The sequence below is a fragment of the Phyllostomus hastatus genome, unplaced genomic scaffold (genome assembly GCF_019186645.2).
Source record: "Phyllostomus hastatus isolate PE091 unplaced genomic scaffold, TTU_PhHast_1.1 phas_contig_36, whole genome shotgun sequence".
NCBI lineage: Eukaryota > Metazoa > Chordata > Mammalia > Chiroptera > Phyllostomidae > Phyllostomus > Phyllostomus hastatus.
Window position 1 is genome coordinate 6,359,081 of NW_025333862.1, and position 66,029 is coordinate 6,425,109.

At 49.7% G+C, this 66,029-nt stretch overlaps 1 protein-coding gene across 1 annotated transcript; it reads left to right on the forward strand.

Moving 5' to 3' along the window:
• The first annotated feature begins 374 nt into the window (after positions 1-374).
• Positions 375-44,628, forward strand: MAPKAPK2 (MAPK activated protein kinase 2). The gene is made up of 10 exons (XM_045841565.1): positions 375-978; positions 39,313-39,452; positions 39,646-39,710; positions 40,016-40,095; positions 40,601-40,727; positions 41,294-41,369; positions 41,784-41,908; positions 42,196-42,281; positions 42,398-42,478; positions 43,011-44,628. Exons 1-10 carry the CDS (start codon positions 718-720, stop codon positions 43,152-43,154), a joined length of 1,185 nt encoding a protein of 394 aa, XP_045697521.1. The 5' UTR covers positions 375-717; the 3' UTR covers positions 43,155-44,628.
• Positions 44,629-66,029: the final 21,401 nt, after the last annotated feature.

Below are 66,029 nucleotides of genomic sequence, written 5' to 3' on the forward strand. Positions count from 1 at the left end.
TCACACCTGTCTAGCTACACCCTGAGGTCTTATTCAGCCCGTATTTGCTAGTCATTCATCCTCCTTCAAAATACACCTTCATCTTCCAGTGGGTCGCTACTAAGAACTGGACAATTAGAGAAAAGCGGATTTTCTATCTGAACTATGTAGCTACTTTCATACGCCTCCCCCTTTCCTTTGCGTGGGCCTAATTAAGAAACGGGATTTCTCGGCCTTTCCTCCAGGTCCCCTGCCCCGCCCTCCACGCTCCATTGGCCTCTTGTCCTTCCCTTTAAGGCCAGCCCCTCCCCCACGCCCCCGCCTCCCGCCGGCCCCGCCCCTCCTCCACAAGCCCTGCCCCCTCCGACCCTCCCCTTTAAGGACCGGCCCCGGACGCAGACAAGGCTGTGACGCGGCCGCCGGCCCCGGGGCTGGGTAGTTTGTCGCGCGGCCGCTTCCCCCCCGGCTGGGCCCCCGCCATCCAGCGTTCCACCGAGCGCCAGGCCCCCGGGGGGAGGGTGGAAGGGAGAGAGCAGGGCCGGTGGGCGCCAGCGGCGCACGGCGGGACCCACGGAGCCCCGCGACCCGCCGAGCCTGGAGCCGGGCCCGGCCGGGGAAGCCGGCTCCAGCCCGGAGCAAACTTCGTCGCCGGGCGGGGGGTGGCGGGGACCCCGTCCGGAGCCGGAGGAGGGGGCGGCCGGGGGCCCTCCCACCTCTGCTCCCGCGTCTCCGGGCACCATGCTGTCCAACTCCCAGGGCCAGACCCCGCCGGTGCTATTCCCCACCCCGCCGCCGCCGCCGCAGCCCCCTGCCCCGTCCCAGCCGCCGCCGCAGCCCCCGCAGCAGTTCCCCCAGTTCCATGTCAAGTCAAGCCTACAGATCAAGAAGAACGCCATCATCGACGACTACAAGGTCACCACCCAGGTCCTGGGGCTGGGCATCAACGGGAAAGTTTTGCAGATCTTCAACAAGAGGACCCAGGAAAAATTCGCCCTAAAAGTACGTTTGGGGGCTGGGGAAGGGATGGACGGGCAGAGGGGAGCACCCAGGGACGATCCCCGGGCGCTCTAGAGCGGCCGGCGCGCACTGTCGTTCGACGACCGCGCCGACCCTTTGCTGGGACCCAGCTCCCGGCCGCGGTGGGGCGGTGGGTCTGAGCTGGGAGGGTGCCAAGTGTGCGGCGGGGGCGGGGGCAGAGGGAAGGTCAGGTAGGAACCGACCACGCCGCGGAGACTGCGTTTCCGGTCACCTCAGGTGTGAGTGGCAGGGACCCGAGAGGACTCCTGGGGACTCTGCCATTTTGGGGTTTGAGCGGGATCCAGCCGAGTCTGAACGGTTGGCTCCGGGACCACTTCTGCTAATTTCACCGCGTCTCGAGGAAGTGATTTTCCGGGGTTGTGGTTCCCCATCCTCTCCTCCCTCCTTCCTTTCTTTCTGTGGGCACAAAAGGCCCATTACTCATTGAGCTGGTTGGTCGGTTGGTTTGGAGAAGTCGGATCTCAGAGGTTTATTTAGCCTCGCTCCTTATTTGGGAGCCGGAATGTGTGATTTCACTTCCCTGGGCCTCGCGAGTGCGGCTGGGCCGCCTAGGCGCGCGCCGGCGCCGGAGGTAGGTGCAAGCCTGGGGATTCCGCGGGGCCACCGCCCCCTCCGGGGGAAGGAGGGATTGTTTTGATCTGAGAGCAGGCGCCCTCCCACCTTCCGTGCTTGTGAGGCTCCAGATGGGAGGGCAGCAGGCTCCGGCGAGGCGTCTGCTGTTTCCATAGCGTCATTGATCTTTGTAAACTGGGTCTGGAAACCACGCTTGGCCCAGCGCTTATTCCGCAGATCGGAGGTGGCCACTTGAGCCTGGACATGGGCCGCTGGTGGACAGTGGGAAGGAGCGTTATCTTTGATTTGAGGAGGTCCTCCTCCCCTTTGTTGTAGGGGGAGAATGGGGATTTCAGTGAGCATACCTGCTTCAGAAGTTAAACAGCGTAGACTTGGAGGTATGATGAGATGGATGGATCCCCAGTGCAGTGGGAGCCGGTGTTCAGAATCACAGAAACGTTTTCCCTTTAGAGGGTTTTCATATCAAACCGTATCTCTAAAGGTGACACATCACCCCTGTTCCCCCTGGGGTGTCTTAATGATTGGAGGATAAAATTACTTCCTGTGTTGTATTTCTCTCTTCCTCCTCAGCCCCCACTGCTAGCTGCATTTCAGCTATTAATACAACACTCACGTATGTGTAAATGGGTGGGACTGTTGGAATATATAATTAGATGTAATAAAACCCTGGTATGTACTTCAGGGTTGTAGAGGGCAAGAATGTCCAATTTCCAGACTTTAGGCCTCCATAAATTACTTTTTCTTGCAGCTTTCATCCTCTCTTTTGGGGGAGAACTTTCAACTCACCTCAACACTGTCAGATGTCTTTGGTTTCTACCTAAAGGTGTTGCTGTGGGCTTTTGATTGTTGTTTAGTGTTGGACTGTTGCAGAGGGAATATATCAGTATCTTGAACACTTTTAATACTTTTTGCACCTTAGATCACTCTTTCCGTACTCATAACTGAGGGCTTAGAGGTGGAGTGGTTGTTTGATCATGGCCCTGACCTTGGGGAGTAGAATTGAGTGAATACTGTTTGACCACAGTTAACCTTAGTGTTGAGGAAGTGACAGACGTTTCTTTCCAGGAGACTCCTCTGTCCCCTCTGAGACACCATCTGCCTTCATCCATCTGCAGTTTGGGGACACTGGCTGCTCATTTTCTTGAAAAGTTGAAATATTGTATAAAGACTTAAGAACAAAAGCTCTCAACTTCTGCTCCTTATTCTATTTAACAGGTACACAAAACCACCCTCTAAAATGCTTTTGGGTGGCAATTAAGATGTCTGTTGTAATTGATAGAAGAGAGATTTGGATAATTTCCCCCTTTGAATAGTTCTGAAAGGGAAATCCAGCAGTATTTTAAATAACACTCATAGTTTATCCATCTCAGGTTAGCAGCAGGCAAAGATTGAAGTCAGAGTCTGCTTTGGCAGGCAGTCTGCTCCTAGATCTTCCAAGTTGACTCAACTGTTAAATTGTAGATTTCCCACACATCTTTGTGTGAAAAGGAAATAATAGGGGAAGAAAGAAGGGATGAGGCATTCAGAGACTGGCGGCAGTGTGAATAGCTTTTCCAGGTCCAAAATATTGGCTAACACGTAATTACAGCCATGGGGGGAGTCTGCTTCAAAGAATCGTGTTCCAGACATACACCAAAGAGATGCTAGATCTTGAATCTTGATTAACTTGACCTTAGGTGCTGAGTAGTGAAGTGATTTTCAAAACCTGGAGTGTTCGGATTATAAAGCAAGGGAGGAAGATGAGGGTGGAGTAGGAGGGGTCGACCTATCATGAAGTTGCCTGGAGAAAAAGGGAAAACTCTCTCCCCTGCACAGTGTGTCATGCTGTTCCTGGGGCCTTGGGGCAGAGACCAGGACCCTGATGGGGGTTCTGATACCTGCTGTTTCACAGCTCGGACCATTGATGGGAGGTGGAGGCTGCCCAGATGCCCCACTCCCTGTTAATGGTCTGGGATCTCTTAGCCTATAAAGTAAAATCAGTGCTTAAAAAAATAATCTCACCTTGCTCTGTCTGCTGCTTCTCTACCTCCACTGAGATCTCTACCATGTAAATGCTTTTGGTAGGTGCTCTGACCTCACCTCACCATTTCTCCTGGCTGCTTCTGTTGGGTTCTGAGTCACTTTCATACTTCAGTCAGAAGGGACTTCAGAGTTCATCTCATCTAATGCCCTTATTTTGCAGATGAGAAAAGTAAGGCCCAGAGCAAAGACTTGCTTGAAGCAACATAGCCATGCACTTGGCAGAGGCAGGATTAGAACCCAGGACACCTGACTTTGGGTCTCAGGCCTCTTCACATTTCATAGCTGCAGTGTCATCAGCAGGGTGCTGCTTGGGACTGGCTGTTGCTCCAGAACCCCTCAAGCCCCATGAGGAGCGACACTGGCGCTGCAGGCCCTTCTGGACTTGGGCGAGAGGTGCTGGATGGGTGTTTATCAGCATTTCAGCAGTAATCCCTGAAGTTGGAGGGGCAGTTTATGAACCAACTCAGCAGCTCAATGAGTTTTGAATCTATGGTAACAAGCTTTTTTTCCTTTTTTTGTTTTTAACCATTCCCCCTTCCCCATTAGGAAGTGTTTGATAGAAATCTTATCTATTATTTTTTGTACAAAAATATGGGAATTCTATTAACTATTTCTTTGACAGGGATGCCTAGTCTCAACCGACTTGAGTAGTAATTGGTTGTATTCCCTGTGGGTTCCTCAGCTGCTTCCTGCTTCACTGTGACATGGTGACTCTTCGGTATTAGCTGAACAAATCTAATTAAAGCTGGCATCGTTGTCCCTCTCTGCTGTGCGACTCTCATTAGGTGAAACATGTTACTGCTTTCAAAACAATACAGAACGTGATCTTCACTTACCTCTGTTTATTTTTCCAGTGCACGGATTAGAGAAAACAAGGTCCTGCGCATTCTTTTGCTTTCCTTTCTCCAGCGGTCCTCTCTCCCCAGATCACGCCGTGTCCCTGCAGTGTGCCTTCCTTTGGCGTTCTGAAGAGGATCTGATTGGAACCTCTCACGGCTGACCTGGACACCGTCAGAGGGGATGTCAGAGCTCCCCACATTCCCATAGTACGAGCAGCATCTTATCCAGCACACCCCATGTGTACTTACTGGGGAGTGAGATTGGTAGTGTGGCTGGGTGACAGCCCATGTTCCAGATTGGGGTTTGCTGGACGGAGCCACACGGTGAGGAAAGTTCCACTGACAGAACCAGCCTTTTTATATCCACTGTGGTTACAGGTGGTTGATAGTTTGCTGAGGATCCTGCCATATGTTGTTGTGTGGAGGATGCACACATAAAGTGGCCTTAAAATTTGGGAGGGGTGTCAAGAAACTGATTTGTAGGTGAAATTATCAAATGTAGTCTAGGGCTGCACCGTGCAGTGTGGTAACCAATAGCCATGCATGGTTATTTAAATGAAAATTAATTGAATTAAACTAAATTAAAATTTAAAAAATCAGTTGCTAGCAGCATTTCAAGTATTCAGTAGCTGCATGTGGCTAATGGCTACTGATATGAACCACGTGGAACAGTTTCATCCTTATAGAAAGTTCTGTGGGACTTTGCTGGACTAGGGGGTTAAATCGTGTGCTTGGGAATAGAGGAGCTTTGAGACCAGAAAATCTGTGAGGATCGAAGGAGCTGAGAACAGCTCCTTGCTGGGCCTCTGAGGAGCGAGCTGATCTGCAGGAGGCGATGGTGCTGTTGGCCCCGGGCAGCAGAGAGGAGGGCAGAGCAGGAGATCAGTGGGTAGGGAGCAAGTGGGGCTGGTGGCTCAGAATCGAGCCTAAGCCATCTTTGTACTAAAGGCAGCTTTTCAAGTGTTTGAGGGTCGTGAAGTAAGTGAACAGGATGTTGTAAAGAAAGGTTATAAACTGCTGAGGTCGGGGCTTATGGTTTTTGAGGGAAGGCTGCAGAGACCCTGTCCCTCTCCTGGGGCTCTGGCCCCTGTATCCTGCAGCAGCGCTGTTGCGTCCACTGAGGCAGGATCAAAGCCGGGTTGGCCTGTGGTCCCTTTCCACTTGTGAATTCTGGGACTTTGATAGAGCTTGAAAATAATCTCCAAGATCTGGGATCAGTGGCTTACAGGAGGTGGGGGTGGAGAAAAGCAGCCCCAGGCCTTGGGACCAGATAGGGGTGGGTGTCTGGGAAATGAGGGGGCTCTTCTTCAGGAGGGTGAAGGTGCTGGTATCCCTGACAGTGTTTTGACTGTTTGGGACCTGAGAAGTTGGGTCATCATCAGTTGGTGGTTTTACTTAGGAACTAGGTGCAGGGGATTCAGGTTGAGGCCTGGTGGAGCCACGCTTCAGGGCTGCTGGAGGCTAACTGGCCAAATCTTGGGGTTGGGGAGGGGGCTAAGGCTTCTGTCACCCACTTGCTTAGGAGCCTGTGCCAGGAAGAATGTCATCCGCAACGGGAGGGACAGGGCATGGGTATCTGCTTCTGAGCCATTTAACAGTTCCCAGTGGCCCTCCTGTTCTCTGATCCAGGATTCTCCCCTGTGGTTTGATGTCTGTGGCACTGGATTCGTGCTTTTCTGCTTCCTCTCCTCTATTTCAGGCCCTTCCACGGGTCACGTGGGCTCTCTTTTCCCCTCCCCCCTATGCTGCGTCTTTCTGGGTGTCCCAGAGAGAGGGGGACAGGCAGGCAGAATTGTTCTTTGTGTTTGAAGGGGCTGCGGCTGCTCTTAGCAGTAATTTAAGGCCTGGTGGTAAAGGGACCATGCCTCACAGCACCTCAGAGCTGACCATTCTCCCCGTCATCTTTCTTGACTCCTTTTATCTCGCCGAGGAAAGGGCTGGGCCGGTGCAGAAGGGTTGAGTGGCATGTCCAGGGTCTTACCAGGTACCAGCATAAGAGCCACGCCTTGGGACCTGCTTCCTCTCGGTCTGGGATCCTTTGGCTGTTTGGTTGCTAGAGGTGGTAGCACTGGGGCTGCAGACCTGACACTGCAAACTGAGCTGTAGGAACTGGTCACTGGGATTTTTCTTTTAAGTGGGGATGCTGGTAAAGAGAAGGGACCACACCACTGTGACGGGCATGTAACCCAAATCAGATTTTTCTAGTTTTTAGGGGAGTGCTGAAATTTTGTATTTTAAGATATGTATGGCTAGAAATATCTAGAGGTAAGCCCATTGCAATGGGTTATGTGCTAGATTAGAAAGGAAAAAAAAAGGTTTGATATTTGTGCCCTGCTAGCTAGCGTGTGACCTTGAGCAGGTCAGTTAAACCTCCCAGGCCTTAGTGCACACATCAGAGTGTCCAGCGGTCAGTGGCTCCTTGAGCTCCGGCAGTGTGGGACAGTGGAAGGCTGCCCTGGAAGCAAGAGGCCGAGGACGGGATAGCATGTCCGCTTGCTCTGTGTCTGACTGTCAGCAGTATCTGGGCCAGCATGGATGCCCTTTTTTTTTTTTTTTTTTTTGATGGGCTTAATGCTGGGCTCCAGGGCAGCGTGTGTCCAGTTAGCTGTCATTACTGCCCAGCCGGTAAAGGGACCCATACCTTGCAGCATGAACACTCGGGAAGTGTTTCCGTTAGCAGAGAGGGTGGGCTGTGTCACTCCATGGGCTGTGTGTGGATCTACGTCCCTTGAAATCTGAAGGGTCTTATCTTACTTAGTGCAGCGGTGGCTCAAGGTAGAGATGGGGAATTCTTTATCTTCCCGTCTGAAATGCTTTTCCCATTTGAAGTCATGGGTCAAACATGGCCCCTGTGATTGGCGGTGCAGGCTGTGCCCTGCACAGGGCGCCTGCTGAGCGAGGAAGCGAGGGATTGAGGGCTGCCAGGTTGTCAGGTTGTCAGGCTTTGCCTCGGCGTGTGGCTGCGTCCATCCACGTGGGTGTCTTCTTCTGTTTCACTCACAGATGCAGCATGGGCCAGGGCCTGTTCTGAGGTGAGAGTTGGAGACTGATTCCCAGAGCTGACGGGGGATTAGGGCTTCCATCCGGGCGCCGCTTCTTTCCTGTAGGACTGGGTAGGAGGGATCTCAGGTGTCTGAAGAAGCAAGAGGAGGAGGGATGCCTGGTGATGTGGGTCCTCTTTTCTCTTACTCCTGCCCATTCAAGGCAAAAGCCTCGGAGCTCTGGACTGTCGAGCCCTGTGTGCCAGGCCATCAGACCTGATTGGCAGTGTAGAGTTCTCGGGGTCTTGATTCTCTTGTCCAGTGGACACCTTTGTGTGCCATCCAGCAGGTCAGTCCCTGTCTGTGATGAATGTCCCCTCCAAGACCAGCCAGGCTGTGTGTTTATTCTGGTAGGAACCTGAGCTGTCCCAAAGAGTCATAAGAAAAGGCATCTTACTCTTAAGGGACGTTTCCAGCCATCTCCATGGCCAGTGTTCCTCTGGGAGTTGCCTGGGAGGTGAGGAGTGGTGACCAAAGGCGTAAGCTTCGTGGCCACCTCGGCAGCCTTTTCGTCTCAGAGAACACGAGGAGGGCAAAGGGCACCGTTCTGTCCAGGCCTTCTCTCTGTTTGGCTTTTCTCTATGAAGATTCTTTTCTTTTAATTAAAATTTGGTTTTAATTTATTGATTGATTTTTTAGGAAGAGGGAAGGAGGGAGGGAAGGCGGATGGGAGAGAGACAGACATCAGTTTGTTGTTCCATTTATTTATGCATTCATTGGTTGATTCTTGCATGTGCCCTGACTGGGGGTCGAGTCTGCATCCCTGGGGTATTGGGTCGATGCTCTGACCAACTGAGCTACCCGGCCAGGGCTGAAGATTCTTCTTTTGAACCAGAAGCAAAGGTGAAATCTTTGCAGCCCCGGGTAGGGGAGGGGACTGAGAGGAGACCTACTGACAGTACACCCGCCAGCTCTTCCACCCTCGTGTTCCGTCTGACCTCCAGCAGCACCTCCACAGGCAGATGACTGCGTCAGTCACTTTGTTACCGTTGTGATTATCCATATTGTTCCAAGGCTGCCAGCCCACCCTGGGCATTTGCAACCTGGTCTCCTGCCCAGGGTCCTGAACTGTTACTCAGCCCCTGTCCCAACAGCTAAAAATAAACCTGCCACTGCTGAAGTCTCACCTCACTGCCTGGCCCTGGTATCTGTCCCTGGCCTTCCCGCCACACCGCTGAACTTCTCTCTTTTCCCTCCCCATTTGCCCTTTGCTTCCAGCCTGAGCTTGGTAGGTGTTTTGGGACCAGTTTGTTTTCTGGGTGCTGGGAGTGAGCTGTGGCAGGTGCTTGTCCAGGTAGCAAGCTGCATGTGCACAAAGGCTCTGGGGAGCTGCTTTGCGGATTCCCCACTGGGAGATGGGGAGACAGGGAGGAGGGTGAACAGTTCATCTGAGTTTTCTAGACTTTCTTGGCTGTGCTTGCTCCAGCTGCCTCCAGTCTCCATCTGCAAGTGGGCCTCCCTGCCAGAAAGTATGGGGACGAGGGGGAGAGCCCTGCCTGCTGCTGTCCCAGGCCCTCACCCCAGCTGCCCTGTGACTGAGCGTGCTACCTGCCCTAGGACTCCTGCCTCTGTTGCCAAGCAATACTCTCCACCTCTGCAGCACGGGGCTTCGGGTTACCACATTCACCAGTGTGACCTCATCTCGTTGGCTTCCAAGAATAACTGGGCCCTGGCTGGGCCTCCTTCCTGAGTCAGGCCATGGCCCCTCTGGCCCTCCCAGCTCAGCCACCTGCAGGGTGTCACAGACAGCATGGGTCTGATCTACCTCCTGGCTGTGGGGACAGGGTGATTGGTGATCTGTGTCCATTGAGGTCCATTAAGGTGACCTCTTCCCTTGCCAGCCATGGATCCTGGGGACCTAGAGAAGAAGGTGAGGAAAGGGGCTCAGGTAGCTGGGACACCTGCTCAATGGGTGATTCTGGGCAGAGTATTTTTTTAGTTTGACTGTGGCATTCTCTTTCTTTTTGCTTTTTCCAATCCTTGGACAGGTGTTGGTACTAACCACAACCCAGGAGGGAAGGGTTCTGTGTCGGTGTTCTGGGACGAGGGTTTGTTTGGGAGGAGCAGTGTGTGAGGGGAGTGATAGAAGCCAAGGGGGGACTTGAGAGGTCCTTTGTCTCTGCTGGAGTTACATACCCAGACCATGTCTCCCCGTCTGCCTTCTCCCGTCTGTCCTCCTTTCCTCTGCAGGGAGAGATTTATTTGCCAAGGCCCATTGGCCTCTGTAGGGAGGAGTTGGGTGTAAATTGCTAAGAGTTTATTTTTAACTCTAACAGAAGGAGCTCCTGTCCTTGGGTAGCCATGCTCTTCTTCTTCTGCCCCTACCCCGGGCCTCCTTCCCTGGCATCTGTAATTCTTCGAGGAGAGCTGGTAGGATTCTGAAGGGCAGGCTTCACAGGAGCCAGGAAGGGAAGCTTCTCTAAGTGAAGAATCTGTAGATGGGTTGTCATACCTGACTTCTGCAGAGCTCAAGGGGTCATGGTGGCTGGGGAGGGAGAGGGGTAGCCCTGTGCATTTGAGGCCATGTGCAGAACTTAGAGTATTCTAGGAATGCGGGTGGGCCGATGAAGAGACTGTGTCTTAGAGCTTGGGGCTCTCTGCTCGCTGGTGTTAGGGAGGGCAGCAGTGGATCGTCCTACCTCTCTCCTTACAGGCTCCCAGATCTAAAGGCAGAAGGCCACAGGCACTAAATGAGTTTGCATTGTAACCTGCTTTGTAAATGCTCTTGCTTATAGAAATAAATAATGCTCTTGCTGAGTTTTAGTATTCCCTTTGGCTGCCAGGCTCACAAGCATCATGTTCTCTCCACAGGTCGGATGGGGTTCTCAGGGACTTCATGCCCTTGTGTTCCCTACCTTTGCACTCTTAGGGAGGAGGAGCAAGAGGAGCATGGGTGCCCCTTTGCATGTGTCTCCTGATTTCATGTAATTGTTTTGGTTACCTTACCTTGCCTTAGGTGTTTTCAAAAGAGCATAAAATTGGGTTTGAGCCATAACTAGAGCAAGAAGGAACACAGAATAGGAGTGGGGGCTTGGGAAGCAGAAATGTGTTGCTGACTCTGAGACTCTCAGCCACGGAGGGAAGGTTTTGGCCGTCAATTGCTCAATTACATGGGGGGTTAGTTTGCTGAAATTCTGCTTCTGATTATGTGACTTCCCAGCTTAAACCCTTCAGTGCGTTCCCTCTGCCTGCGGAATACAAGAGAATTCCCAACCATTCCCTGATTTGACCTCTTTTTTTTTTTTTTTAATCCTCACACAAGGACATAGTTACTGATTTTAGGGAGATGAAGTGGGGAGTTGTGGGGGGAGAGAGAAAGAGAGACAGATATCGAGAAGCATCAGTTGGTTGCCTATTGTTCACACCCTATCCAGGGGCTGAACCCGAAACTTAGGCATGTGCCCTGACTGGAATTGAACCCACGACCTCTGTTTATGGCACAGTGCTCCAACCAACTGAGCCACACTGGCCAGGGCTGACCTCAGTTAAAAAAAAAATGCATGCTATGTTTCATTTTAAGTGGTTTAACTATACCGTTTCCTTAACAGGACTCCGCTTTCCCAGCCCCTCACCTTTGCCATGGCATGCATCTCACCTGCCCATCTGTAGCTTCTTTGACTCTGCACCCCAGCTCTGTCTGTACCTACCTGTTCTACCTGTGCAAATGCTGCTGCTTTCACAAAGCCTTTCACACCAGAAGCTGGTTCCCCATACCCTCCCTGTCAAACTTGCCGAGACACTGCCACGTTTATTTTATTCCACATTTTAAATGTCTTTCTCCATGTGCAAGGTGCTCCCCTAGATATTGGAGTCTGAGTTCCCGGGGACCGCCATGTTTATTACTTTTGTATCCTCTATGAAATTTGTGGAGTACTTTGGCACTGTGCACTATACCTAGCTGCCTAAAAAAGGTGTGATATTGCAACAGACTAATTGTGGATGCTCCCCACATAAATATTATAGAGTACTAGCAGTGATCCTCAGGGTCGAGGGGGAGGTTCTGGGAGATGGACAATAGTGAGCTGGACTCTCTGTGACTGACCCAGGTGTATATGAAGGTCCCTCTAAGTGTCTGTCCTTGTTATTCCTCCTGTCTGCAAAAAAGCCATTCTCAGAAGAATCTTTTGGGCATTTCTCTCCTCCACCATCCACTTGGATCTGCTGACTCAAGCTGGTACCTTCTGTTTCTGCTAACGGAGTTCTCTTTCTTGTAAGGGCCTTGACCACAGTTTCCCATTGATGCCTCTTCTCCTTCTCCTCCCTGTTCCAGAGCCCCTCCTTTTTCTGTTCTGCTATGGAGATGACCCTTCTGCCTCTCGGAAAACTGAGGGAGGGACAGATGTGGCACTTGCTAGCTTTCCTACAGCTCTTGGCAACGTCTAGTTAGCTCCAGAAACGTCAGAGACACACGGATGCTCTCCAAGGTGATCTATCTGCTGGCCTTTCTCCTGTGTGTTGCAAGAGGACCAGTGTTGCACACCAACTTGCTGGGAATGAGGTCAGAGGTTTGAAGCTCAGGGGGCCACTTAACTCCTTACCACAGATATCCATGGGAAACAGAACTGAGACCTGGCTGTGGGGTCCTCAGCAAGTCCTGGAACCTGTCTGGGCCTCCTTCAGTTCCTCATTTGTAAGTCAGAGGGCTTAGACTTGATCTAGAAGGACTGCAAATGGAAGGGCTTTTTTTTTTTTTTTTAAATTTTGTTGCAACCCCACTACTTGGAAAACAACCAGATGCTGGGAAAGAGGTGGTCAGCCCAGGTTCTAGGGAGCCTGGGGACTGGGAACCATCCTCTCTGTCTTCACTGTGTGCAGGCCAGTGTTCTTTCACCCTCCTAGCGTAGTATTTTTATCCATTCAGCCATTCAACCAATGTTTATAAACGTTTATTCTCCTCCATGCCTGCCTCCTTTCTTCCCTGCTGGCTGGCTATCAGGAGCTCAGATGGCAGGATTGGCCTAGGATGATTGTCTAAGCCTGATCTGGGCCATCCCCTTGGGTTTAGGCCCCTTGAATGCTTCTGCTACATGCCCTGAGAGGAATTTCAAACAATGAGGGTTGATTTCTAGCAGCTTAGGCTAGACCCCTGTCTTTATAAATAGGATTTGCCTTAAGGTGCTTTCTGTCCCTTGGAGATCCAAAGCAACTTACTACTCAAGAAAATCAATTAAGTAGAGCCAAGACTGACTTCTACATCCTCCCTAAGGATAAAATCAGAACAGCAGATTGAATTTGATACATACAGCAATCTTCTATCTTCTGCCTCATTCAGATCACTGTTGAAAGTTTAGCAACACTGTGAAGGTTTCCTAAATTAATAACAAGTCTTCATTGAGCAGATACTACGTATCAGGCATTGTGCTAGGTGTTTTACTTACTCTCTTCTTGTTCATCCTTAAAATAATACTACAGAATAAAAGTCCTCATGTTATGGAAGAGGAAACATGTTTAGACATGTTCAGAATAATTCATTCATTAACAATTATTTGCTGAGTATCTACTAAGTACTAAGTATTATTTTTTGGCTCTGGAGACGCATCATTATACAAAACAGACCAGAAAAACAAAACAAAACAAATCCTGCCTGCATGGAATTTATCTTGTAGCAGACAGAGATGACAAAACGTAGTTAGTGCAGTGGTACAGTTTATTGGATGGCGGTAGGTATAAAGGAGAAGATAGAGCAGAGGAGGCCCTGGAATGCTGTGTGTATGTGTGTGTGGTGTGTGGTGCTGACATTTTAAATAGGGGCTCACTCAGGGCTCCACTACAGAAGTGACATTTGGGTGACCCTCGGAAATGTTTGGAGGGGGAGGGGCAGCAGGCTGACAATAGCAAGTGCAGAGCCTGAGGCTGTGACTGATGGGAATACAGGAACTCGGAAACCTGGGCTCCTTACAGCTTGCAATACTGCCTCTCTCATAGTTCTTCTGTGACTGCATTATAATTCAGTACTTAGATGACCTAGCAGTTTAGGTTTTATCATCAAGTATTTATGGAATGCTGATTTTGTGTAAATTGCTACAGTGGTAAGATGTAGGCCCTGTCTTTGCACACTTACAGTTTAGAGGAGGCATGAATACCTGTGTGTGTCTAAACAGTGAAAGGAATGAGAAAAGACGGCCTCCTAAATCTGGACTGTGCCCTTTCACACATATTCCCACTTGACACTCTGAGAGGTAGGACAGCAGGTCCTTGAGTAGCAGTGCCGGTTCATTGCAACACTGACGAGATGCTGCTCTGGGAACTTGGCCTAGGGTAAAACTGGTTTCATGACACAGTGTTTCACTGAAAGTCACAGAACCTATTGACAGTGTTAAGTGAGGACTTACTGTATCTCTCTGACAGGCGGGCCAGGTGGTTTGCTCCCTGGTTTTACACACGAAGAGCAAGTTCAGGGAGGTGGTGCTGGGTAATGAGGGGGTCAGGCAAGAGAGTGGCCACCAAGGATACAGAGGCATGGGATGGGCTCCCCAGGGCCGGAGGGGGCTAGGGGTTGTGATCACTTTTGCCTGGTACTGACAGGGACATTTCATGGGCTCAACCCTGTACTGACACACCCAGGGGACCATGCAGACAAAAGTTGGGTGGGCAGAGGAACTTCACTGGGTGTTCTCACCTTCTGTGTGGCCAAGGGGAAAGAGGCAGTGTCTCCTGTGGATCTTTCCGGTTATAGGAAGTGCTGGGGTGGGGTATTGCCTGGCCGTAGCACAGAGCCAGGGTGGAAGGGGGTGATGAAAAGGAAATGGCCAGGCTGATGCTGTGGCGGAGGTTATTTTTGTCCCTCTTCGGGCCCTCACAGGGCTTCTCTCTTGCTCTGAAGAATCACGTCTTTCATGTGTTCAGCCTCCCAGGTGGAGGAGTGGCAGGCGGCAGGCAGGGTGACGGGGAGGCTGTCTGCCCCCAGCACGGGCCACCTCTGCTCCCCGCCTCTCAGGAGCTGGGGGAGCAGAAGTCGGCCGGGGCAGAGCCGGCGGACTGACCGTTAGTGCAGATGGGAAAGTGAAGCAATGGGTCGGGTCTTTTTCCTGAGTGTGTGCTGTGACAAAGGAAGTTGCAACAGGTTTGTTTTTTCTTTCTTTCTTTTTATAGAGCAAGGAGGGGGAAAGATGTATTCCAGTAAACTTGAGAAAAAGCATCTAGTCTTTGATGGATGGTTACTGCTCCTCTCCCCCACGATGCCCTTTGTCGGTAGCCTTTCTTCCACCCTTCCTCCCCCACATGTACCTTCCATTGTCCCTCTGAGGGACTGCGTCTCTGCTGCAGGCTTGCTACCTCTCTGCAGAGAAAGTGTCCATGACCTGGGCTGAGGGAGCCTTGAGAAAGCACCTTGTCTGTTATCCTCCAGGCAAGTGACCGACTACAGCAGCCCGTGCCTGCAGGTTGGCAGGGAGGCCTCTCCTTGACAGTGAAAGCTGTTTAGCACACAGACGGTTCCTGGTTCCTCACCGGCCTCACATGCTCCTGCGTTGGTCTGTGTTCATTTGGCGTCTCTGCCAGGGTGAGGCAATGCTGGCTTCGCATCTCGGATGCCCACACTTTCTGGTAGACACTTCAGAGCACGTGCCTTGGCGTGCTCTGGGAAAAGGGGCCTGAAATGTGGGAGGCCGAAGTCCGGGCTGGAAGACCACACACGTGAGTCTGGAGTCCCCGGTCAGGTTTGAATTTGGCCTTTGTGCTGTACCTGGGCAGGGATCCAGTTGTGTTTGGAAGTGTTCAGATGATATATTTTCCTGACGAAAAGTTTTGAGGTCTGGAAAGTCGTGGAACTTTTTTTGTGTGTGAGATTCATTTCCTCTCTCTTGCATTTCTGTACTCCATTCCAGCCAAAAAATTTCCAGGACAACCCTGCTTTGAGACTAGCTTGAGCCTGCTATGGGGCGAGGTCAGCCCTGAGAGCCAGGCCCGCTCGCTCTGAGGAAGCTGCCTGTCGGGATGGTGGCGGCTGCGGCTGCTTTACCTGCCTCCGCGCGGGGCCAGGTCGTCAGGGCTGAGGTTTTTTGTGCAGGCTCTTGGTTCTCTGTACCTGGTTTGTCTGGGGCAGCCGGCACACTGCTTGTCCTTTCCTGCCGTTTGCTTTGCATTTCGTCCCCTGTCATCGGATGAGTCCCTTCAGCCGGGAGATGAGCTCCAAGCCCTGTTTGGGGAGGGCAGGGAGTTAGCATTGGCTCATTTTGCCTGGATTTCACAGTGAATATGGATGCTCTTTCACGGGAGGCTGTGCTGGCTAATATGGTAGCTACTAGCCACATGTGGCTATTTAAATCTGAATGAATTAAATGAAAAATTAGTTCCTTGGTAGCACTAGCCACCTTTCAAGTACTCACTAGTTGCCGTTTTGGGCAGCACAGATGGAGAGCATCCCGTCATCACACAGTTCTTTAAGGTAGTGCCGACTCTGAGTTAGTCATTCTGCTCTCCAGCGAAGGTTCCGCCTGAGCTGGAAGGGGATTTGGGCAAGAGCCTGAGGGGAGGTTTTGAGGTCCAGGCCAGGGGTAAAGAGAAGGTAATCATTTAGAAGGGGATCTTAAGTAGTGCGGTTGTTCAGTTTGTCTTGTTTAGGGCTGCATCTGAGGAGATGGTCATCTAGCCCAGTGACTTCCAAACCAAGTGGATCGTCAGAGTCATCTTAGGTAATGTTTGTAAATACAGAGCACAACTCTTCGCATGTTACTGTGTTCAAGACCCTTCCAGGGGTGGTATTCATCGTGTGTTTTTATCTGGTAATTATCCGGGTTTGGCCACCACCGACCTGTGGAACCTATGCTTCAATTCCTCCAATCTGGAGCGCTTCCTCCTTTTCAGAAACTTAGCAATAAAAAAATTGCTCTTGTTAAAGTTCTGTGTTTATTTGGTTTCCGGCACTTGTAATAACGCATAATGCTAGTCGTGTGTTCCTGAGCCTCACGGAATGCATCAGGGCCACTCCTGGAGGTGCTTGAGCACAGGTGCGGTGTGCCCCCCGCTGCCCAGCGGCATGGCGCATTGTCAGAGTGCACAGCCATGCCCAGAGATGTGACGCCATGCCCAGGCCTTCTCGGGAGGTTGAGGAGAGGTGCACGTCTTGGTGGGCCCTGACAGTGGGCTCCCAAGGGTGGTCCATCTGGTGTGGACCATGTGTCCTTCCACCTCGCTGTGTGCTTCTCCCTGGGAAAGAGTCCCTGATTCTCTTCATGGTTCATACTTGCTTTTCGAGGGCACTGGCCTGGTTTTCTTCAGAGACATCGAGGGACTCAGCCTTCATTCATGGTCAGACAGGACCATAAACACCACTTCTGTTTAGAGACCTCAGTAGCCTCCCCTCCTCTCCAGCGTAAGGCTCAGACTTCTAAACGCTGTGTCTGAGTATGCTGGCTTTAACCTTCCATTCCCCCCCCCCACCCCAAGAACACAAACACTTGCCTTGTGGGGAGATGTCCCTCCCCACTCTGCAGGGCTGCCTTATGCTTCCATAGTTTCTCTTGGGCCCTCCATTTATTCATCCTTTTATATCCTGGTAGAATTGTACTTAATCCCTCCAGGCTTATGTTTTACCTGCCCCCACCCCCCATCCCAGGCAGGATAACTACCTTTTTTTTTTTTTTTTTTTTTAAATCAGTGGTAGTTGATACTACCTGGATGACTGCCATGGATTAGAACAACAGTCCCTCCCATGGCTTCCCCTGCTCAGCCCTGTGCCCCTTGAGGACAAGCACAGTGTGCCTGCACTGTATCTGTCTCCCAGTGCGGGCAGTGCCGAGTGCCTGCCTGCAGGAGTGGTTAGTGACTTGCCTGTGTGTCTTCTTTTGGGTCTGATGAGACTGCCACACGGGGAGTTGGAGCCGCTCTCCCCGCTCTCCCAGCTTCCGCCTTGGTTTTCCAGTGGCCTCAGGCCTCATCAGCACTGATGAGCAAGTGATGAGAAAAGTGCCGTGTTCAGCAGCTGATAATTAGCAAGTAGGCATAGAGCCTCAGCTGCCTGCGAGGCAAACCAGTATTTAAACAATAAAGTTTTTAAAATCAAGAATTGAAGTGTCAGCTTCAGAAGCAGCTACATCTAAACACAACCCCTATCAACACCCCCCCCCCCGCCCACTTTCTCCCAGTTACAGAGATAAGTGGAATAGTGAGTGAAACAGAATTCTCTCTAGCCTTGAGGGAGTCCTGGGGCCAGAGGCCTGGGCGGGTGGGGAGCTGGCAGGGTCTCTGCTCTTTGGGGTGGGCCTGGGACTGCGTGGGGAACGGGGAGGGGCTTCACTAGAAAGGACTCTCAGCGTGCCTTTCACTCCCAGCTTCTATAGGCTGACTGATCTTGCCAGGTGGACAAGAAGAGACATTTAGAAAAATAGGGTAGGAATAAAGTCTGGGCTTTTTCCTAAGGTGACAAAACACCCATGTTTTGTGTGTTTGATGATCAGTAAAGGTGCCGCTGTGCTGCCTAGTGGTTTGTCATCTTGTTTTCTTCCTGCATCTTGCTGCAGGCGGAGGGGGGGGGCCGGGGGGAAGCTGGCGGTAGGGCCTCCTCCCTCCTAGGTCAGAACCAGAGTGCCAGGAATTCCCCAGCCCCTGATGGGGCCCGGATGCTAACCACAGCTCCATCTCTGCTGGAGGTGTTCTAAGAAGTGTGCATGTATGCCAGGAACAGTCCGGGGCTTCAGAGCGAGGGCAGCTGCTCAAGAGGAAATGACTTCCTGTGTGAGGGGTGGGGGCATGAGAGTGCCCTGCAGCCTGTCACAGGGGACACCTGCTGCTGTGCTCACAGCGGAGGTCAGTGGGAGACACCCTTTCAGAATCTGCTTCGTTCTGAATGAGGCAGAAAGCCCGCGGTAGGAAAAAAGGGTCTTTCCCCCAAGTTCATCCTGTGGTTCATGGGCTCAGTTTTTCCAGCCCAGAGTAAGGTCTGTCTGTAAAAATTGTTTTCTAGTGTGTGTGGGAGGGTCTACTGTCACATCTAAGAGACAATCTGAGGTACATAGTTTGAATATGAAGATGCTGGGCTCCCTGGGAAATGCTGACGATTGATGCCATGTTTGAGTGTCATTGTTGCCTGTCCATTGGGACCTGGCCCTGATGGGAGCAGGGAGGAGGGGTGGGTGGGAACCCTTGCTGGTGCAGCTTGGCCAGCCTGCTCTTCCTTTCCGGCTTCTCTGTTGGAGTTAGTGGTGTCGGTGCCTAAGCTCACCCAGACCTCGTGTGGCTCTTATAGTTGTGACCTCTCACCGACCACAGGTGTGTCCATTGACTGCGGTCACTTAGTTGCCCTCGTGGCCACATGCAAAACAGCTGGGGAGGTCTAGGGGGAGACTTGAGGGAGTAAAACCAGCTGGCTTCTCTGGGCTCGAACCCTTGTCCTTGGCGATGTAGCAGAGATGATTCACAGCCAAGGTTGGCTTGAGTGTGTACAAAGGTTTAATCTCGTTGACGCAGTTCCGATGGTCCTTGCAGAAGCTGCATCACCAGATGAATTGAGTGGTGACGAAACCTCAAGTGTGTGTGTGCTCACTAGTTCTTCATTCACCCGTTTACTGGAAGTATTTCTTATATGCTCCAAGCAGTAGAAGACTGTAGAAGCACCAGCACTGGGTGAACACGGAGGAGAGAGGCCCACACTTCTCCAAACACTACAGCCTTGGAACGTGCTGGTGGAGTGCCTGTTCTCAGGTGTTCTCTGATCGCATAAACCCAGGGAACATTAACATTTTAAAGGCTCTGGGCAGCTCTGTAGTAACAGAATCTGTTTGATTTTTTATAACCTAGTGCTTTTGTCATATATGGGACCCTTTTTTACTTATCATTTACTAACATCCTACAGAATGTATTTGAGAAATGGCAGTATAGTCTCCCTGCTCTAGAACTGTCCAGTGGTTCAAAGAATTCACCTAACTCTAGGTCAACACAGGTTTGAGAGGCATAGAGGCGGTGTGTGTGCGTGCGCGTGTGTGTGTGTGTGTGTGTGTGTGTGTGTGTGTGTGAGAGAGAGAGAGAGAGAGAGAATAAGTGCTGGGGGGTGTGGCAGAGAAAGGCCCCTGGCAGGTGGCTTCTATTGAAGTTGGCCCCTTCTGCATCCGTGCTGGCTTTGTGCTTCTGGAGGCCTTTGTCCTGGCTTGAAAATACTGAATAGCAGCTACATCTGTCATGCCTGGGAAGCGTGGGTTTGCAGCGTGGGTGGCGAACCAGCAGTAAGCAGGCTCCCCTGCTTGAGGCCCAGGCTACCGGGAGAGCTCCCCAGTGTCAGAGCAGGGAGGGGCCGGTGATCCCAGGGCAGCTGCTTGCTAATCCTGGAAGTGGAGGGAAGCAAGAATTAGCTCCCTTATCTCTCTGCCTTCTCCTGTCTGATGGGGAGATTGTGTTGAACTTGGAGGTGGCTGCCAGGAAGAAACAGGTGGGCTGGGTGTTTTTTCCCCTGTTCATCAGCCAAAGGGCATCTGGAGGGGGGACCAAGGTAGAAGGGCACTTGGCTGTCCATCACTCAGGGAAGGGAGATCAAGGCATTTCAGTTTAAATTGAAGGAAGAGTTCAGAATTGTGACGTGTTTACCAAAGGTTGTGGGGTTTTAAAATTGGAGAGTCCTGCATAGGATTGTTTTCAGAACACTGGTGATGGGAGATGGATATGAATGATGGCCCTTCAGGTGGCCAGCTCCCTGAGGACGGCCTGGGAGGCCCTACTGGATTCTTCGCTCAGAGCGAGCGCAGGCCCAGGGAATTCCTGAGCCTGTGGCAGGCCTCAGCGCCCCCTGGGACAGCTTTGCCAGGCAGCTATGGTGATTTCTAAGGAAATCAGCAACTGGGGAGAAATGGGAATGTGGGTGGGAATCGGCCCCTCTTGCCGGGGAACAGACACTTCCAATGTGAGTAGACCTTGGTCTCATTAAGACAGGCCCAGGATCTCCTCTCTTAGTACGTGTGCGTATGTATGTTTTGTTTTATGCTGCTTTTCCTTGATTGACCTCCCCAAAGAGAGGGGAGTTAGTCTGCCCTTAGGAAACAGGGTGAGGTGTCTGTCACCTCCCGGCTCCTCTGGCCTTCTCCCTCCCTTTCCTTAGCCACAACCGCAGCCACAGTGGCTGGTGCCACTCAGATGGGAGAGGAGCACACCCAATCCCTCTGACTGTTGCCTGGGTTAGTAGAAGGGCAGATGCCGTCCTTCAGTTTCCCCTGCACAGGAAGTCTGGGTGGGCCAGACTTTGGTTTGGGAAGCAGGAGTATTAGCTGCCGCTGCCAACTGGGGCTGCGTTTGCAGACTCCCAGGCTCCAGCGTCCCTGGAGGGACCAGTGGTTCTGACCCTGTGGACTTGCTGCGGCCCCCAGAGGGGAGCCCTTGCTAGGAAGCTCTGAGCTCACTGAGGTGGGTCTTGTAAGGGTGGAGGAGGAACGGGGAGTAGGGGAGTAGTAGGGATGACTCCTTCTTTCCCCATCAGCTGGAGATGCATCACCACAGCTGGGAATGTACTCAGGCCACTTCTAGACATGTTGGTCATTACGGAAATCCTTTAGGACCCCAGATTTCCCCGAGGTGATTTGCCATGGTTACTCCAGGGGAGGAGTGAGATTCCCCCATTCCAGGCACTCCAGAGGTTTCCTCCAGGCTCCTGGCTCCCATTTCTGAGTCCCGACATCTAAGCAGTCTGCGCAGCAATGCCACCTGGCCCCCTCCCACCCCCCGCTGCCAGCCCCGACCTCACTCCCAGGAGAATGGCTGGAAGGAAGTTCTGCCAGAGGTTGTTTTTGGTTTTCGAGGTAACACTCTTTGGTTTGAGAAACACACACACACATTCTGCCCCCCCCCCTTTAAGATCTGAAGACAGGAGCACTAGGCTCTTGAGTGGGTAAGGCAGAGAAAAGAGGGGATGTTATAGGTACTGAAATCTAGGAGGGGTTCCCCAGGGTCCTCAGCGCTTTTCGGAGAAGTCGGTGTAGTCTACTCCGGCCCCTGGGCTTAGCCTTCACTCCGCCACTAACCAGCTGTGGGACCTGGGCAAGTGTCTGAAACTCTCGGAACCTTTCTTTCTGGATGCCTAAGGTGAGGATTGCATTGGATCCACTGAGACTGCAACTTTAAAGGTGATCTTATATATGGGAGGGCTATAGAATATATACAACCTAAACACATTTTTAAATTAAATTTATTGAGATAACATTGGTTAATAACATAAATTTCAGGTGTGCAACCTTATAGTTCAAGGTGCCATATGTCGGGTAAAGGGGTTTACTCACATAACCCTGTCTCAGCCCCTCCTCTCTGGTAGCCACCATTCCAGTGTCTGTATCTAGGAGTTTGTTCTTGAAAATAAACTAATTTTAAGGTTACATTCCTTACCTAGGGAGAGAGAATGATGCCAAAGAATTTAGAGTTGGAAGAAACCTTAGACCTCAGGTAGGCTAGGCCTATGTTAGATTTTCCAGAGGAAGAGACGGTGAAAATGCCTGGTCTCCCAGCTTTCTGTCATGCCCTGCCACCACTCGGTGTGCCCCAGGGCGCGTGTCCTCGGGGCAGAGAGCTACAGAGCAGACAGACCAGACCAGAGGAGTCCGACAGTCTTGTGTGCGATTCCGTTTATGAAGTATCCATGCCATTGGGGGTGAGGGAGGGAGAGATAATAGGGTAGATAACCTAAAAATTATTGAAATTGGACTTCTCAAAATGTCAGTGCATTTTTTTCTCTCTGGCAAATGTATCTCCTTAATTCTCTTGGTTTCCATAAGGTTCGTGTCCCAGAAACCCTCTGTGTGTTGGTGGGCGGGGTGGGGAACCAATGGCCCCTACTCATTGGTTCCGGGTTTGCTGTGGCTGATCTACAGAGTGGATAATCTGCACGCAGACATTTGAGAGCTAGTGTCCCCAGTCCCTTTCTTTGAAGATGTAGTGACACAACAGCAAGCTCCGTGCCTCTTGTGTGTAGGAAACGGGCAGGAGCTTGCTGAAGCTGTAATTGCATCTCTGCATCCTTTGGCTCTTGTCTAGAAACATGGTTTGCACAGACTGTCAGAGCTGGAAAGCACTTTGAGGATCCTCTAACCTGGTCCCTTCAGTCCAAGGGGAAGGTATCAAGGCCAGAGAGGGGCAGAGACTTGTCCTGGACTCAGAGCAGGATAGCGATGGAGCTGGTCTCTTAGGAACAGGAACTATGACAACAAAGGTCTGAGCACTATCCTCACCATGTTCTCCATCTCGGCTGAGATCACCTGCTCCCAGGTCAGCCAGGCCCCAGGCACTTCTGCCCTGGAGAGGCCACTCTCTGGGCTGAAACAGCCCCTCTTCTCCCCCTTGCCACCTCTTCTTTTCTTTGTGCTCCCTGTGGACTGTTACTTCTCCCTTTTGATTATGAAACATGTCAGGTATGCAGCAAACTTGAAAGAGTTGTGCAGTAAACACTTAAATACCCAACCACCTAGATTCTGTCATTGACATTTTACTCTCCTTGCTTTGTCACGTCTTTCTCCATCTTTCCATCTGTCTATCAGCGTATCTTATTTTGGGGGTACATTTTAATAGTAAGTTGCAGGCATCAGTACACTTCACCTCTAAACATTTCAGTGTGCATAGTGTTAATTCGAGTTCAATATTTGTTCATGCTTTTGTTTTGGTGGTAAAATTGATATAAATGGAAATGTATATCAATTTCAAAATGCTCAAAATTTTAAGTGCATCATTTTTTGAGTTTTGATAAATGCCTCCCTCCATCCATGCAACACAAACCTCTGTCAAGATATAGAATAAAAAGTTTTTATTACCTCGTAAGTTCCCTCATGCTCCTTCCCAGGCAGTCTCATTTCTTGGTGATTTCCCCCCCATGGCTTAGCTTTACCTGTTCTGGGACATCATATAAATGGAGTAATCAGTATGAACTCTTCTATGTAAGGGTCATCCACTTGGTTCCTTGTATTGGTAGTTTGTTTCTTTTTATACTGAGTAGTATTCTGTTGTGTGGGTGTGATAACATTTTCTTGTCCGTTTTGCTGTTGATGGACATGTGGAGTATTTCCAGTTTTTGACTGCCACGACCAAAGCTTCTGTGAACATCGTGTTTTTATTTCTTATGGGTCAGTTCCTAGGAGAGGCATTGCGGGGCCAAAGGAGACTGTCATTCTTGTTCCTGACTCCCTCTGCTCACTGCTCTCTCATATTCTGCGCCCAAGGCTGTGTTAGGAAGAGCCTTATTGCTCATCTAGATTATTGTCTTACTCAGTGTGGGAGTCCCTTGAAATCCCATCCGACAGCCTCTGCTGGAATGTTTCCAGGGAGAGGGAGCTTGCTACCCTCCAGGCCCCTACTTTTGTGGGACAGCTCCTTGTCCTTTCTACCTTGGGGAGCCACACAGGACAATTCGAAGTTAGCTCTTGCCCTGCGACAGCCCTCTAGAATTTCAGGACTGGTATTACATCTCATTCCTGAATTGCTCCCTCAGGGGTTTCTCTGCTTCAGGCTTCAGTTGTCCTGGGGACCCTTTCTCATGTGCCATGGGTCTCAGACATTCTACGTCCTGGTTGTTACCTTTGGAAGTTTTTCAAATGTGTTGCCCAGAAGTGAGCACTGGATTCTTTCTACTCGCGGTCTGCGGGGTGGAGTGGGGTGGGCTGGGTCTGGACTCCTGCCTCAACCTAGGCGCTCGGATCAGTCAGTGAGCTGACGGAGATGTGAACTCCTTGACAGCCACGCCATGGCACCAGTGAGTTAACATTTGTAAAAAATACCACAAGTCTAAGGTGGCATGAAGATACTGCTACAGCTTGAAGTCATCTAGAGTGTCTGACATCAATAACCTTTATTGCATTAATTCATAAATCATAGCTGTATTATTTATTCTGCTTGTCATGATCTCATAATCTTTGCCATCACCTAATGAAAAAGGTACTATTAAAAATAACTTAATAAACACTGTTTGGATTAAAGTAGGGTTTATCAACTTCTACACTATTGACATTCTGGACCAGATCATTTTTTTTTTGTGGGATATGGTCTTGTGCTTCTTAGGAATTAGCAGCATCCCTAGCCTCTCCCTAACAGATCCTAGTTACTACCCTCTCTAGGCCCCCCAAGCTGTGACAATCAAAAATATTTCCAGACATTTTCAAATGTCCCCTGTGGGGGAAGTCAGGTTGAGACCATTCTTAAGGTGTAGAACGTAGTCACTGAAAAACATTTAAATAATATAGCTCTTCCCAAAGGGTAGCCTCTGTTACTCTTTAGTGGATATACTTGTGTATTACCTCCTTTGTGCAGATAGTACTGGCTTCTCATGGTTCCAGTGTGCATGAATTTCAGTCGCCACGGCTTAGCTAAATAACACTAGGCCCCTGACATCACGGCTCAAATTCCAGGTGTCGTGTGGATGGACTCCCGAGTAATCCACAAAAAGCTCACCTTCCTTTTGCTTTTTTGAAACATTTTACAGAAATAGAATCAGGCCTTGCTACTGGCCCTTCAGTGCACACATTGCTGTGCACACAGCAGGTGTTCGTTAGGACCAGTGACCACTCACGCCCCCTCTTTCAGAGGGTCCCTTCTTCCAGAGTGTGTCGGTGGGTCATGGCCCATCTGTTGGTGGGTTCACACAGAGACAGGAAAGTCGTGCAGAGTTGTCTGACCTCCTTGTCTCCTAATGATAACTTGTGACATTTTATCAAGAGAGATAGTCAAGAGTGGGAGTTTTTCTGACAAGAAATGAAAAGTTGGAGCCGAGCGTGAAACAACCATCGAGTGAACCCCTGACTGTGTGGCTGTCGCCACTGCCCCAGTCGGAGACCATGGGTGCAGCCAGAGGAGCTTGGCGAGGGCGAACTCACCGACATGAGTGGTTGCGCCGAGAAAGATGAAGTAATTCCAGAGGAAGTGACACTGGAAAAAACTTAACATTGCGGGCGCTCTTGGAGGTTATTATGCAACATTGAAAGTGCAAAGGATGAAATGTTGGAAACCGGCGCAAACTTAGAAAGGAGTGTGACAGTTTGCAGAAGTGGAGAAGATGCTCGATCTGTGTCCTGTGTGACCAGGCAGGCGCAGTGCAGACTACTTTGGATACATGCTTTGCAAAGAAATAAAATGCTCATTCTCAGTGTCTCTAGTACTTTTTATTACAGTATACTAAATAAATACTAGTTTTACTATTTTTTTCATTTCTCTTCATTTATAACTAAGGTTTTATTGTTTTGGCAAAAATTTCTCAAGGTGATGGAACAATCTTGCTTTTTTCATTGATGATTAAGACTGGTTTGCACAGTCATTTCTATGATTCCATGTTACTACATAGAGCGAAGGCTGTCTGTATGTACAAAACTTGGGGTGAATATGCTCACCTTCCTTTTGCTTTTTTGAAACATTTTACAGAAATAGAATCAGACTACATGCATCAACCTGCATCTTGCTTTTTTCATGGAAGAATACCTTTTTTGGAGAAATTTTGATCTCAGTATATATCTAGATCTACCTCATTCTTGATAATTACACATTGTTTTATGCACCATTATAAGTGTACCATAATTTATTTGACCAGTTTTCTAGTAATGGGCATTTAGTTTATCTCCATTTCTGTTCCACTTGAACAAATGCTGAAGTGAATGTAGCTGACAGATACTATCAGTAGCCCCACTTAATGCATGAAGACAATGATGAGAAAGTGAAATAACTGCTTGAGGTTAGGCAGTTACTAAGCTTGGAGCTGATGTTTAAACTTGAGACCATCTAATTCCAGGGCCCTTGCTTTAATGTACAATACTTTATAGCTTCTCTTTTCTTAGAGAAGTATCTGTTAACAAGAAAACAAGAGCAGCAAAAAATAATGGTACAAAGTTTTTAGGTAGGCACAATTCTAAGTGCAAATACATTATTAGTATTACTAATTGAACAACTCCCCTAGGAGGTAGGTATTGTTACCTCTGTGTCAGCCTGAAGGAAACTGGAGGTCTAAGAAGGCGAGGACACTCTGGGGCCCCATGAAGAGTTCAAGTTAAGTGGGGCGGCCTGTGAGCACAGGCAGCCTGGCTCCGGAGGCCTGTGCTCACTCCCTGTGTGTCGTGGCTCTGACTAGAGGAAGGTCTCTTTCATCACAAGCTGGTTAGATGGTCTTTGTGAACCTTAACATACGACTTTGTTTTGGGTTAGTTTTAGCCCATGTTTTCACTTGTGGTAGTCTTTTTAAATCTTGGCACACTTCCAGTGTTCAGTCACTTGCAAGTTTGATTAGCTGTCTTGAGTCAACTTGCCGGTAAAACACCAGGCAAAGCAAAAGTGGCATTCCTTGGTTTGTTACTGGAGGTGTCCTGTGGGTTCAGCCCACGAGTATACATTGAGTATGTCCATAATGCCGTGCACTGGGCCTAGGATTTGGAATCAAAGGTGAACGAGACGTCGTCCCAGCCTCCTGGGGCCGAGGCCGTACAGCAGGAGGAGGATTGGTGTCGTGAGTGTACTAGTCGGTGCTGAAGTAGGAGTTGAACAGTGGTGGGAGCAGGGAGGACAGAGGGGCTCACTCTGCTTGGGAGTCCTCGGGGGGGCTTCGCAGGGAGTGATGATGCACTTGTTTGTGAAGGATGCAGAGGCGTGGCTGGTTGGAGAGCCCTGAAGTTCAGTGTAGGTTAAGTAAGACGGGATGTGTTGGGAGGTGAGGGCGGAGGTCTCACAGGTAGGAGCGGAGAAGGACCATGGGAAGGAATTTGGGTTTTATCACGCTAGTCTTAAGGAAGCAATTGTCTTGCTCAGATTTTCCCTCCGCCAGTTGGCCCATCAGCAGGTTAAATACCATCTAGAAGCCGGTTAGAAAGCACATAAGAGCAAAGGGAACCAAGCAAGTGGCAGCAAGGCTGGAAAAGGGAAGATGAATTTGTGAGATTTTTCCAAGACAAAATTGGATTGCTTTGGTTGGGTGGGGGAGGGAGGGAGAGAGGCTGAGAATGACTACTTCAAGATTTATATCTGAGAGTCTGGCGAGATGGTGATGTCATTGTCATTAACCGAGGCTGGGGGCCAAGTGAGAGGGAGCAGGGTGTTCAGTTTGGTGCATGTTCAGCCTGTCCTAGACCCATTAAATGACACTTTATTATTGGTCATTTGTAACAATTGCAAATATTATTGGAACGCTTTGTCATCTTACCCCCTCTTTGTCATCCCAAAGGTCTGCCTGGAGACTTTGTATGCTTTTATAGAAGTCAAAGCCCTGTGTATCTGACCTTTGCTCTATAATTTAGTAGCCCTGCTAAAAATGGTAATCAGACTAGTTGGCATGGCTTCTCAGGGAGCCCAGGCTGGGTTGTGATGGTCCAATTCGTGATCTGTTCTAGAGCTTTGCCGGAGACATAGGAAGTTGAGCAGCCTTTCTTGCCAGCAGTTCTGTTTACAGATTGTTTCTGTTCCATTGACTAGACTGTCATCTCCTTGAATGCCCAAGTGTTTAGTCTGGTGCCTGGAGCATAGTGGGTGCTGAGGGGAAGTGTGCTGCCCCAAAGCAGGGCATTGCCCATCTCAGGACCTGCAGATTCTTTCTGCATCCTGGGTGTGATTCTTCTAAGACTGGCTTCTCTTAACTCACTCACCCTTGGGTGATTATAAGTTGGCTCTTGGTCTCGTTTGGATTTGAGGTTTCCCTTAAAAGCCTGTACCTGTGGAGCTCATTCCGATCTGAAGAACGTTCTCCTTCCTTAGTTATGATGGACCACAGTGGAGATGAACATTCCCCCATATCTGTTACTTTTGTAGACTATAGCCTCTGTCCCCATGATGGGCCCACTTCCTCCCTGGTTCTTCTTACAGCTTTGCATGTAGGTTCAAGGCATACTTCTCATAGTTCTTGCATTTTTACAAACTCTGTTCATTCTGTTTCATGAGCCACTCTCTTTGGGTCTGTCCTGGTTATAGGCAGTTGCTCATGTCTTTGGACACATCCTTTAACACCTGAACTCGTCAGAGTTGGCCCCGCGGTGGCCTTGGCATGTGTGGCTGTCTGCTTCTCGTTTCTCTTTCCGGGTCATTGTGCTTTAGATGATCACAGTCTGCTTGTTAGAGAGCAGGGCATGGTTTTCAGATGCGTTCCCTTTGGGGATCTCCGCTCCTCTGCTCCTTTGTGTCAGCATCTAAATCTTGGTTTTCCGGAAGTCAAGGCTAAATGACAGTTTCTGTCCTCAGGTTTTTTTCTTCTGTTATTTAAAATTTAAAATCTTAAATGACAAGATTACTTCCCAATGTGGTGTTCTTGTTATTACTGTTTTTGTTAACTAAGTTGTTTTTGAGTGTGTGTGTGTGTGTGTGTGTGTGTGTGTGTGTGTGTTTCTTCTTTAAACATGGTTTATGAGACTTGGCTCCCTGGTCAGAATTGGGTTTAGGGTTTTAGTTCTCTTCCTTGTATCCTCGGCTGTATGAGAGGCAGACTGTTAGTAAAGCAAGACAGGAATTTATCAGGTGCCCTACTCTTAGCAGGAGAACACTGTCATCTCTTTCTCAGATGTCCTTGTGCCCAGAGTGGGTCCCTCGAGCTCTGTCCTGCATCTGTGCTGTTTTTGCTAATAGTGTAGGAAAGAGTGGTCTGTGTCCTCTGCCTGACCACATCTTCTCCCACATGTGACCATATATGGTTCTTTCTCCTTCTTTCCTTGCTCGGTTGTCCTCCACTCTTAGGCAAGTGGATTGTGAAACTGTAGTCCGGGTGCTGTGTACGTGTGGACACACGTGTGTGTGTACACTGCCCCTAGATTTAGATGACCCTTCTCTTCTACCTTCTCTCTCATCTCCTGCTAGATCTGTTGATTAAGGTGCACTTGCCAGGGGTCTTCTGCCTTAAATTGGAGTGATGAAGGTGAAATGGCATTTGTGACTTCCAATTAAAAACGGAAAATTGCTTTGTCAGTTGTATGGGATACAACTGAGGGAGACTGGGTAGGCCAGAGGCAGCGTTGCTCACCCCTCCCGTCTGTATTTCTCTTGGTCATTTCTCCATCTCTGTGGATTTTCAGACATGGCATTTTTTTTCCGTGACACTCATATTTAGCTTAAAGCCAACTTGGAGAGTTCAGCGTGTTTTCTTCCTACCCCCACCTCTGTGTCCCGGGGAAAGATGCCATGTATCTTGTTGTGGGCCACGGCCCCCAGCATTGTTCCGATACACAGCCTGCCCTTTAATCTTCTGCACTGAGCTGTGCGCTGGGCCTGGCGGGTTCAGAGATAACTGGGTAGAGGCCTGTGAACGGAGCGGGGAAGGGAGGTGTTTAGGAACAGCGAGACAGGGCAACAGTAGACCAGTGTTAGAAGCTCAGGGTTTTGCAAAGCCTCCCTTGTAGTGGAGGAGGAACAGCAGAACTTGAAGGCTAGAGTCTGAACTGGGTCTGAGTCTTGTCTCTGTCACTTTCCAGCAGGTGGCTCTGGGCAGGTTACCTCCCTGGGCCTTGGCGACCACACCTGTCGTGGAGTCAGCAGTTGACTCTGAGAGGGCTCTTGGGAGGCTGGCGTGTGGCTTATTTTCTATTTATAAAGTGCACCTGACACGTGTTGGTGCAGCACATGTGAAAATTTCTTTCTCTTTCGGAGTCATAATCATCTACTGGCAGAAACAGAAATATCTGTGTCTTCCAGTGTTTCGGTTTCCTGCCCCAGACTGGGGGTGTCGGATGCCCCGGCTGTGTGCAGTGCTCACGTCCACGTGCGTCACAAGTGGCCAGCAGTGGCGCTTCGGGGCTTTGGCCTGCTTTTGGCTGTATTTTGGTTATGTTCTCCAGGAAGATGCCAGGCCTTTACATGGACTCAGTTTCCCTCATCCTTAGAAGTTACACCGAGTCCTTCTTCCTGTGGCCAGCGTGGGACTATCTCTGCTCACCTCCCTCCCTAGCGGGAGGGTTGGCTTGCTTTGGGGCACATACGAGGGAATAGAATTCCCCCAAAGTGGAATTATCTTGTAGAGGTACAGGCTTCCCTTGCTAGGTGAGTGTTCTAGGAACCCATCTGCAGCAGTGTACTAACTGGTGTTGTGAGAGGCTGTTGGGCTTCAGTGCATTTTTTGAAGATTCTTTCCGTGTATTTGCCCATTTCATGGTAATTTACAAGCGCACCTGTCCACAGTGCCCTGAGTGTTCAGCGCTTTTCGACCAAAAATGGCCTGACCCCTGTTCCCCACCCTCCCGCTCAACCAGTCTCCTCCCCTGTCCCCCACCCTGAGTGAGTTTGTTTCTGTTTCCCTGGATGAAAAAAGCCCTCAAGGGGAAGTTTGCCGATGTGGAGGAGGTGAAACAAAAGGCAGGAGCACTAAAAGGCATCAAAATCGACAAGTTCAGAAACTGTTTTGAGCAGTGGAAAAAACATCTCAATAGGTGCGTTGCATCAAATGGAGAAGAGTACTTTGAAGGGGACTGAAGTTTAAACATGTAAGAAAAAATACGCAATTTTTTATAATAAATTTCGTTTTAGGGTGCCTCCTCATACAGCTGTCACTGTCCGGTCAGGGGACAAATTAAGGCGAGGGAAACTGCACTTTAGAGTGTAAACACCTTGACTGAAGGAAGAAAATACATATAGACGGTAAATAATTCAACAATAGAAAGATGTAAAATAAAAAGGAAAAATGAAAGAAAAACACAGTCCTCTTTCTCGTACTTACTGTACCTTAGTGGTTAACATTGTTAACATATTTTGGGGGGTAAATTCCTCTAGGACAATTTGAAGCATCCACAAATCCATATATCTTCTCCCTCTGCCTTAAAAAACGAACAAAACAAAAATGACAACAAAAACACCCAAATGGGGTATTATTTTACATTCTAGTTGGTATTTTATTTTAGAAATTAAAAACCACAGCATTTATTAACTTTTTGGTGTATTTGCTTCATGTCTTTCTGATTATACTTTAAAAGTTAGTTACGGCCCTGACTGGTGTGGCTCAGTTGGCTGGGTGTTGTTCCGCAGAGCGAAAGGTCACCGGTTTGATTCCTGGTCAGGGCACAGGCCTGGGTTGTGGGTTCGGTCCCCGGTCAGGGCACATACAGGAGGCAACTGATCGATGCTTCTCTTTCACATGGATGTTTCTCTTCCTCTCTTTCTCCCTCCCTTCCCTCTAAAAATAAATAAAATCTTTTAAAAAATTCCTTCTTAAAAAAAGTTAGTTACATAATGTGAATGCAGTTCCATTTAAAAATGAGATCATTAATGGTGCAGCCAAAGTGTCAGCCTGTTCTTTGTCTTCGTGCCCATTTGGTAACGTCCCCTCCTGCCCACGGCAGTGGGTGTGGCTGCAGCCCACAGAGCTCTGCGGCTCTGGTGCTGGTTCTGGTGCTGGTCGCTGCTACCTCTGTGGCCAGCACCTGAGGGGCAGGCATTCTGGTTGTTACCAGCTTTTTTTTTTTCTTTTTCTTTTTCTTTTCTTTTTTTGCCATTAAAATGATTTAGGAACACATTTATAGGGTGATTTCCTATCTGGGTAGTTGGTGGGTCCAAGGTTTGGACATTTACAATTTTGACAGATATGACCAAATTCCTCTAAAAATATATCCCTACTGGTTATATGATAGGGTGCCTTTTCCTCCCCAAATCTTTGCATAAACCCAAAAGTTTTATTTTGTTATGTTTTTGGTCAGGCATTAAAAGAGTTTTGCTATTCTGGTGAAATTATTATTATAGTTTTACAAACATTTCTGTTTTAATGAGTTGCATCGAGTATCTCCTGCTTGGCCATCTGTGTTTCTTCGTCTTTGAACGGCCTGTTCTTATGCTTTGCTCAGTTTTATATTGGGTTGTTAATCTTTTACAGTTGATTTGCCAGAGTTAAGTTAGCCTTTTATCCATCATGTGTTGTAAATATTTAAAAAATACTGTCATTTACAGTGTGGCCTTTAAGTCTCCTGCCTTTTTGTGGAACCTTGGTCCTCTGGCTGCCCCGGGAAGGTCCTGGAGGGAGGTTGGGTGGGGGGGACCACAGGAAAGGTTGTGCTCCCCTTCTGGGCAGTGTGGCCTGGTTGTTTTACAGCTTTTGGAACTGGATTTCCCATTGTAAGCTTTGGCTTTGTTTTGGGTGGGGATTTCCTCCCATCCCGTAAATGAAAGTCAGTAAGGAATAGAGGCTTTTACCTCCCAAATGTCTGGGAATGTGTGCGCTAACACGAGGGCCCTCAGTGATGTACTTCTGTGTGTCTTTTATTACAGTGACCTTCTGAGGTTAAACAAATCTGTTGCGAGGTTCATGTTTAGATCAGCTTCTGGGGGAGGACCTTCAGTTGCTCCTCACTGAGCTCTGCGAAGATTCTGGCATGGGGGCGCACTCCCCACCCCCACCAGATGCAGAGGAGAGTCCTCATTTCATCAGGGCTTATCGGTTGGTCATCGCTCATGCCCCTGAGCTGGGCTGGGTGACCAGAGGCCTGTACTGTGTCTCCCCAGCCTTTAAACATCTCTCGGAGACTTGGGGTATGAGAGAGTCCCCTCACTACCAGGGCTGTTTTTGTGGCAGCTCCCAGTTTATTTCCTTTGCAGCACAAATCAATGCGTGATTAAAAATTAAAACCACCTGGCTGGCGTAGCTCAGTGGATTGAGCGTGGGCTGTGAACCAAAGCATCACAGGTTCGATTCCCAGCCAGGGCACATGCCTGGGTTGCAGGCCATGGCCCCCAGCAACCGCACATTGATGTTTCTCTCCCTCTCTTTCTCCCTCCCTCCCCTCTCTAAAAATAAATAAATCTTTAAAAAATAAATAAAACCAACCTACCTATCTTGCTTATTACATGCCTCGTGCGCTAAAATGTCTCATGGGGCAGGCCTTCCTTGTCACGTTCTTTGTTAGATATCCCACAGCCTTCGAGACCTTCGGGTCTTTGCTGAGTGATGTCATTCTGGGAAGGTGACATCCAGTACTGCCTGTGCTGTGTGTCTCCTCCCCACACCCCTCCCTCCCTGGCTGCAGATCCAGGGGTGGAGGCTTTGGATGGACCTGTAGAGATAGTAGATGATGTAAGGACATTGTGTCCTGGTCCTGCAGCCTTGTGACCTCCTCACACCTCCCTTTTTCACTAGTACAGGGCTTTGGGAGGCCCAGGTCCCCAGGTTGCAGGCTGAAAGGAGAGGGCCAAAGATCTTTGAGCCAGACACGATGCCCCAGTCCTCGCTGGGGAGCTCCAGAGGGCTAGGTTGGGGCCAGCGAATGATTGAACAGCTGCGTTGCAATTCTCCTTATCTTCTCCCCTGGGCATGAGCTGCTTTCTTGCTCAAGACTCCATGGACTTCGGCTGGCTGAGTCGCCTGGCAGAGCTGCCTATAAGTCACAAGCTGCTGTTCCCTGGCCATGTAGGGGTATGGATGACAGCCTCCAATTAAAATTTGGAGAGCTAAGCTTCTTGGCCTCTTTAAAAAGTATATATATGCTAATTAGAAATCACGAAGAAAGTAAAGATGTAGTAAAGAAAATTAAGTCACCTGTAATCCTATCTTTAAGATACAATTACTATTAACGTTTACTGAGTACAAATGCCCTTCCTGTCACAGACGTACACACATGTTATGTGTATCTATGTGTGGATGTACATGTAGAACTGTACTGTACATAGGCTTTGTAACTTGCTTTTTCACTTACTTTCAGATACTTTCTGATAAATATATTTAAGGAAACTACACGTTGGGATTTGTGCTGCCAAAAAAACAAAAAGTAGACAATGATGGTGACTAAGAAGCTAATAGGTACATAGGAATCCATTTCCTGTAAATGTTATTCTGAAACATCATTTTAAAGACTCTAGATTATATAGATAAGTCTCTTGCTGTAACTGGGCACTCACCTTGTTAGCCGTTTCTAGTTAAGGTAAACAATTATTGGGAGATATATATAAAAATATATATCTCCTTAAAGCTCCATCTATGATTAGTACCTTAGGGTAAAATTCTAAGAGGAATTTCAAGGTCAAAGGGTTTGCACTTTAGGGCACATGTACATTTTCAGCCCCCACCTTTGACTCCTTGACACTACAACCTTGGGCAGATTTTGTCCCCTTGGCCTTGCCATGGGTGGTGGACCAGAGGCTTTGGGAGCAGTGGAGATGGAGTTCCTGTTCCTGCCCTGCCCCGCACAACTGGCTGGCACAACTGGCTGGCTGACGGGCCTTGACCTAGTTGCTTACCATCTCTGAGCCTGTTTTGTTATTCATAAAATAGGAGACTTCCTCCTGGGGTGGGTGTGAGGAAGGGTGTGAGGGTTCCCCATTCCTATTACTTGGCACCCCAGTAGCACAGCATGCTCCAGGCAGTGGCCCGGCCCCTCTCTCCTGCTTCTCGGGATCTGAGGCTGCCTGCTGCTTGGTGGGCTACATGGGAGGGGTTTGCTCAGACGCCAGTCCAGGCAGCGACCCTCCTTCCCAAGTCCTCCTCTTCTCTTCTTCCTGGGACGGCCTGCAGGTCAGCCCCAGCCCTCTCTGTGTGCTACCAGCTGGGGGCTGGCGAGTGACCTGCGCCCCTGCTGGGAGTGCAGGGCTGTCCTGTTTAACAAGAAGACACACCGCACACCAACAGCACTGAGTCTGATTCAGGTTTCCACATCCTCTTGCCACAGGGTCCTTCCTGGGAAGGGCTGGCTTCTTCTCTCATTACATGGCAGCCCTGCTGCCAGCTGCCCTGTTTAGGTGGCTTAGGCAAGGGGCTGGACTGCTCAGGGCCTAGGACGCCAAAACTGCTTCCCTTCCAGGGCTCTGCATCCCCCTCCGCCCAGTGCTAACGCCTTAAATGAGATGGGCAGGAGTGGGGTCCAGCTCCCCACCCCAATGGGACTCTCACACTGCTGGGGGCAGGGGTGTTGGGGGGAGCAGAACAGTCAGCAAACACGAATGCAGTGCTTACTGTGTGCCAAGTGCCACTCTTAGTAATTTACAAAATGTACGTGTTAATTCATTTAACACAGATAGGTACTGTTATCATCCTATGTAACAGATAGGAAATGGAGGCACAAAGGGATTAGAAACGCCTTGGTGAGTGCTGGTGGAGCTTGGGCAGGGCATGTTCCACTGGGGCCTGAGCTTGTTCCCCCCTGCCCTCATGCCTACTTTGCTGGTGAGCACAGCCTCAGGCCTGGGCTCTGTTTCTTCCTTTTCTCTGGCTCTGCTCAGCCAGGCTTGGGATGCTGACTATTTTCCAGTCTTTTCATGTGAGCCCATGATGGGAGATTGGGGGGGAGATAAGTGGGACCATCTTGCCTCCCTCCAGGTTCCGGCAAAGACAGAGAGGCAGGAACAGCATGTTGGGAGCCGTAGGAGTCCCCCGCAGGCAGTGGACTCCGTGGCTTAGTGCCTGGCCCCTGCCACACTGGGAGGTGGGCTGGCTTATTGCATTGCAGTCTAGCACAATACAGCACGTGCTGCCGTCTCTTCTACAGTGCAAGAGAATTTCAGACGCAAGCTTGGAGGGAGGAGGGAAGTCACAGTATCTGTTCCAGGCTTAGCATGGGTTTAAAATATATCACAGTCCCTGACAGGCAGACATTCCTTGCCCAAGAACCTATGTGGCTTTTTAGTAGGAAGACGCTTCCCCTCTTCAGATTCAGGCCCTTGGGCATCCACTGCCCTTTTCCATGTCAGAGAGGTGGAACCTTTCCTAGGTGACTCTCTCGGCTTCTGGTTGAACTTTCCACCGCATCTCTGCTGGTTGTCCCTGTCGACACCCTGGGAATCCCGTTTTCTCTCCTTGTCTCTTCTCTCTGGCTTGGAGCTCAGGCACCTCCCCTGCTGTTCTTTACTTAGCCGTGCACTCCAGATTAGCACATTCTTGGTTTCCTCTCTCCAGGCTCTCTGCACGCCACAGCTGTCTGCAAAGCCTCTTTGGCTCTTCCCGGCTCTGCCCCATGACGTCAGCCAGCCTGCCCTCCTGACTGATTTGAAGGTCTTGCTTTCATTGCTTGCGTTGGTTTTCATATCCATTCAGGGACTTTTGATAAACATGTCCCTGAATGTCAGCTACCAGTCTTCATGGGAAATTTTTATCCTGTTTCTCTTAGAATTAAAGAATATCATTCCTTACAATCGCTTGTGTTGTTTAATGGAATCCGGTATAAGAAATGAGGAAACCCTTTTCAGAAATGTGAAGTGGCCTCGTCGGCACAAGCGGGGAAGTGCAGAACTGGGAGTGAGATGCGTGTGCTTCCCAAGGCCAGGTGTGTTGTACTGGATCCAGCGGCCCCCTCTGCTGGCGGAGAGTTGTGTGCGAGCCTGGAGGGGGATGCGACCCCAGGCTTTCCGGCTGCAGGTTTCGTTTGCCTGATGCCACATGCTGACGTGCCTAAGGCAGAGGACAGAGCTTCGAGTGTGTGCTGTCCTTTCAGGAGGGGCGTGCACTTGGGTTTGGGCCTTGGTGCTACTTCACTCAGTACAGCTGTGGTTGGTTAGAGCTTGGAGCTGGTTCCCAGGCAGTGGTCACCAGGCCGCAGACAGGAACCCAGCCTACGGTCCTGCAGATGACTTGTGCTGGCTGTACTCCAGTCTCGCACAGATATGACAGAGAGACAGTTATGCTGCAGGTTCGGTGATGAGTGCCTGTCTGGTGACACAGCACAATTAGAGGTGTTATTTTATTAAATGTTTACAGTGGCTCTAAGAGGGAGGGGCCCAGGTAGGTAATATTTGATCCATGATTTCATATTGCCTCTGAGTAAATTTGACAACTTTCTTCTTCTCAGGGACTCAGTTCCTGTGTGCCCATAGGGGGCGATAGAGGTCTTTCCTGTTTGGCTGCTCTGAAAACCATTGCCCCTGAATCCTTTGAATTTATCGGTCAGTCTTACAGCCCATTATCTCAGTGGGTTATAAGTATTTTCTATGTGCATTCCTAGTGCTCCCCAGCCCCCCAGCCCCAGCCTGTGTTCTTTCAGATCAGAACTCTTCCATTTGATCTTGAAATCCTGTGCATTGTAAAGCCCATAGTAGGAGCTCAATAAATGCTTGTGGAATTAAATTACATGCACATGAAATCACTCAGTGCCTTCTTCTACTCATAGAGCTTGAGGAAGGAAAATAAATTTCCTGGTGCACCCAAATGCATGAAGTTGAGGCTGGCTGAACCCAGGACCTGTGCGGTGTCCTCATTTGGCCACCAGGTGGCAGTGTGACCCCATGGGAACCTTCCTCTTGTTGGCTCCTTGGGAGACTGAATTAACTGGGCATCTGTTTGGGCATCAGCTCTGCAAAGTCAGTCTGCATTTGGCAGTCTGAGACTAACAGCCTCTGCCTCCATTCCGTAGAGTGGAAAAGGTCTGGGCTTTGCAGCCCACCAGTCCTGGATTCCAGCCCTGGCTCTGTCTTTCTCCAAATCTGAGCCCGGCACACACTACTTTTCTGAGCCTCAGTTCTCTCACCCTGTAAAATGGCAATTACTGTAAAATTAGAAAAGGTCAGGCACATCATGGGCCATAGCATAAATGAGTGCTAGTTTTACTGTTGGAAATTGTTGTGTTTGCCTTTCATCGCCCTTGGTAATCTGGCTCCATCTTGGCCATCTGATCTTACTACTAAGTACCAAGCCTCATGCACTTTCCAGCAGGTTCCTTATTAGCTCATCCACTCACCCCAACCCCGCTCCCTCTGAGTCAGCCCTGATTTCCGCCATTTTTCCCTTCCCTTCCCTTCCGCCTGCGCCTTTCCTTCTCAGTCTGGCTGCCTGCCTCATACCCAGTCCTCTCCTGTCCATGGCAGTTGGGGTGTGTCCTGTGTGGTGCTAATCTTGACTTCCCCCAGAGTCGGTAAGTCTGTGAGGGTCCTTGTCTTAATGACTGTGGCATCTGCACTGGGCACTTAGCAAACATTCTGTAATGAGAATGACAGCTCTGCTTACTGAGCACATGCCAGGCACTCTGCTAGGCATTTTGCAGAATTCTTTCATTTAATTCTTATAACAAATTTATACCCATTTACAAAGGGGTGTATTAGGGTGCTTTTTGGCTCTTGCCAAAAAGAAGCCATACAGGATGTGTGGTGGTATCAGCAAGGATCCAGGTAGTGGCCCCCTCTCCTGGTTGCCTTCCTCAGTGTGTGGATTCATCCTCTTAGGCTGGTTCCCCTCATGGCACCAAGGTGACTGTCATGGTCCCAGGTGTCATATGCAGGAGAGTTGATGTATGGTCCTCATGCTCCCTTTAAGAGGCCTCTGAGCCAATTTCCTACCAAGTTCTCCCTGGCCAATGTTGGTCTTAGCCTACTTCCAAGCCAGTCACTAGTAAAGCGCCTGGACTTAATGAGACTTGCTTGGGCTAGTCAAGAGTCAGCCGCTGAGACTCATGATGGATTCAGGCTCTTTTAATGCCCCTGGCCACCTGACCCAGGAGAGATGAGGGGATGGGAAGGAGGCTTGGTGAGTTAAAGAGCTTGCTTAAGGTGGCACATCTCACAAGAATCAAGATTTGAACTCCTGTGGGCCAACTCCGAGGCCACCGGTGGTCGAATGAGGTAAACCACAGAAGGGGAAAGAACGTTGCTCAGCATTCGGTGTGCTGGGTTGGAGGGATCGTGGAAGTGGCATTTCTTATGAATCCTTGGGTCTCTGCTCCCCCCAGACCCCTCTCCATTATCGGATTGGTTTTCCTTGGTCTGTCTTTCTCCCGTGCCTCCTTCTCCCTGTCTTCTGGTGCCGCCTGCTGCCCGCCTTCTAGAATGGACTTGGTGCCCTTCGCTGCATGGACTGTCAAGACCCCAAGGGGTCACACTGGGGTTTCTGTCTGAAGAGATAAGGGAGCTGTGACACTCTGAGTCAGGATTTAGGAGAAGGAGCTGCCAAGGGAAAATGCCAAGGGGGCTGGCTGGATAGCGGATTGGTGGTGGAGGGAGTTTATGGTGCATCAGTGGGGATGTCAGCAGGCAGCTGTCCCCCTCCAGAGATGGTGCCGTTATTCAGGAGGCTGTTTGGCTTGTAGATGCTTCAGGACTGCCCCAAGGCCCGGCGCGAGGTGGAGCTGCACTGGCGGGCCTCCCAGTGCCCACACATCGTGCGGATCGTGGACGTCTATGAGAACCTGTATGCGGGGCGGAAGTGCCTGCTCATCGTGATGGAGTGGTAAGCAGCCTCGCCGGTTCTGCTCCTGGCCCGGCCTCCGTACTCCCCGCCCAGGTCCCTCACTTTCTGAGGACTGGCCAGATGTGCCCCGAAGCTTAGAATGTGAATGCTTGAATTTTGGGGGGAAAGGGGATGATGGAGAGTGGTGGTGGGGTGTTGTGTTCCCCAGGTCTAACTGTGGCTTTTTTTTCAGTTTGGATGGTGGAGAACTCTTTAGCCGAATCCAGGACCGAGGAGACCAGGCGTTCACAGAAAGAGGTAGAAAGGGTCGGTTGTGGGATATGCCTTGGGCAGGCAGGGCAGCAGGGTTTCTGAAGGGGACCCTCTGCAGTGCCTGCCCTCTGGGAAGATGCTTAGGACTGCTGCCTCCTCTGGCTTGCTGCTGCGACTAGGGTCCTCAGCTGAGCCTAGGCGGCCCCTTGTGTCTTGGTTTCTGGGCTGGGCAGTAGATATAGGGAGCCTTAGGCTGCATGGGGGCAGGGGTGGGGGTGGGCGGTGGGTTAGTATGCTGAGTTTTCAGACCTAATGACAATCTTGTGACTTTCTTTCCCTCTCCTCTATAGAAGCGTCGGAAATCATGAAGAGCATTGGTGAGGCCATTCAGTATTTGCACTCAATCAACATTGCTCATCGGGATGTCAAGGTACCAGCTGTTCATCACTCACCCCTCCCCACACTGCTCCCCAGCTCAGGTGCTGCAGAGGGCTCTGGGATCATAGGGACCCCAGGAAGGATTGCCAGAGTCATCCTGCCTCCTTGCTGCCTGGTTCCTGAGGGCAGAGGGGGGCAGGGTACCATTCTCTGCTCTGCAGTGTCTGCCCTGTCTAGGCAAACCTCCAAACCAGCAGGGAAGCCTCTGTGGCCACACTCAGCCCTGTAGTCCTCAGTCGGCAGCACACAGTCATACCTTTGGTTTCCCTGCCTGTGGTATTTATTGCTGGCTCTGTGCATTCGTCTCTTACTTCCCAGCACACCATCAGCTCTTGGAAGGCCAGGAGCTAGCTGATCACATGCAGCCGATGGTGTGCAGATCATAGGGGCTAGACAAGTGCCTGTTGACGGAGGGAGGAAGGAAGTTAGCTGTACCCTTTTGATTTTCCAGAGCACCTTATGGCAGGATTGTTATTTCTCTGTGTCTCTTTCTGTAGCCTGAGAACCTCCTGTACACCTCCAAAAGGCCCAACGCCATTCTGAAACTCACTGATTTTGGCTTTGCCAAGGAAACCACCAGCCACAACTCGCTGACCACTCCTTGTTATACGCCATACTATGTTGGTAAGTCCAGAGGAACCCGGACCTTGTCCTTCCCCAGAGCCTTCTCAGACCCTCTTCTGATCTTGGAACCACAGGCCCTAGGAGAGCCGTGTCCGCAGCGCTCTCTGGCGCCGGTTCTGGTGCCGCCTGGCCTGAAGCGGGGCTCTCCAGAGCCAAGCTGGGGTTGAAGTGTCACAGGAAATTGTCTGCCTGAGGTTGCGGGCAGGGCTGTGGGCACATGGGCACTTCTCCCCAGAAGAGCCGTCATGTCCAGCAGGTTCCTAGTGGTGTCTGGTACACAAGTTCGGCTCTGGACCCCTGCTGATGGCTCAGGGTCAGCTCGCAATGTGTCTGTCAAGCTCAGTGGACATTGTGGGTCGGAAAGGCCCTTGTCAAGAATTTTTTTTCTTAAGATTCGAGCCCTTGGTTCCACCTGGAGGAAGGCCTTTGCTTTATTCCCCTCCCACCCCAAGCTATGGTCCCCTCATGACTGGCTGGAGGGCTGGGGGGAGCGTCATCCACAGAGAAACTGTGGTGGGTCACCGTGTCTGAGCACCAGCCTGCCCACACTGCCTTTTGGTTTGCAGCTCCAGAAGTGCTGGGCCCAGAGAAGTATGACAAGTCCTGTGATATGTGGTCCTTGGGTGTCATCATGTACATCCTGTGAGTGTGCCGGGGAGGGAGTGGGAGGGAGGGGACTGGGACCGGACCGGGCTGGGCCGGGCCAGCAGAGGTGGGAGGAGGCCTGACCTCTCTGGGATGAGAGGAGGAGGCAAAGGTTAGCATTCCCCTTCTGGGTGGGGAATGGCCTGAGATTCTCTTGCACGTCCCCTTGCTTAGTGGGTTCTAATAGCTAAGTGATGGGTGTAAACTAGCTAATGGGCAGGGAAACCTGTGGTTTGGGTGCTTGGTATATAGGAATCCTGGGTCCTGTCCTTGGCTTTCTGCGTTGTGCCTGGGTCACCGAGTCCCAGTTTCTCTGTGACCTTTACAAGAAGTGTGTTTCTCAGCCTGTTCCTGGTGCAGTTACCCCAAATAACACCAACTCTTCCTCTTTCCCTGCTTCCCCTGGCTCAGGCTGTGTGGGTATCCGCCCTTCTATTCCAACCATGGCCTTGCCATCTCTCCGGGCATGAAGAGTCGCATCCGAATGGGCCAGTATGAATTTCCCAACCCAGAGTGGTCGGAAGTATCAGAGGAAGGTGAAGAGCCCACATGTTTGTGTGTGCGTGTGCGTGCGTGTGCATGTGTGTGTACACACGGCCGTGTAGGGGGTGTAGATGTGGACTGCGCACAGCAGCTGGGCGTGTCCTGCCTGGGTGAAGGGCCTGCCACAGGCCCGGGCAGTCCCGCGGGGGGGTAGTTGTGATGGTCCCCAGGCAGTCCGCCCCCGTGCGGCACCCCCAGGTTTCTCCCTGAAGACGGCGGGAAGGGGCAGGAGCGGGAGAGCGGCCCCTGAGCTGGCTCTGTTCCCTGTGTCATCCCACAGTGAAGATGCTTATCCGGAACCTGCTGAAAACGGAGCCCACTCAGAGGATGACCATCACGGAGTTTATGAACCACCCCTGGATCATGGTAAGCCTGGGGGCCAGAGGGACCTGGGTCCTTGGGGACTATCCCTTGGGATGAGGCCTTAGCCAGGACTCTGCCCTGCCCAGGCTTTCACTTGGACCCCTTTTCTCTCCCCTCAGCAATCAACAAAGGTCCCTCAGACCCCCCTGCACACCAGCCGAGTCCTGAAGGAGGACAAGGAGCGGTGGGAGGATGTCAAGGTGAGGGAACCACTGGCCTAGAGAGGCTTGGGGCACAGCTCCCAGGAGCACCTGGTGGTGCTGGCCGGGGAGGATTTGGTTCTGCATTCTCTGCCCCGGGGATACCTGTTCCAGTGAGAACAGCGACTCTGAGCCACTTGCTGACCGGGCTGGGGCAGAGGAGTCTGTGTGCAGTCTAAACTCAGCTGACTGTTTCCCACAACTCTCTACTCCCGGCGTCTCTGTAAGGGCCTGAGAGGCCATTTGCAGATGAGGAAACTGAGGCCCAGGGAGGGGAATGACCCGTTCCAGGTCACACAACTGATGAGTGGCTGGGGCAGACCAGAGCTCAGGCCTCCTGACTCCTTGGCCTGTGCTCTCCCTGCCTCCCTGTGTGGTCATTGGAGGGCTCTGGGAGACTGGCGGCAGCGGTGGCCAACTCAGCCCAGCCTGGGGCTGAGGCTGCTGTCGGTCCTAGACCCACCGCCCCGCCCGCCCATCCTCATCCTACCTTTACTTACGACTCTCTGTTGTTGGAACCCCTTCACCCCAGGAGGAGATGACCAGTGCCTTGGCCACAATGCGCGTTGACTACGAGCAGATCAAGATAAAAAAGATCGAAGACGCCTCCAACCCCCTGCTTCTGAAGAGGCGGAAGAAAGCTCGGGCCCTGGAGGCCGCAGCCCTCGCTCACTGAGCCGCTCGGCCCGTCCTCCCCCGGAGGACAAGCAATAACTCTCGACCTGGAAGTACTTTTTACATGAAGAGACACAGAACTGTTGCAGCCGCCTCCCCTCCTCCTCGGCTGCACGGAGCCTGGAGCCTCACGAGAGGCTGAATTCTGCCTTCAGTTCTGGCCGCCCCAGAGAGGGAGAGGCTCGGAGGGCACGGAGAGAAGGGAGCAAGATGCTCTTGAACCTGTGCTCACTTTGCAGTTTTATCAGTAATTTGACTTAGAATTTTTATGAAACTTCTTTTATTGTTCTTTCCCCTCCCCACTCCTCTCCCCCAAACCCCTTCCTCTCGTTAAAGGGTATTTGTGGAAACTGTTATAGAGAGTGTCCCTGTGTGTTGTCCCACCTGCCCCAGTCCCTGCCACAGCCTGAGCTTCGCCGCTGGCTGAGGCGTCCCGGAGCTCAAGGCCATGGAGGGCTAGGGCCAGGGTACCGCCCATGTCCTCTGCTGGAGCCCTGGGACATCACTCGCGTGCCAGGCAGATAGGAGTGTGATCGACTGTGTGTGCGAGCCCGTGCATGTGTGCCTGGGACTGTGTGCTTGTGGGGCCGGGGCAGGCAGGGAGGGGCCCTGCTGGGGCTCCAGAACGTTTCCTGGGTGGGCCGGCCCTGCCTGTGTTGGGCCTGCCACAGTGCCCGGAGCCTGTCTGGACTCCGAGCCGGGCCCTCCATGCCTGTCTCTGCTGGCCAGTCTGGGAGGTGGAGAGGAGCAACTGGGCACTGGCACAGAATCAGGAAGACTGGACCACCCACCACTAGGACCCCAACTCCCCATTTAGTGCTGGTCCTAGTCCTCAGGGGTGCTGATCTGCCGAGTAACCTCTGCTTCCCTTCCTGCCGTTATTGACCCACTCTTGTCTGTTTTTCTTACATTTTTAGCCATTTCTCAACAGGCCTCTTCTCAGCTCCCGTGGGTGAGCCTGGGCACTTTATGAGTGACACAGAGCTTCTGTATTTTGCCCTGGGCTCACCAGCTACCCGTTATGGGCAAAGGCGACACCATCCTTGTGGTCCTCCCACACATTTCCATTGTGTGGCCTAGTGGGTTTGGGGGGCGGTCTTCACACCAAAGATGTCCCGACTCTGCCCCTTCCCCATTAGCCACGTCACCCCCACCCGAAACAACTTGGCTTCGTGTGTCCAGGCCAGTGAGGGGAGGGTGGGGGCCTCCCCCAGTATTACTGAGGTGCAGCACGGGAGAGGTCCTCAGGGCCATGGTCCCTTTGGGGTAGGGGTGGGGGGGTCAGTGATAACTGCAGTTTTCATCTCCCTCAGGGCAGGGTGGTAGAGGGGCACCCAGGGTCTTCTCTGTCGTGGGGGAAGGGCTCCGGGTGCCTGCAGTGCCTCCTGTGTCTGGTGGTGTGTCCGGCACTGAGTGTTGTAAACTTGTTTTGTATGAGCGAAATTGTCTTTACTAAATGGATTTAATAGTTGAAAGGTTTTGTTTCTCTTTTTTCATGGAGCTAAGCCCTCAACCCCTCCATCTCTCCTCTCTCACGTGGAAAGTGGTTCTGTCTCTTGGGAGGACAGAGGCTGGGTGTGCTGGAAGAGAAGAGGAGAGGAGAGGACAGGAGGGGTGGGGACAGGATGGGTGGGGAGGGGAGGGGAAGAGACCTGAGGGTCTGGAGGGAAGGAGAAGGTACAGGAGGGGATGAGAACCCTCCAGGGGTTAGGGGAGGGCCTCCTGGGCAAGCAGCAGCCAGTGCCTGCCCTGTGGGCCTGGCCCGTGTGTCTGTCTGGTGTAGGGGCTTTAATGCTGCTCTCCTTTGGAGCAGGGTGGAGGTGCCAGGAAGGGCCTGGGAGCTGGTGCTCTTGCCAAGTATGAATCAGGAGCCAAGTTGCTTCTTGGCACATGATTCTTTCACCCATTTAGCCATAGTCAGACACTGGCACCCTCAGCCTGGCCTGGCCAACTGGCATGGGCGGTGGGGTGGTCTAGGGAGAAGAGGGTGGTGGTTAATTGAATTCAAATCCTGAGAAAGAGACCAGGGGAGCAGGTTGGTGTAGTTCTTGAAATTTCCAGGAGGGGGCGATAGGGGTTAGGCAGAAACCAAAAAACAGCAGAGCTGGAAGAGACCTCAGGGTTCATGTGACCCATCCCCCTTCATTCCCAGGTAGAAAGACCGAGGCCCGGAGGGGGATGTGTGAGATCACATGGCTTGGTTTGCTGTAGGGCCAAAGGTAGAAATTGGTCTACTGACCCCACTGCTCTCTCTGCCAGTTAGACAGTAAAATCCACATTTTCTCACATGAGCCTCAGAGCTGTCGGGGGAGAAAGCTGAGGCAGGGTGGGTACCCCTGTCTTGTGAGTGAGGAAGCTGATGGAGAGGGTGAAGGCATGTGCCGTGGGCCACACCGCTCACCGGGCAGGACTAGAACTCAGGACCCTGAGGCCTGCGGAACCTCCTCCTCAGACCGTGTCTCCTGCCCGGGTGCCAGGCCTCCTCGTGGGTCACGTCCCTTCCATTCGGGCTCATGGGCTCAGGCAGGGTGGTCCCTGCATAAGTCTTGAAAGGACAGCTGTGGTTGGGTCTTATGTTGAAACTCTAGTCATCACTCTAGAAACCACTGCTCCGATGAGCCAGCGTACGGTTTTGCTTTCAGAGAAACCGTCAGGCTGTGTGAGCTTACGAAGGTGTCGGCGGTGACGGCCTGGGGAGGAGGGGGCCAGGGTGGTGGGAAGGGGCCTGAGGTGAGAGAAGGGAGTCGTCAGCACTCTGCTGTCTGGGGAGGCTGTGTTAGTTTTCCATTGCTGTCATGATGCATTTTGTGACTTAGCACAAATTCAGCATCTCCCAGTTCTGTAGGTCAGCAGTCTGATAGGGTATAACTGGGCTAAAATCCAGGTCCAGCAGAGCTGTGTTCGTTTTTGGAGGCTCTGGGAGAGTCTGTTGCCTTGCCTTTCCAGCTTCTAGAGGTTTCCTCATTCCTGGGCTTATGACCCTCCTCCCCCTCCTTGAAGCCAGCAGCAGCACCCTTTGTGCACCCTCCTGTTAGCACACTCCCCCCCCCCCCAACCAGGAAGGAGTCTCCACTCGTAAGGCCCCATGTGATTAGAGTGGGCCTATTCAGATAAGCCAGGAGGTTCTTGACCTCCTGCAGAGCCCAGGTTGCCATGTGAGGTGACATGTTCACTGGTCCAGGGGTTAGGAGGTGGCATCTGGGGATCGCCGCTCCCCCAGAGGCCTGTCTCACAGCCTTCTCATCCTCTTGCCCCACACACTTGCCTCTCCCTCTGGGTGAGCCCAGCTCAGGACATCTTCGTGGCAGAGGGTGGGCCTGGAGTTGGCATTCAGGGAGGATGGCCAGGGCGAAGGGCTGAGAGGAGCCTGGCTCGGTGAGCGGGGCCTTTCCACTCTCCCCGGTGCCCTGGCTGGGCCTGCTGGCCTGGCTCCATGATGCCCCTTCTGTGTCTAGGGGCAACTTAACCTCTTCCCAGATAGGTGGCCACGGCACTGTTATACCTAAACACAGATGCTGGCCTGCATGGGTGCTACAGGGCGGGACTCTCCAGCACCCTGAAGTGGTGTGAGATGCAGAGGGCTGAGGACACTCACGGTGCCTGCTGAGCACCATACCGTGCCGGGTGACCCAGTACCCTGATTTCTTCAGTCACAAAAGCCCTCTGAGGTAGTGGGTCGGTCTGGCCTCCAACGGGCCTTTGGGGAAACTGCCTCAGAGGAGAAAATGGCCCTCCCGAGGGAGGCCTCCACAACGAAGCAGAGGTGAACGAAGCTGACTTGGATCTCGTGCTTCCACAGGCAGCGCTCCTCAGACACACTGCAGTCCTCCCGCTAAGGAAGCGGGTGGGGGAAAGGCAGCAGCAACAGACCAGATTCCTCTCCGCCGAGCAGAGTTCAGTTTTCTTGGAAATGGGGGTGATACTGTGAGAAATTCAAGGAGATGGTTTAATTCTTTGTAAGGTGTCTGGTGGCCTTTATCACTACTGCAGTCCCACGCTCAGGCGGCCCCCCCCTCCACCCCCCAGAGGCCACAGGGAACCCCAGGTTTGGAGTGGGGCCCCTGGTCTAGGTTGGGTCTGTACTCCTGCCCTCACCCTGAGGCCCTGTCTCAGAGCTGTGGTGTGAGGAGACAGGTTGGTAAACAATAACAGTAAATTTGGGGTTTTCCTTTGACTGGGTTAGAGACAGGAAATGCGGAAGGCTGTGAGTGATGAGTGGGTAGGATGGGTAGGTCTGTCTGCTCTGGGTGTGAAGGAAACTCAGTTATTTAAGGGAGGCGGGTGGGGTTGGCGAGGCTGGGGAAAGTGTCCCATCCACTGGTGAGTGTAAACAAAGCTGTGGGGCACTCCCCAGGGGGGGCACTCCCCAGGGGGGCCAGAGGGGGCCTGCGGCAGGCTTTAGGGGTGCCCTCAGCCCAGGAAATACAGCCCCTCCCTGGCTCTTTCTCTGGAAGGTTAGGGACCTCAGCCACCGCAGGGGGAGTCTGGCTAGGGGTGGGAGTAGCCAATCGTTTGGAAGGGACACCAGGCTCCAGCTCTGAGGGGGCCTGTTGGTGAATTCATCTACCTCTCCCTGCATTCAGTCAATCAGACCAGTGTGAAGAGACCACCCAACAAACCAAATCACCAAATACCCTGGCACTTAGTACCTGCAGGATGCTTTGGGAAAAATGAACTAGCATAAGACCTGGTTCCTGCTTGGTTCCCTGTCAGCGGGGCACAGAACATGCGCCACAGTGACAGGCCTTGTGCTGTCTTGCTCTGCATCCGCAGGAACGGCCCTCTGTGGTCGGAATCAACCCGTTCCAAATGGCTCCATACAGTGAGGGCTGTGTCATCCGGGCCCCGGTGGCCCAGGGCAGCCTCCTAGGGCCCTAGAAGTTCTGAGACTGGAGAGATGAGTGAGGTCGAAAGGAGTGTGCCTCGGGCCCTCATTTTATGGAAGCCGTCAAGTCCTTGTTTTGGGGATAATATCAATGCCCACCCCCCACCCCACCCCAGGCACGTGAGGGTTACACTCAGCCACAGGGGGACTTGGAGAGGCAGGAAGCACAGCTGGTGCGTGTGCAACGGAACAACAGGGCCATTGACGTGACTTGAGCCCTTCGAGGCCACCCTTCCAGCAGGGTCGGTGCTTTGGCCTCAGGCCCGAGCTGCTCTTTGAGAAGACTTTCCCCCTCTCCAAGAGTAAAGAAAGATGCCAGGGTCTCATTCAGCTCACCTTGAGCACCCGCTCTGTGCAACACCCAGCGCCGGGGATGTTGGGGTGAGGTGGATGAGCACGGGTGGGTCGAGCCCTCCGGTGGCTCCTAGGGGAGCAGGCAGATGTTGGCATGACAGGAGGCGGGGAGAGTCAGCCCTTCATGAAGCGGACAGGGCAGGTGTCTGGTCTGGAAGGGGGCGCTTTTCGGGCAGACCCAGGAGCTCCTACTGAGGAGCCCTTGGGTTGGCGCTCAGGACAGTCTGGATGGTAGAAAATGAGGGAACTTCGTGGTGGAGATATTCCCACTAGGGCCACTGTCCTCCTTCTGCGAGTCTCGCTTCACCCTGTTTGTCTCCCGGTCTGAACTACTTGCTGCTCTTCAGCTTGACCTTTGACTCCATCACCTCTGTCTGTGGGAAATTCGATTTACCCTGTTGGGGGTGTCCTTGGTGTTTTCTGCCCTTATTCCCCTTTCAGCCTCTCTAACCTGGGTTCCCCTCATTCACTGTGTTTGCTTCCCCAAAACCAAAAATTGGGAACACAGGGGTTTCCCCCCCTACCCTTCAGTCGTTACATTTTCAGGAAGCCTGTGAAGAAGTCATTCCTTAAACTTAGATCATGTTTTGTTACACCTTTTACAAATCAGTGTGGAAGAGGACATCATGTGCAATTGGAGCCGGTCCTTTGGAAAACCGGGGGGAATGGTTGTCAAGGCTGTTGAGCTCCTCTGCCCTCTGAGCCCCACGGAGCAGCCAGAGCTCTCACGCCAGGTCACGGCGCTTCCACCGCTCAGTGTCTCAAACACAAAGCCCTTGGGAGCTTCCCTGTTACAAATGCTCATTTTAATGTACTCAAGCTTCCACGCTTCAGTTTTTGCACACTAACATCTCAGACCTGGGGTTCCCTCAGAGTGTACATCCGTCCACTGGAGAGAATAGTAATTGCTCCGAAGAGAAGTTTCTGCTCAAAGCCTCTGGCCCAGGAAACCTTAGCTGTCAGGTCTGCAGGCTTCTAGGTGGTGGTGTGGTACTTGTGTGGGGTGGGGGTGGGGTGCTGAGAGGCCCTGGGACCTGAGGGCCATTGAACTGCTATGCAAATGCACTTGTTTGCATACTTTTCTTGCTCTTAGGGACTGTGAAGTTTCCTACCCCATCCAACAACCATGCCAGGATTTGCAAGTGAAATCTGGGAGTGGCTTTTCCCCTTTGCCATCCCCACCCCCTTCTCAGGCCCTCTTCTCCCTCTGTGTTCCTTTCTGTCCTTCAGGCTCTGTGTGACCAAATTCTGGACTTAACCTCTCTGATCCTAGGGGAGCAGTGTTCCTGGGACCCTGCGATGCAGAGCATCTGCAAAGGTTCTGCAAAGGTTATGCAAATGAGCCCCCAGTCTGGGTGGCTCTGGCCTGAGCCCAGGCCAGCTGCTAGCACAGGCCACTACTGTCTGAGACCATGTGAAACGTGATTTTGGTCCTTTCTCAATCCTGGCAGCTGTGGGCCTCTTGTTCATCCAAGAGCTTCAGCTTCCTCCCTTGGGCTAGGAGGCCTCAAGTTTCAGAATGAGCAGAGTTCTCCCAGCCCTTTTCTCTGATTTGGAGACCTGTGGTTCTCCAAACCACCAGCTGGAGGTTTGCTTTTCAAAGAAACCACGATCTCATATGAGTCCAACCAAACCGTGTTAGCTGCGACTGGAGCCTGCTGAGTCCGACCCAGACCTTGGTTAGCTGTGACTAGAGCCTACGGTGCATGGGGAGCTGGTGTTTAGAGTAAGACCTGGAGGGGACTGTGGGTTTCTGGCACTCGGCTATCTCCTTTTCTGGTCAGAAACCTGTTCTAAGGAAAAGGCCCTCATAGTGAGACTATAGCTTTACCTCTCACCCCATTCACCCACTCACACACAGGGGACCAAAGCAGGCCATTCTCTAGCGGGTCTGCACAAACAACGAGAACAGAGAGAAATCCAGTATGGTCTGTAGGTTCTGAAAATGACAGCTGACCCAATGTTGGTGCTCAGTAGCTCTTGGATGGTGAATGTATCTAAAGAACAATTAACACAAACAATTTCATTAACTCAAACATGAAAGTAAATATATACACAGTTATATACGCACACGGTGTGAAATGTGAAAGCTCTTTATAACTTCACCCAGCTATGCCAACTCCCTAAATAATGTCTTTTAATAGCTTGATTGGATTTTATCCAGCTTAAATATTTTTTATTAATTTATCTACACACATATATCCTTATAAACATGGTAGAAATTTAATTGAAGGTTATAAGTGTAAGCGCAATTATTAGGCCTGGTGTTCTGCAACTTGCATTTTTAAAAAGTTGTGGTAAAATACACATAAAATTTACCATCTTAATCATTTCTTTAAAGATTTTATTTTATTTTTTTAGAGAGAGGGGAAGGAGGCAGGGAAAGGGGGGGCAGAAACATTGATCAGTTGCTTCTCACACACCCCCAATGGGGGGCCTGGCCTGCAACCCAGCCATGTACCCTGACTGGGAATTGAACCCATGATCTCTCGGTTGACAGGACAGTGCTCAATCCAATGAGCCACACCAGCCTGGGGTCTTAATCATTTTTAAGTGTAGAGTTCAGTAATGTTAAGTATATTTTCACATTGTTGTGCAATCAAACTCCGGACTTTTTATTCCTGTCAACATGTAACTCGCTTTTTAAACTTAGCATATCTCAGAGAGTGTTCATGGCAGGCCTCAGAACCACCATGTCCTTTTTTTTAAAAACGGATGCAGAGTATTTCACAGTATGGATGCACCATAATTTATTTCTTTAACTCTCTGCTTTGTATAGGTGTTTCATTTATCTCCATTTGTTTATGATTAGAACAAATGTTGAGAACATCTTGTACAATATCTTTGTGCACATGTGTGAGCATTTCTGTAGGACAGATTCCTAGAAGTGGAATATTTAGATCAAAGGTTATATATGTTTTTGGTAGGCACTGCCAGAAAAGAAAGTGTCACGTTACGGATGAATACACTTTGCATGTTGCTTTCTGAATGAGAGGTCAGTGAAAGGGTTTGCTGTCAGCAGTGGGGCAAACTGGGGATAGAGTAAGAGGACATTTGAAGTTCCCCAAACTGACAATGCATATGCCCTTGGTCGAATTGTGGGTGACTGGAAAAATCAGACCTGGAGGAGACAAGGGGATTCCTTCAATCTCTCCCCATGTCAGCAGCTTTGCTCACCAAATTATGGTTATTTGCATGTATTTTGGGCGTGTAGGCAGGATGGCTCAGAGACAAATCTGAGATTCAGCCTCGTTCAGTGCCCTCTGGTTTCTGATCTTGAGCAGGTTACCTGAGCCGCTTCTCAGACTGGGAAGTGAGTGCCCCTCATGGGAACACCGAGGAGATGACTGTGCAAATGACATATATGTAAGGCAGACTGGCAGGTGCTGTAAGAGAAGCCCAGAGTGAGGGGGAGGGGTCCCCTCTGATTAGGGAGTTCAGGGAAAGAAAGGCACATGGCAGAGGAGGTGGCTCTGACTCAGGGTCCTAGGTGTTATGGGGGACATAGGAGACATGCCAGGATTTTTTTCTTACTACACAAGAGCTCAAACACATTCTCCTCCAAAACCCTTGGGATGCTGATGGTGTGCCCAACCCTCTGCTGATTACTGAGTCTGAGAAATCAGGCCTGTGATGTGGTCAGTAGCTCAGATGCACACCGCACAGGAGAAAGCTTTTGAGTTGTATTAAACTTGGGTTCAGACTATGGGCAGGCAACTTAACCTCGCTGAGCTTGAGTTTATCAACAAGTACAGTAGGGATAATAATTGTGGAATCCCACAATTATTAATTATCCAATTTATTATAGTATGATATACTTCTAATACAAATATAATTATAAATAATTGCACTTTATATGATTTATAATAATTATTAATATATGTGGTGTTCATTAATTATTAATTATGAGGAGATGCCTCACAGACCTCTAATTGCAGCATAGTCATCCCAGGGCCCCAGCTGCTGTGCTCTGAAGTCCATTGCTGCTTCTGCACCGAGGCCGTGCTTCTCTCACCTGCTCTCCACCAGTGACTGGGAACAGCAGGGACACCAGGGCACGAAAGTTTCTGAGGAAACAAAGACTCTAGTGACAGCTGACTTTGGCTAGAGGATTCCCTGGCAATTCTGTAAACCTTCCTGAGACTACATAGTAGTCCAGCACACTTGCATACTCCTGTCCTCATTCCTCGCAGCAAGGGTTGGGCATGGTCTGGTGGCTTCCCCCTGCACCTGCCCCCCTCCCCCCCCCCCGCCCCCGCCGCCCGCACCGCTGGCCTGGCCTCGCCCAGCTCCCTCCCTATCTTTCATAAAGACCTTTCTCCTACCAGACTTCTAGTCAAGATGGAAGCATAGGCAGACATGGCCCGCCTTTTCACACAACTGCCTCAAAATTACAGCTAAAATATAGAACAACCATCACTCAGAACGGTCAGAAACTGAGTTAAATGGAAGTCTGACAATTATGGAATTAAACCACATCCATCCATCCAGACTAGTAGGAGGAGTACAGACACAGAATGCGCTGGTCCCATACCCATGTGTGGTGGATAGAAATTCGGGAGGGATATCTTGGGAGTGAGGAGTCCCAGTCCCACATCAGGCCCCCAAGCCTAGGGTTCCAGTGCTCAGAAGACAGATCCCCAGCTCTCAGAAGATAACTTCTGGCTGCAAAAACCAGTGGGGATTGAGTTGGCAGAAGAAACTTCTGGAGCACCAAGCAGTTCCTCTTAACCCACACATGGACTCAGCTACTCAGACTCACTTGCTCTGAGCTCCAGCACTGTGGTAGCAGCCTAAAAGGCACCAGTGGCATAAGGGGAGGAAATGAAGTGTCTGGTATCAAAGCGAACAGAGGTCATTGGCTCTGCTAAACTCTCCCCCCACAGAGCCAGTAAGCTGGTGCCATATGTGAGACTCCATCAACTTGGGTAACACTGTTTGACCCACCATGGAGATGCCCAAGAGACTCTGCCCCACCCAACTATGGGCCCTCTCAAGATGCTTTTCCATATGAATGGCTGGTTTTGGCTCATGCTTCAAAACTTCTTACATCTTATCAAACAAGCAATAGCTGGCTTCAGTGAGCCTCCTGCAGGCCCTACACTAGCAGCAGTCAGTTTAGATTCACAGCTTGGCTTCACTTGGGAATCTCTAAGCCCAGCATAGGTAGCAGCCATCTCAGACTGCTTCGAAGCTGAGTCAGGGTGCCCCAGGCAAAACATAGGTGGGGACTAACATTGGCCTGTACCACCCTGGAAACACCAAGGCCTGCACACCCAGTGGACAGCTACAGACGACATCAGAACACCACCACCCTCTCCCTGCAGAGCTGAGCCTCCATGGAGAGCAGAGTTTGGTGGTCAGTGGTCATAGCCAGGCCTTGCAGCTGACTGGCCTGGGTAAATCCCTCCCATTGATCTGCCAACAGCAACCAAGCCTCAACTACAAGAGGAGGGTGTACTCAGTCCACATGAAGGATGCACCTCGAGTACCCAGCTTGGGTGATAGGGGAGGCTATGCCGGCCACTGGACCCTTCAGGATGTCTATTACATTAGGCCACACTACCAAGACACCGAGTCAAAGTAACTGTACCTAACACACAGAAACAAACAAACACAGGGAACCTGTCAAAACGAGGAGACAACAAAACTTGGCTCAAATGAAAAAACAGATCAAAACTCCAGAAAAAGAGCAAAACAAAATGGAGATAAGCAATCTATCAGATGCAGAGTTCAAAACACTGGTTATAAAGATGTTCAAGGAACTTAGCGAGGACTTTAGCAGCATAAAAAAATCCATCCAGTCAGAAATGAAGGATACATTAATTGAAATAAAGAATAATTTAACAGGGAAACAACAGCAGAGTGGATGAAGCTGAGAATCAAATCAGTGATTTGGAATATAAGGAACCAAAAAACAACCAATCAGAACAACAGGAAGAAAAAAATATGAGGCTAGTGTAAGCAGCCTCTGGGAAAACTTCAAGAGGCCCAACATTCACATCACAGGAGTGCCAGAAGGAGAAGAGAAAGAGCAAGAAGTTGGAAATCTATTTGAAAAAAACCATGAAAGAAAACTTCCGTAATTTGGTGAAGGAAATAGACATGCACATCCAGGAAGCTCAGTGAGTTCCAAAGAAGAAGCCCATGCCAAGACACATCATAATTAAAATGCCAAAGGTTAAAAATAAAAAAGAGAATCTTAAAAGCAGCAAGAGAAAAGAAGTTAGTTACCTACAGGGGAGTTCCCATAAGACTGTCAGCCGATTTCTCAAAAGAAACTTTGCAGGCTAGAAGGGACTGGCAAGAAATATTCAGTCATGAAAAGCAGGAACCTACAGCCAAGATCGCTCTACTCAGCAAGGGTATCATTTATAATTGAAGGGCAGATAAAGAGCTTCTCAGACAAGAAAAAAACTAAAGGAGTTCATCGTCACCAAACCATTATTATATGAAATGTTGAAGGGACTTATTTAAGAAAAAGAAGACCAAAACTATGGACAATAAAATGGCAAAAAATACACATCTATCAAAAACTGAATCTAAAAAACAAAATAAACAAATAAGAACAACAGAGAATCATGGATACCGAGAACGTTTTGATGGTTGCCAGATGGGAGGGGAGTAGGAGAGAATGAGTGAAGAGGTGAGGGGATTAAGAAGTACAAATAGGTAGTTACAGAACAGCCATGGGGATGTAATGTACAGTATAGGAAATGGAGTAGCCAAGGGAACTTCTACATGTGACTCATGGACATGAATAATGGTGGGGGAATTGCCTGAGGGAGAGGAGGGTGCTGGGTGGAGGGGGGCAAAGGGGGAAAAATCAGGACAACTTTAATAGGATAATCAATAAAGTATAATTTTTAAAAACGATTTTATTTATTTATTTTAGAGAGGGAAGGGAGGGAGACAGAGAGAGAGAGAGAAACATCAATGTGTGGTTCTGGGGGTTATGGCCTGCAACCCAGGCATGTGCCCTGACTGGGAATCAAACCTGCGACACTTTGGTTCGTAGCCCATGCTCAATCCACTGAGCTACACCAGCCAGGGGGATAATTAATAAAGTATAATAAAAAAAAAAGACATTTCTTCTAACAAGACCCCTGCATGTCATTTTGGCATCTGCTTCTCCAGGGACTCAGACTAACATACTGTCTCCTACCTCTTAGGGTTGTAAAGAACAAATGAAAAGTGATACCAAAGCTTGAGCATTAATCCCTGGCACAGAGTGAGCACTCATGGTCATACGCCAGAGTGAGTAGTCTGATAACTGTAGTGGTGTGTGCAGTTATCAAAAAAGGAGAGTTTGGGTTTGGGAATTAAGAAATGTGTCTTCTGCCCTGGCTGGTGTGTCTCAGTGGATTGAGTGCTGGCCTGCGAATGGAAAGGTTGCCGGTTCAATTCCCAGTCAGGGCACATGCCTGGGTTGTGGTCCAGGTCACCAACTGGGGATGTGCAAGAGGCAACTGATTGATGTTATCTCTTGCCCGTTGATGTTTATCTCCCTTACTTCCCCTCCCTCTAAAAAAATATAAGTAAAATCTTTAAAAAAAAAGAAAGAAATTTGTCTTTCTGCCGCTTCCCTGCTCCATTTCCTCCTGAGTTCTCTATTCCCCCCCACCCACTTCCTCACACGTGTGCTTTTGTAACGGTGGCAGCCATCCGCGCTGGCAGCCTGGTGGGCCCCTGCTCACTCTGCTTAGAGTACCCCCCGCCCCATGCTGAGATGTGGACTTACTGGGAGGCCGTGAGAATAGCTTGGGTGGGTCACTGGGTGGGTGTCAGCAGCCAGACAGAGCTGGGGGCCAGGGGAGGATGGTGGGAAGACAGAGTGCCTTTGAGTAAAACAGGGGTCATGAGAAGTGAGGGTGAGTCACAGGGTTTTTCTCAAAACCCCCATGCCCCTGTTGTTTAGAATGAGCTGAGACAGGAGCCCGCCAGCCCCAGCCTCGGCCCCAATTCTGAGAATGCATCCCCTTTCCTCCCCTCCCACAGTTGCCGAAATTAATCAGGCCCCTCACTTCGGAGGTATCGTTCTCTTCTCTCAGAAGAATCTGGCAGAGAAAACCACTGGTTTGTATCCCAGCAAAGGAGGCCACAGACCAGGGCTGATTGGGAGGAAATGTGAAGTAGCTGTGTCTAGTTTGGGTTTTAGCTAATTCGTGCAAACCTTCCAGCTCAGTTCCAGGCACAGGTGAACGAACACCCAGTGAAGGGACCCTGCAGCCCTGTGCAGAGGCCCTGGCACCCTTTGTGACCTTCTTTTCTATCTTGGATTTTGACCTCCAACGACCCTCTGAGGTAGTGGAATTACTATCCCCATTTGATAGATTTGTACAGTGAGGCTCAGCTTAAGTACCTATTTAGCAATCTTTTATAGTGCAGGACCCTAATGTTCAGCAGAAGTTTATAGCCAAAGGCACAGAGCAGGCAGCCAAAGCCTCTGAAGCTCAAGTGGCCAAGCCACAGTTTTGGGGCATATAGCAATCACAGGCCCAAAGGGCTGGAAGGGCACAACGTTGGCCATTTTATAACCACCCCCGAAGACGGAACATTCCATCTTGACATATCTGCACAACTCATTTCCTTTTTGTTCGTGGGTCACTTTTTCAATGACATTTACAGTATTGCTCTATTTAGAACTGCATCATACTTCCTACCCCTGACTCCCCACTCTAAGCGCTCTGTTCCCCTCCATGGCTTTGTTTTTAAAATTAGTTTTATTGAAATATAATGTCCATACGAAAGTTACCCTACTGAATTTTTCCCTATAGATCTGACCATCTTCTAAAAATCTGTATAATTTATTTATTATAAGGACTGGAATAGGTGGCCCACAGGGCAAGAATTTATGTCTGCTTTATTTGCCATTACATCTCCAGCATCTGGCACATAGTAGGCCCTCAAATACTTGCTGAATGCTGGTGGAAACTTAGTAGCATCTGGTACTCTTTGTAGAGGATAAAAGTGCACTTGGCAGTTCTGTGGAGGAGAACACAAGGCACGCCCTGAGCACGTGTCAAAGGGTGCGGCAGAGACAGCGCAGGCCTGGAGCCACAGCAGCCCCCACGGCTCTGTGACACCCAGGAATGCCTCCTGGAGGAGGTTGGCTGGCTCCCCAGAACTCCGAGCTCACCTGTCACCTGAGATAACACCCCCTTCCTTGGGTCAGTCCCCAGTTCCTCCACTGCTGTTTCACTCCATTAACTCTGGTTCTGCCCTCAGTGGGTCCTGTGGCAGTGACCACACAAACTATGCCCACCCACCTCCTTCCTCACCCCCACATCCCAGCGGGCAGAGCTGAGCCTGTCGCAGACAAACTGCCCACAGACCTGTGCAGCCAGGAGGGGCAAGCAGAAAACTCTCGTCCTCGGAGTGGGGCGGACTCTGGAGGCGCTCTCGCGGGACCCGGTGGGGAGCAGGCCCACAGAGAGCGCCCACTGGGGGCTGGCTGAGTGGGTGGTGAAGCTGAGGATTACCAGATGCCCTGAGAAGTCCTAACCACGTGGCTTCTGTCCACACTCGGTGGGGGCACCATTTCAACTAAATTTTAGTTATTTCACTTTCCTATTGATTTGCTTTAGTATTTTATGTATGCCATTTTTTCCAAACATGCCGAATAAAAGTTTCCAAAATTATAGCCAGTGTGGTACAATATAGCTGGCTACAAAGAAATAAGAAAATCAAGGGGAAAAAGTGGGACGGAAAGGGGAGCAGTGTTTGCCCTAAGAGTTCGTACTAGGAATCCAAAGCCCAGACATGTGAAGGTAGCTGGTGTCCGAGCGCTCATCTGACTGCCCCATAATGCACCATTCCGAGGGCAACGCTGGGCCCCGGGCCTGTCACGGCCTGGGCACATGTCCCTTGCTCCTGGGCCTACAGGAAAAGTGCGGTGTCCCAATTCTCAAGGGGTCCTAGCTCCCCTCTGGCTTGTGTCACACGCCCTGCCAGGCACACCAGAGAGCAGGTGAGCGAGGCACATGTTGGAGGCCTCCCTGGATCACGGACTCCCAGGGCGGGTGGCCTGCAAAGGGGTCCTGACGTTTGCCAAGCTTGCCACACTCATCGAACACCAAATAATACTTTACCTGCTCCACCCCATGCCCCAAACCACTGAAGAGCTACACATAGAGCAAAACCAAAGGGGATGTAATTTCTTTAGGTATCCTGGTCACAAGAGTAGCATTTTATCTGTTTTTACTAACAGAAAATATGTAACAATATTACTTTTCCCCATAGCACACTTACCATTGTTTTTATAAAATCTGGACTAGACTTCCGTGAACACTGTAGCTTAATTCACCAAACCCCAGGGTTTCCTTCTCCCCAGAAGGAGTTCTGTAGCCATGTTGGAACCCACAACTTCTCCTCCTCGTTTGCCCCTGGTGACGCTGAAGAGTGGGGAGGGGTGGGGGGTCCTCTGCAGAACTGTCCTGGGATGGTTACAGCAGAGGCTGCAGAGCCCTCACGTGCGCAGACTCTTTTCTAACTTGAACTCTATAACTTAGTTCTTTTTTCTTAGATCCATTGCTGCTTGCTTTCCACTGTGGCAGAAAAGGCTGCCTGCCCTGGCTGGTGTGGCTCAGTGGATTGAGCGTGGGCCTGCAAACCAAAAGGTCAATGGTTCAATTCTCGGTCGGGTCACATGCCTGGGTTGTGGGCCACAACATAGGGGGACACGTGAGAGGCAACCAGTCGATGTTTCTCTGGCACATCGATGTTTCTCTCCCTTTCTCCTCCCCTCCTCTCTCACTAAAAGTAAATAAAATCTTTTTGAAAAAAAGAAAAGAAAAGGCTGGCCATTCACGAAAGATTCCTGCTCCATCCATAGTTGTTGCTGGAAAGTGGGAAATGTAACACAGGAACTTCCCCACCGACCCCCTTCTTTACAAATTCAAGATTTCACACAAAGCTCTCCTGTCTGGTAGGGGACATTGAGTTACTTCTGGCCCATCTCCTACTCAACAAGCTTCAGCTTCTGACATGTTGTTCCTGGTCTGAGTGCATTGTTCCTTTCTGTCTCCCTCTGCCTCCCAGTTTCAGTGTGAAAGGCTCCCCATTGCTTCTCTCTACCGCAGAGTGGGTGCAGTGACAGATTGTCAGTCCAAGGGTATGCGAGCAAGTGAGAGAGAAGGCAGCAGTCACTAGGATCCAGTAAAGCTTCACCGTTTAGGTCCCACTTTTAAGCTGCGTAAGTCACTTGTCAGGACTGTGCATTGGGACACACCTGAGCCAGGTCTGTAGGTGTGGGTGCTGAGTCAGATTTTAGAGGACACTCAGAGTCATGTCTGGGAGACCGAGTACCTCAAATCTGAGGGCTGATTCAAGAGCAGAACAAGCAATGTAGTCAGTAGGATTGCCTGGGGTAGAGAAAGGCACATTCACTTTCAAGATGAAAAGATGTTTTTGCATGGTGCTGGTCTTGAGTGGAGAGGGCAGATTCAAGGTCACTGTGGTATGACCTTTTGGACTTCCAGTAGACTTGGTATATCTGGATTTCATCAAGTCGTCTATGACCGATGTGTAGGTAAGATATAGCTGCCTATTATTTCTAGCTAGGAGGAGGGAGGGCCTTGACCCACCATACTTAATCCTGTATCAACCAGGGTGATTATACAGAAGCCAAGTTCATGAAAATTTAGATAAATTTTCCCAAATGTCTAAGAATTGAGCAGACTTGGGTGAGCCTAAGTCATAAATTTTATTTAAAAAACTTCAGTGTGCAACACAGACTGAGAATGAGGTAACTTGGTCATAGTTCAAATACAGACAGGATTTTAGCTGACCCCAGGCTATTAGTTTCCTAGGGCTGCTATAAAAAAACTACCATGAAATGGGCAGCTTAGAACAATGGAAATGCATTCTGTCATGGGTTTGGAGTCTAGAAGTCCAAAATCAGGCACCAGCAGGGCGGCGCTCATCCTGAGGGCTCTAGGAGAGAGTCCGCCTCGCCTCTCCTAGTTTCTGGCGGTTGCCAGCAATGTTTGGTGTTCCTTGGTTTGTGGCAGCATAGCTTTAATTCTGCCTCCGTCTTCACATGGCCTTTTCCCTGTATGTCTCTGTCTCTGTATTTGCATTTCCCTTTTGTTACAAGGACACCAGTCATTGGATTCCGGCCCACCCTACTCCAGTCTAACCTATCTTGACTTGATTACATTTGCAAAGACTATTTTCAAATAAGGTCATATTCACAGGTACCAGGGGCTCAGGGCTTGAACACATTCTTTCCTCTTTTTGCTATTGTTTATTTTTATTTTTGTGATTGTGAAATCATATCTGCATGTAAAACATATGTGCATGGTTTAATTTAAAAACAATAATAAAGCCAAAGCCTGTGTACTCATAACCCAGTTAAATATTTGATAACTTGTTACAACAGACATGGGAAACTAATGCAAACCCCAAAGCTCTGAACATAACTTTTGGGGAGACACAGTTGAACCCACCACATCCAGTATGGCCAACAATGGAGTGTGGCTGCTGCTAACAGATCTGCTTGACAATGGAGAGGCTCCTTCATGATCGCTATCCTGGGGAAGGAGGGCAATAGCCTGAACAAGTTTGGCCAGGAACATCTAGTGGCCTCCTGCAGTCCTTGGATCCTCCTGTTCCCCTTGGTCTCCATGCATCACATTCCACTTTTCCTTTCATCTTTCTGGCTGTTTCTCCTTGATCTCCATTGCTGATATATCATCCTCAACTCAGACATTCAGTGATTGTATTCCTCAGTGCTTTGAACCTCTCATCTCATCCTGCATACCTTTTTCCTGAGTTGATCTCCTCTCCCACGACTTCAGCTACAATTTATATATTGATGAGTCTAGAATCTTATGGAGATGTCTCTTGAATCCAATTAGATATTCCACTTACATATCTTTAAGTATCTCAGCTGAAACTATCCAACCAACCTTGGGATCTTTATCTTCCTGACCTCCTCCAGGGTTTCCAGTCACAGTTGATAGCACCATCATTTGTCCATTTGTCCTAGACATCCTTGATTTCTCCCCTCACTCTCCACATCCAGCCAGCCATTCAATCTAATTGACACTACACCTGAACTATTAGACAATTATGCCTATGTAATTTCTTTTTTATTCCCACTGCTGCTACTTTGGTTTAGGCTGCTGTTGCTTTTTTTTCTTTTCTTTTCTTTTCTTTTCTTTTCTTTTCTTTTCTTTTCTTTTTCCTTTCCTTTCCTTCTTTCCTTCCTTCCTTCCTTCCTTTTTTGGGGGGGGCTTGGATTACTGTACAGATTTGAATTGGTCCCTCAGTATCTGGTCTTATTCTCTTTTAACTCACTTTCCACGCAACAGCCAGAATGCAAATATGATCATGTTACTTCCCTGCTTAAAAACCCTTCGATGAATTCCCACCCTCTTTAGGATATGAGTCAGCCTCTTTAACATGGCCTAATAGAAACTATATGGCCTGATCCCAGCTTACTTCTCAAGCCTCATTTCTTTCTATTCTTTCTTCTTACTCTCACACCTTCCCCCTTCTCTTCTACATCTTTATACTTGTTGTTCCCTCAGCCCAGCATATTGTTCCTTTCTCTCTTTGTCTAATGAACTGACATTCGTATTTCAAGTCTCAGTTTAAATGTTTTTTTTTCTGCTAAGGAGGCCTTTCCTAATCCACAGTTTGCTTGCTCCCATCAGTGACCACATTGTGTAAGTCCAGGGGGTGACATTTCAATTGTATTATCTGTGAAAAGGGCCCCTGAAGTTGTGCAATGCCATCGCCAGGCACACTCTGTTCCTTGCTCTCATTGTTTAATTGTCTTCCCTCCTGGACTGCAAGTTGGATGTCTGATTCTCTGCTGTATGCCTGCTGCATAGTAAGAATGCAGTCAATATTTGTTGACTTAATAGATGAGGTTTAAGAAAGAAACGACTCTCTTAATGAGGGCATGGAAGGAAAAATTTGGGGCTGGATAAGGTTCTTTCCCGTGCCTTTTTCAGAACAATTTAAGTAACCTACTGTAGTTAGCTTGAAGAAATGGGGATTTAGAACAGGTGTAGTGGTCCCATTCAATATTTGAAGGATGATCATGTGAAAATGGAACATACTCATTCTATTTTATCCCAGAAAGTATTAAGTAAGGCAACTGAAGGCAAGTTACAGGGAAGAAAATTTGGGCCTGATAATAAAACTGAAACAGCTTTTCAATATTGAGAGCTGTCCATAAATGAAATAGGTAGCACACAAAGCAAGGAGTTCAGCTTCATTGCAAACATTCAAGTATAAACTAGAGGTCCATCGGTTAGTGTCATGGTGGGTGGCAGGTGGACCAGAGAGCTTTTGAGGGTCTAACTCAAAATGTCTGTGATTTTTTTTTACTGTAGGGAAAGTTTTATCTTTAGCTGAACTCAAACATTTATTTAATGCCTATCTGTGCTTGATGCTGTTGGGGGTCTAGGACTGCAAGGCTCTGCATTCAAAGGTGCACAGCCCCATTTGAGGGATAATGTTGAGTTCCTAGGAAACAATTAGAAGGCAGAAACTTTCAGAACATCATTGTTATCTAAATGTGTGGTACACTGGTTTGGTCAGCGAATGGAGATAAATGTATGGTCTTCCACCGTGGGAGGTGCCTCATAGAAAAGAAGGCATTTGAAAGGGGCTTAGAGGATGGGGAAGGGCTGTAAGGAGGGTCTACCTCAGGTGAAAGGGGGCGGGATGGGAGAGCTCTGTGAAAAAGGCAGGTGGCAGGTGTGGGCCAGATGCATAAGAAGGAGCTCCTCACACATTTCATTCCCAGCATCAGAGTCTGTACTTAGCTCTACATACCTCTGGTTCCCTTAGATGAAACCAATGAAGAAGATGGGATATGGGCTGGCCTGAGAATTTGCTGAAACTCAGGAGTCATGTCCTGTGCTGAAAGGGAATGAACTCCTTGCCTATCCTGAACTCCCTCAAATATTTAGGGTTCAGTGGATGAGTCAGAGGTGACTCATCCATTCAGAGCCATTTCAGGAGGAAAGGAGTAGGGGAAGCCCCAGGATCGAAGTGTCCCCGTAGTCCGAGAGTTCACATATATTTTTTGTACATAAGTTTGGCTGCAAGTAACCAAAAACCCAGTCAACAGTGACAAAGGAAAAACACCTCACATACTAAAAATTCTGAAGTAGTTCTCATCTAGGATTGGTTAATTTATGGGTTTAACAAAGTCATCAGGGACCAACTTCTTTCCATTATTCTGTTTGCTATTTTCTGCCCATTGATTTATTTTCTTAGGTTGAGTCCCCTCATGGTCTCAAGAAACTTTAGCAAGTCCAGGATTTAAATGTAGACAATGACCAGAAGCAGAAAAAACTCTACTTTTCTTTCTTTTAACATTTCCTGGTAGTCCCTCAGCCAAATTCTCCTCATGTCTCATGGACCAGGTTATACCACAAACCCATTCCTAAATAGGCCACTGGACAGGAGAAGCGGAACTATGGAGGGAGTGGCCCAGCTGCCCTGAAGTTCATGGATACCTGATGCCAGAACAAAATCAGGGTTCTTTATTGGGGTGGGGAGGAAGGCAGCCAAGAGTGGCTGTCACATTTCTTCCTAGTCGGGATGCTAGGTTCTTTAGGTATGATGAAGACAAGGGGAGAAAGGACCTGGCCAGTGCCACTTGCCTTATCTGAGCTGGGGGTCCTTGTCAGGATGTGCAGCCTGTGCTAGGGTGCCTGTGGCTGGTTCACTGTTAGGACTGGAAATTCTCACTGGAGCAATAGGTTATGGGTTCAACCAGGTGGTCTTTAAGGCAACTCACAGTCCTTATTCTGGGCCTACTATTGTGGTAGGCCAGTAGAACAATGCCTCCTGTCATCTTCATCTTAAATCTGCAAGTCAAGGAGTGTAATCCCCACCTTTGGATAAGGAATTGAAACTGAGCAATTTACCAAGTTAACAGTAAGTAGTAGAATGGGGATTTGAAACTGGGTTAGTCTAAATATAGATGTTCTTCCATTTGTATCTCACTGTCTCTTTATTCCAACTTAGCTAGCTTCCAAGAGTCTAGGAAAAAGTCAGGGAGTGTGTTTAAAAACCATGCCTCTTGTCCTGGCTGGGTGGCTCAGTTAGTTGGAGCATTATCCCATACACCAAAAGGTTGTGAGTTCAATCTCTGGTCAGGGCACATACCTTGGTTGCAGGTTTGATCCCTGGTCAGGGAGCATACGGAAGGGAATCAATCGATGTTTCTCTCTCTCTCTGTCTCTCTTATCCTCCCTCCCTCCCTTCCTCTCCCTCTCTAAAATTAATGAACATGTCTTCTGGTGAGGGGGGAAAAAGACCCATGCTTCTCAAACTCTCTTTGGCTAAAAAAATCCAATCTATTATGAATCAACATTTTAATAAAATATAATAAAAATTACTAAGAAAATGAAATGAGAAAAATTATAAATATATATATAATATAAAACTCATTTTCAATGATTCAATCTAACAAACAAAAAATACTGTCAAATTGCTATCAGATTTTCTAAATACCTGCTCTTTGTTTCTGTACTCCCCTTGCCAATGACTGGTAACAAACTGTGGACCAACACTGGTCTTCAGGCCTCGCTGAGCAACACTGATTTAGACAGCTTTCTGCCTTCATCCTCCTTCCTAGACTTCAACTCAAGATATCTGATGCTCTTATGTCTCAGCTGAGATGAGGGTGGGAGAATTACTGGTTGTAATGTTGAGCCAAACATCATAAGAAAAGGTTAGCTTTTGCATGGCTGTTTTCATGGGGAATTCTGTTTTCATCAACTGATTTGTATTATACTTTGGGAAACACTTTAAATTTTTGTTTTATTGATGAGAGAGAGAGAGAGAGAGAGAGAGAGAGAGAGAGAGAGAGAGGGATCAACTTGTCCACTTATTGATACATTTATTTTTTGGTTTCTTGTATGTGCCCTGACCAGGGATCAAACCTGCAACTTTGGAGTATCAGGATGACGCTCTAAAAAACTGAGGTACCCAGTCAGGGTGGGAAACACTTTCTTGACAGTGATTTTCTGTCCTCTTGGTATGTAGGAAACAGACTGAGCACAATGGGAATATGTGAGATAGAAGAGATCTGTAGGTTAAAGAACGTGCCCACAAGAGGAAAGTTCTGCATTTAAAGATTTGCTATGTCATTGAATGGTGACTCATAGTGACAAAAATTATAAGCTTCTTGATTTGAGTGACTATCGGGTTGGGTGTGATTAATTCTTGGACATTTGTTATTTTTCTGACGTAAAAATGACTTCAGTCTGTTAAGATATGTTTATAAGTATATTGGTCCTTATATTTATTAGGAAATTCCAAGAAGTCTAGTCTATAGGGAATCTTCTTAGAAACTCAAGAGGCCGCTGCCTAGATCTGTTCTTTTCTAAGATTTAGAAAATGTAAAATGATCACTTGGCCCTGGCCAGATAGCTCAGTTTATTAGAGCATTGTCCTGCCTGATATGCCAATGTTGTGGGTTACATCCCTGGTCAGGGCACATAGAAGAATCAATTAATGAATGCATAAATAAGTGGAACAACAAATCAGTGTTTCTTTCTCTCTGTCTCTCTCTGAGATCAATAAATTTTTAAAAAATCTTAAAAACATGATTATTTGCCCAGTGTATGAAACTCTGAGAACTCTGCTTATGTGGAAATTAGA

What these genes read in the sequence shown, in the direction of transcription:
- MAPKAPK2 (XM_045841565.1), top strand. Translation starts at nt 718, where the DNA reads ATGCTGTCCAACTCCCAGGGCCAGACCCCGCCGGTGCTATTCCCCACC. An exon ending in AGGAAAAATTCGCCCTAAAA is followed by an intron (nt 979 to 39,312) that starts GTACGTTTGGGG and finishes TTTGGCTTGTAG; the next exon opens with ATGCTTCAGGACTGCCCCAA. An exon ending in GTCGGAAGTATCAGAGGAAG is followed by an intron (nt 41,909 to 42,195) that starts GTGAAGAGCCCA and finishes GTCATCCCACAG; the next exon opens with TGAAGATGCTTATCCGGAAC.